Source organism: Sinohyriopsis cumingii, chromosome 17 (genome assembly GCF_028554795.1).
Source record: "Sinohyriopsis cumingii isolate HCF-2022 chromosome 17, ASM2855479v2, whole genome shotgun sequence".
In the NCBI taxonomy this organism is placed as follows: Eukaryota; Metazoa; Mollusca; class Bivalvia; order Unionida; family Unionidae; genus Sinohyriopsis; species Sinohyriopsis cumingii.
Genome location: NC_142977.1, coordinates 71,057,088 through 71,129,176, shown reverse-complemented (window position 1 = coordinate 71,129,176; position 72,089 = coordinate 71,057,088). Strand labels below are relative to the sequence as shown.

Here is a 72,089-nt window from a genome sequence, read left to right as displayed (position 1 = left end):
AGGGAGCTATAGTAAAAATAAGAGGAGCTATATTAAACACGATGGAGATATAGTAAAAGCAAGAGGGAGATATAGTGAAAACTATAGTAAACAAAACGGAGTTAGAGTAAAAACAAGAGGAACCTACAGTAAAGAAGATGGAGCTACAGAAAAACAAGAGGGAGCTATAGTAAAACAAAAGGGAGCTATAGTTAACAAGCGGGAGATGCAGAAAAAACAAGAGGGAGATATAGTAAAAACTATAGTAAACAAAAGGGAGCTACAGTGAAAACAAGACGGACGTACAGCAAACAAGATGGAACTAGAGAAGAAACAAAATGGAGCTATAATACAAATTGGGAGCAAGATTAAAAAAGAGGGAGTTACAGTAAAACCGAGACGAAGCTATAATAAAAACAAGAGGGAGTAGTAGTAAAAATAAGAGGGAGCTATTGTAAAAAAGAGGGAACTGTAGTTAATACAAGAGGGAGCTATAATAAAAACAAGAGGGAGCTATAGTTAAAAAGGAAAGAGCTGAAGTAAAACCATTAGGGGGCTACATTAAAAACAAGAGGGTGCAATAGTAAAAACAAGAGGAGCTATAGTAAACAAGATGAAGCTACAGTAAAACCAAGAGGACGCAATAGTAAAAAAGAGGGAGCTACAGTAGAAAGAAGAGGGAGCTATGGTAAAAACAAAAGGGAGTTATAGTAAACAAAATAGCGATACATCAGCATGAAGAGAGAGCAATAGTAAAAACAATAGGGAGCTATAGTAAACACAAGAGGGAGCAATAGTAAAGAAAATGGCGCTACATCAACATGAAGAGAGAGTTACAGCAAACAAGAGTTAGCTGCTGTACAAACAAGACAGAGCTATAGCAAACAACAGGGAGCTGCAGCAAAAACAAGATGGAGTCATAGTAAAAAAGAGGGAGCTATAGTAAAAACTACTAGGAAGCCATAGCAAATCTCTAGTAAAAAAGAGGGAGCCACAGTAGAAAACAAGAGAGAGTTACAGTAAAAACAAGACAGACCTATAATAAACAAGAGGGAGCCACAACAAAATGAAGAGGGAGTTATATTAAAAACTATAGCAAACAAAAGGGAGCTACAGCAAAAACAAGAGGGACCTACAGCAAACAAGAGGGAGCCTCAGAAGAAACAAGGGGGAGCTATAGTAAAAATAAGAGAGAGCTATAGTAAACAAGAGGGAGTCACACTAAAACAAGAGGGAGATATAGTAAAACCTATAGTAAACAAAAGAGAGATACAGTAAAAAAGAGGGAGCTACTGTAAAATAGAGAGGGCTACAGTAAAACCAAAAGAGGGAGCGATAGTAAAAACAACAGAAACAAATAGTAAACAAGAGGGAGCATCAACAAAAACAAGCGGGAGCTGCTTTAAAAACAAGAGAGAGCTATACATAACCAAAAGGGAACTATCGTAAAAAAGACGGAGCAATAGTAAAAACTATCTTAAAAACAAGAAGGAGCTACTGTATAAAAGAGGGAGCTACAGCAGAAATAAAAGGGAGCTATAGTAAACAAGACGGAGCTGCAGTAAAAAAGAAGTGGGAGCTACAGTAAAAACAAGAAGGAGCTAGAGCAAACAAGAGGGAGCTACAATAAAAGCAAGAGGGAGCTATAGTAATAAAAAGACGGAGCTATAGCAAAAACATGAGGGAGCTTTCGTAAACAAGAGGAAGCGATAATAAGAACAAGATGGAGATATAGTAAAATCTAGAGTAAACAAAAGGGAGCTACAGTAATAACAAGACGGACCTACAGCAAAAAAGAGGGAGCTATAATTAAAACAAGAGGGAGCTATAGTAAAAACAAGAGGTTTATATAGTAAAAATGAGGGAGCTATAGCAAAAATTAGAGGAAGAAACAGAAAAAAACAAGAGTGAGATACAGAACAGACAAAATGGAGTTATAGTTAGCAAGAAGGAGATGCAGTAAAAAGAAGAAAGCTACAGTAAAATCAAGAGGGAGAGATAGTTAACAAGAGGGAGCTTCCGTAAAAACAAGAAAGAAATATAGTAAAACCTATAGTAAACAAATGTGTGTTACGGTAAAAACAAGAGGGACATATAGTAAAACCTTTAACAAACAAAACGGAGCTACAGTAAAATCAAGACGGACCTACAGCAAACAAGAGGGAACTAGAGTAAGAAACAACAGGGATCTATAGTAAAAGGTGGGAGCTACAGTACAAAAGAGGTAGCTACAGTAAAACCTCCTGGAAGCTGTAGTAAAGACAAGAAGGAGCAATAAAAAAGTAAGAGGAAGCTATAGTAAACAAGAGGGAGCTTTAGTAAATACAAGAGGGGGATATACTAAAAACAAGAAGGAGATACAGTAAAAACAAGAGGGATCTGCAGCAAAAACAAGACGAAGCTTTAGTAAAAACAAGAGTGAGATACAGTAAACAAGAGGGAGGTACAGTAAACAAGAGGGAGTTACAGTAAAAGCAATAGTAAAAACTATAGTACACAAAAGGGAGATACAGAAAAAGTAAGACGGGCCTACAGCAAACAAGAGGAAGCTATAGTAAAAAGTGGGACCTATATTAAAAAATAGGGAGCTACAATAAAACCAAGCGGAATATACAGGAAAAACGAGAGGACGCTATAGTAAAAATAAAAGGGAGCTATTTTAAACAAGAGGGAGCCACAGCAAAAACAAATGGGAGTTATAGTAAAAACTATTGCAAACAAAAGGGAGCTACAGTAGAAACAAGAGGGAGCTACTGTAAAAAAGAGGGAGCTACATTAAAAACAAGAGGGAGCAATATTAAACAAGAGGTAGTTACAAGAGGGAGATATAGTAAAAGCTATAGTAAGCAAAAGGGAGCTACGGTAAAAACAAGAGGGATCTACAGTAAAAAGATGGAGCTACAGTAATGAGAATAGGGAGCTTTAGAAGAAACAAGAGGACGTTATAGTAAACAAAAGGGACATACAACAAAAAGAAGAGGGAGCTAAAGTAAAAACAAGAGGGAGCTATAGTAAACATGAGGGAGCTACAGTAAAAACAAGAGAGAGCTATAGTAAAACAAACGGAAGTTGCAGGAAAAACAAGAGGGTTATATAGTAAAAACCAGAGAGAGCTATGGTAAAAACTATAGTAAACAAAAGGGAGCTACAGTAATGAAAGAGGGAGCTACTGTAAAATAGAGGGATCTACAGTAAGACCAAAAGAGGGAGCGATAGTAAAAAAAGGGAAAGAAATAGTAAATAAGAGGAAGCTACAGTAAAAACAGGAGGGAGCTGCAGTATAAACAAGAGAGAGAGCTATAGTAAAAAAGGAGGTACGTATATTAAAAACAAAACGGGGCTATAGGAAAAATATCGTAAAAAGAAGAGGGAGCTACTGTATAAAAGAGGCAGCTACAGAAAAAATAAAAGGGATCTATAGTAAATAAGACTGATCTGCAGTAAAATGAAGTTGAAGCTGTCGTAAAAACAAGAGCGAGCTAGAGTAAACGAGAGAGAGCTACAGTAAACAAAAGGGAACTACAATAAAAGCAAGAGGGAGCTATAGTAAAAACACGAGGGAGCTATAGTAAAAACCAGAGGGAGCTTTAGTAAACAATATGGAGCTATAGTAAACAAAAGGGAGCTACAGTGAAAACAAGAGGAAGCTATAGCAAAAACAAGAGGGGGCTATAGCAAACAAGACGGAGTTATAGTAAACAAGAGGAAGCTACAGTGAAAACAAGAGGGAGCTACAGTGAAAACAAGAGTAAACTATTAGATAAAAGAGGAAACTATTGTAAACAAGAGGAAGCTACAAGTAAAAACAAGTAGGAGCTATAGTAAAAAGGAGAGTTGTTATTCTTCATCATACTCATACCTGCTTACCTACATGCATACATTGTACATATATGCAACAATTCCATCTTTGGAAAAATCTGTGAATGCATGTAACTCGATAAATAATGCTGCTAACACACTTGGTTGATTTTTTTATATAGAATATTTAATTCTTCCACAGCAAAAATAGGACCAGCAGCTAGTCGTATACACAATTTACGAAATACACAGAAGGTGATAAGAATCAAAATGATATTGGTGATTTAATAGTATCTTCATCAAATAGTAAACTTGTAATTGTGTGTGTGTGTGTGTGTGTGTGTGTGTGTTCCAGAGAGAGCGAGAATGTGTGCGCTTGCCTTTGAGGGAGTGTTTATTTAAAGGTGATTTGTCTTTTATGTTAAAATAGTAATTTGCACAAAAATATTACAGTTTGTTCTCCTGAAATTTCTTCGCAAGAATTAGAAACTGACCGGAACATCACTCGGCCCTTTCCGTCACGTCATGTAAGACCCTAAAAATCAATTGTAGGAATACACGTCAGTCTGATGTGTATAGTGATTTGCCTCTAGCTGGAGAGCACCACATATGTTACGACAGCAATGCCGACAATGCTCCAATTATGACTTTGTCTCCTTCCGTCGCCATATCGTTACATGTGAACAGTAGCAGTTCAGAATATTGTTCTCGATGGCGACGAATTGCATCCGAGGTTTTAGTTTGACTTGTCGGAAAACGCCTAGAATGTTCCGACTGAAACAGGAACCGTAATATATTCGGATCAAATCTTTGTTTTTTACGACTGGACTGACCATATGATTGACAGAGAAGTTGCAAATGAAACAAAACTTTGATGCATTTGCATACTCTTGATCGATCAATGTTTAGCAAATAACAGAGGTGGTCCGAATGGCAGCAAATGGTAGTTTCGGGCATACATTCGAGGTATGATTCGTAGGATAGACCGAGAAGTTACGAATGCCTTACCCAGAATGCTGCAATAAGATGAAACAATATGTTTTTAAAAAAAACTGTTCTTCGCCCCCCCCCCCATACACATATACATTCAAATACACTAATATGTAACTGCACATATATCATTCACCAATATTTCCAGTAATAGACAACTTACAATAACAATTATAATAAAGATATATTAGAATATTTGAATAAAGCAATTATTTTGACGAATATGAAGAAACATTAGCTTTTTTCTTCAGTAAAAATAACTTCAATCTCCTAAACTACATAGTATTTGCAAAGCTAAATACTCTACATCAATAAACTGAATAATTGCTATTAAGTGATTAAATTCATCAAGAAAACAAAATCACAACGATATGACAGAACCGTCAACCGTGATGCAGAAAGTTTGAAAATGAATCAGATATTGTTCGCCATATTGACCTAAGATTTGAAATAATATAAGTAATAAGAAACCTATCACTTTGACAAATACAAACGGAAACTACAGCATTAACAGCGTCAACCTTGCAAGTCTACGTATACACTGTAGCACACAGGCATGACACGCCACTCATATAATTGGAACGTTGATGCACATCAGTTGATGCTTCGCGCTTTATGTGACGTTATCATCTTTTTGCATTAACGCACAGTAAAGACTAATACCCAAGTCAAAGACAAACTTATTTTACGCAGTTCCCATGTAGTAGATAAATCTGGAAAACTTTCATTAAATCTGACATAGAACAAATTGTAGTCAAAAGTGAACCTAATCCTTTGTGGCAACATGAAAGAAAAACACATTTTGCTTTATGAAATGTAAATTTGTGGCAACATGAAAGAAAAACACATTTTGCTTTATGAAATGTGAATTTGTGGCAACATGAAAGAAAAACACATTTTGTTTTATGAGATGTGAATTTGTTGCACCATGAAATAAAAAAATGAGCATTTTATTTTCTAAATGTGATTTTCTTTTGTACCCTAAAAGAAACAAACTATTAACATTTGCTGTCTGAAATATAAATCTTTATACAATTTCTACTTTTTTCTCTTCGTTCGCTCTCGTGTTCATTGTCTTTACGTCTGTTACTTACTTAACCTAGTGTCCAATATGTCATTAGGTCTGTTACTTTATAAATGTGGTATACAGTTTGTATTTAGATATGTTCCTCACTAATCCCAGTTATATATAAGTAGTGAATGGGGATACCCTAGCGACAATGGGAATTAGCATTACAGAGACCCCTGGGACACTCTGGCGACAATGGAAAATTAACATGGAGAAAAATCGTGGGACACTCTGGCGACAAGGGAAATTAACATGGGAAATAGATTTTGGGACTGTTGAGCGACAAGGGGAAATTAACATGGGAAATAGATTTTGGGACTGTTGAGCGACAAGGGGAATTTAACATGGGAATAAATCGTGGGACTGTCTAGCGTCAAGGGCAATTGAACATGGGAATAAATCGTGGGACTGTCTAGCGTCAAGGGGAATTTAACATATGGAAATTGAACATGGTGGGTCTGTATAGCGTCAAGGGGAATTGAACATGGTGGGATTGTCTAGGGACAATGATGGTAGAGGGTCAAACACAACAGAGACCGAAACATACATACACTAGTACAAGCGTGAGATTTATATATAAAGCATTACCAAGACCTGAAATCTTGCTGGGGTGTTCAAAAATTTGCATAATTGTAATGATGCTATAAATAGCTATAATCAAGGAAATGCTCAACGACAAAATGGATGTGACTAAAAGTAACGCTAAAATGACGAAATTGTCCCAGAATTTAAAGGAAAATAAACATATCCCCGAAAATTAAGTTACAATGGTTTAGACTAAAATGGATAAAATTAGTAACTACTTACACTATCAACTTCTGTGACGATCGTGGATAAATACCTATGTATCTATAATCAGCTGAAATTCCTATGAAATCCCACTATCTATTTATAGCTCCAACTTGTGGGTTATTCCTTTGGAAAATCCCACTATCTTTTTATAACCTCAGCTTGAGTGACGTTCCTGTTTATGAATTCTAGTATATATGTATAGCTACAAAATGTGGAAATCCCCAAGTCGATATTTATAGTCTCAAAATTTCCAGCGTCAGTGACGTCACTGTACTGAACACTAGGGGATAAATGGCAACAGTGTTGCAAGTGGCTGACCTGAATACGCGCTACTGTAGGTAGGTAGGTAGAGTGTATCTGATAGGGATAAAGTGAGTTTTATAGGGACAAACAGAGACCAATACACACACACACACACACACACACACACACACACACACACACACAACATACGCGCGCAGACTCTCTCTCTCACACACACACACACACACACACACACACACACACACACACACACACACACACACAGAGGGAAGAGGAAAAAACAAACCCCAAATATACTATCCTCACTCGGGAGGAAGAAAAAAAACAACCAAATATACGATCTACACAACGTACGCGAACAAACACACACACACACACACACACACACACAACATACGCGCGCAGACTCTCTCTCTCTCACACACACACACACACACACACAGAGGGAAGAGGAAGAAACAAACCCCAAATATACTATACACACTCGGGAGGAAGAAATAAAAACAACCAAATATACGATCTACACAACGTACGCGAACACACACACATACACACACACACACACACACACACACACACACACAGAGAGGGAAGAGGAAAAAACAAACCCCAAATATACTATCAACACAGAAGGGAGATAATACAAACCCCAAATAAACTATCCACACAAACGTACGCGAACGCATACAAACCCCAAATACACTATCAACACAGAAGGGAGATAATACAAACCCCAAATAAACTATCCACACAAACGTACGCGAACGCATACAAACCCCAAATACACTATCAACACAGAAGGGAGATAATACAAACCCCAAATAAACTATCCACACAAACGTACGCGAACGCATACAAACCCCAAATATACTATCCACACAACGTCGCTAACGCATACAAACCGCAAATATACTATCCACACTCGGGAGGAAGAAGAAGAAAAACAACCAAATATGCGATCTACACAACATACGCGAACACACACACACACACACGCATACCACAGAGGGAAGAAGAAGAAAACCATTATACACTATCCACACGCAGTGAAGAAATAACCCTTATATATATATATATATATATATATATATATATATATATATATATATATATATATATATATATATATACTATCAACAGAGAGTGAAGAAAATAACCCATTATATTCCATCAACACAGAGTGAAGAAGAAAAAGTTTTTTGAAAGCACCTAAGCCCTCACCTGCAATGACCAACTCTGCCAAACACCTACACCCCACCCACCCCCACTCCCAACACTATAAAACCCATTTAACCCGTTATTTTATGGCATCAGTGTGTGATTTAGGAAACATCAAGACACAAAATGATGGACGAATAGACTGACTATTGTTTACGGACTTGCATGCCTAAAGAGCGTGCGTGAAGGAAAACATCCTTCCATTTCAATTCTAACTAAAACATGATCCAGAGGGATAGAGAGAGGTGAAAGAGCACAATTTCATAAAGTGTGAGTAAAAACAAAACACGCCATCCTTATTATACAATGTCAAGACCAAGAGACACTTACGTTTTCTTTCTGGTCTATTCTCTTTTAGAAGGTAGTATGAAATTTCACATCAGGGCCAACGCATCGGCTCACATTGTCAATTTTTCCATTTCCATGTTTTTACTGGCACAAGTTCTTCATCATCTTCAATTTCTTCTTCTTCTGAATCCCTCTTCTCTGTTTCGTCTTGTTTTTGTTTCTTCTCTTTTCTCGTAGGGCACTCTGAATTCCAGTGTCCTTTCTCCTGACAACGATATTAGGTATCTTGACTTTTGTCTCTCTTTCTTAGACGAAGCAGGTATTCTGGAGACAAATACCCATTTACCTTTGCAGATATAGCAAACTTCATTAGCACTTACACACTTTCGTATGACTCTCATCAAATCAACGACCAAAAGAGTAAGTTTTGTTGCCACTTTCGCATGTGAATTATGCTTTCGTATGACTTTTAGCAAATATTTGACCAGCAGGTCGATCTGTGCTGACTCTTCCATCTTCTTGATCGTTTGAGAGCGGAATGAATACTCTGACGCTAAGACACTCTCCTTATATACAGGGACCTGCTGCGTATGAAACCTAGTCAAATGTAATTTTGCAATAAGATGAAACGATTTCATTGAGGAAGTAAAAAGCAATGATGTACCGTATCGCCTCACACAAAACCTGAAGTTTTAGTTCAAATCCGTGTCAGCGATTTCGAAGACGACATAACTGAGCTTTAATCAATGCTCTCCAATTATGCCACAAAACCACGAGTCCTGATTCACGCCAAAAGAAATTTCGTTCGGTCCATAAAAAATAGTATCACATCTGAGAAACGCAAAAACGAACTTCCAGAAAACTGAGAACGACGGCTTACACCTACAACGTAAATGTGTGAGTTCAAGTAGTGCGTAAAACTTAGTCAAATTAGATTTTAATAGTCAAGACGAAACGATCTCTTTTCGAACAAGAAAGCAGACACCAAGCGACAATGGCGATCCGTGTCACACAACACTTTTCTAAATGTATATTATCAGAGGTTTGTTCTAGCGATCTGCACGGTTAAATTAAATGTTGATCTATTTTGCAATAAGACGGACACAATTTCCATGGGATCGCCCATGGTACGATTGTTCGTGCATTAGTTTAATTTTTAAAAATATTTTTTTTAAATAAATCGCCTATAGGATAGACCCAGTAAAGCATGGCCATTCTCGTCACTGTCTGAATAGCTACTCAAGTCAATTCGAAGCGAACGCGGTAAGAAAATAAGTATAGCCAATGAAATGGCTTACAACGGGTAATGCATTGTTTTGTTCTAGGGCTGTGTGGCATAATAATCCCTATGTTCTTGCGTTGTTACCATTACAGTGCAGACAGACTGAAATGTGAACTTACAAGCCCTCTTTGTGTGTGTGTTGTACCATTTCCTCTTACCACATCAAAATACTGAGCGTCACAGTATTGGTTCGCGTTTTCAAGCTGACCATTTTTTTATATTTCACTTAAACATTTCGACATAAACACTCACATCGGTAGAGTCAGAACAGACGTGTTACAGTATTGAGGGGCATGTTATCTTTTCTTTTTCAAACTAATAAATTTGGGGTTTGCATGAAGTAAAGAACCGAAAGTACAGTGAAACTCAAGGATGATGACCCAATCTGTCTGTCTATTGATGCGTGTATTTACTTAAGAAGAAATATGACCTCTAAACCACAAAGAGATACGGCAAGCATGATTAGATTAAACACAACGATGTTTTCCTTCACGCCCGTGTAATTTAGAGTTTCAATCGTCTTTGAAGACAAACTTGGTCTCCTTTTGTAGGGCTTGAAATAATAAAAAAACTGAAAAATCTTAAGCACTTTGCTATAGATAATTTCATCAACAGACCAAACAACATAAATACCGTTACAACAATAGAAAGCCTTAAATCTTCTATCAAAAAGAAATGCATGAAAAAAATTAAAGATTAACGATAACTAACCAATGAAACCGAATTTAACAAAGGCAATGACATGTGAAGAAATGCCTCTCACTTGGAAAGGTAGGCGAATGTACTCTGTCATGCACCGTCAACTTGAAAAAAAATTATAAACAGAGAGAAACCTGAATTCAAAATTCAGTTGTTTCTTTTTCCTCAAAATTATTTCGTTTCTTTTTTCTTTTTTTTTTTTTTTGGAACAAATCTAAGCACTAATATAGAGTGGAAAAGGGAAAATGCACATACAAGCTTTGATATTTCTGAAAAAAGGAGGTGATATTCCTAACGTTCATAACCACCTATATATGCTTGGACTTGTCTGTGACTTATCCACAAAACAAGATATACATATTTCTGGTCAAGCTGCAAGTGTGTGCGTGTTTTTGAAAATGGTAAAAATTGGATATACAATTTTCTCGTGACACTTATAAAGTGAAGAGTCTGTGCAAGTGTCAAAAGCCAAAGTCATATAAGTTTTGTATTTTGTACGGCTTGTAAAGATTTCTACTTTAGAAAATGTGAAGTATCACAAGTTATTATCACAAACAGAAGTGGAACATAGGGGCTTGCAAGAAAGAAAATAACCCAGACAGTTGGTGTCATCAAGAGTGCTAGAGACGGTACCCGAACTTGCTTGCCTGCTTACTTGAATTAAAGTGATTTTCGCTCTAATGGAGCATGTATCACTGGTTTAATAACGCACCGCGTGATTTTTAATTACACCTGGGGAAGGAAAGAGAGCCTCATCCCCCAGGCTTTTATGTACTCACAGACTATTTTTAAATTTAGCCACTCAGGTGTAGGACTAACTAGTCCTTAACAACCTGACTGAAAGACTTTAAACATGAGTGGGAATTGTCTCACCACACACTCATTTTTCTGTCCGAGCGTGGTAAAGGAGGAAAAAGGTGCTCAGCAAGACAGCCATAGATGTTAAGTACTCACCAAAACGCTAGCCCGTACTTATTTCAAATCAAGTCCCGTTTTTGCTAATGGACAATAAAAGGTACCAATAATGTGTTAACCACCTGTGCAATTAGTTCAAATCTAACGAGTCTGTTAAATTTACTACTTCCTAACATATCTGTCTAATATTAGTACTTAGTGTACATAAAAATAGCCATACTGATCTTATTTTAAATTATTATGTCTAAGCGACATATACCAGTTTGGTCACTGTTAGGTTTAAAAAGTTAAGTTTGTTGTGGTGTTCCAATGGGTCAAGTTTGTTTCGAGAATAGTTTAGTCAAGGACGGATACCAAGCCAAATATGGTTCCCTATTTAATGAAAAGCAATCTTTTGGAGCCCTAAAAAAAGTCTGTTTTTTCTGTTAGAAGGTAACACGTCTCTCTTTTGCTTTCACGTTCTTTCCCGCACTCCTAGTCTCATGATTCTTGATATCAGGAAATGCGTAGCCATGATGGGCGGTAATGTAAGCAGCGGTTTCTACCAGTTGACTGAGGGGGTATCCAGTGTAGGCTTGTCTGTAGAATTGGGGAAGAACACTGACCCCTAATCCCCATTGAGAAGGTCTTGGTTTAAAGGTGTCTAGAGATTTGTAGGCAACGTATTGTATGGCTGTAATAAACTGCCCTGCTATGTTGACGTCATACAATGCTTGATCTAGCCCCATTTCGGTGTACTTCTCAACGAGGGTCAGCGTCCCCCTCCTCCTCAACCGCCTCAATTTCCTCTTCTGGTTCTGATACTAATTCTTCAGTTGAGGTAGATAGTTTCAAATCCGCTGCTATGGTGTCTGTCGCTGTTATTGTTGTTGTGGTTGTTCTTACAGCTGAGATTGCCTGTAGTATCGGAGTGAGAAAAGAACGTAGTGCCTCCGATAATTACATCTGAGTTTGCCATACCGTTTGTGTAACATAATTGGACTTTGTTTTGCCACCACTCTTTCCGGGACGGGTTGTTTGTTAGGTATAGTCGGCTGTTGACTAGCTGTTATTTGTGTTCTCGAGGTGGGTGGAGTGCTAACTGGCTAGGTCTGCATTTGAATTCAAAAATGTTGTGTTGTGTTGTGTCTCCAGTCTGTCCATCCATTGTCGACTCATCTTCCTACGAAGATGTGCTCAAGATAAGCCAAGTTGAACGAAGCCTATGTGAATTTGCATAGGGTCATGACAAGTCTGATACCGAGACCTGAAGAGATAGACAATATCATAATGTTGAAAGTCACTGAAGACCTGAAAGAAGAGCTCTTCAAGGAGGAATTCAAGAAGGAGAAAGAAGAATGGACGGAGAAGTACAGACTTCATAAACAGCAGAGAGAGCAGCAACAGCAGCAGCAGCATGAACCTGGCAGAGGCTTTGTTAACAGTTTTATCGACACCAAAGAGTTCTTCTTCTCTTTCCGAAGAAGCAGACCTTATCCTGTGAGAAAGCCTGTCGTCAGAGGAGGCCGTCATCTTATAACCTAAGCGATCGCCATAGCTTCAACTTCCTAAAAAAAAATTTCAGGGCTACCCCATACTCTCGAAAAGAAATCACATTCCATTGCCTATGATACGTTAGTCAGTTAGAAGAAAAAATACAGAAGTGAGTCTATCAGCACATGATTTCTTTATCTTGGTTAGAAAGTGTGACTCTAAGTTGTTCGTTTCCGTCGCTTATCAAAATTTTAAAAATAGTAATGTTCTGTAAAAGTGAATGAGTGTTTCTTTTAGGTCTGTGCGTTTTGTTTTCTTTTGTTGGTGATAATATGGATAATGTAAGTTCGGGTACAACGAAATTTAAAGAATTAGGTCCAGAACTCGGTGTGGAGGGAAGAAATATACGCAACAGCAGCGGGAGCAAGAAATGCAGACCTAGCCAGTTAGCACTCCACCCACCTCGAGAACACAAATAACAGCTAGTCAACAGCCGACTATACCTAACAAACAACCCGTCCCGGAAAGAGTGGTGGCAAAACAAAGGTCCAATTATGTTACGCAAACGGTATGGCAAACTCAAATGTAATTATCGGAGGCACTACGTTCTTTTCTCACTCCGATACTACAGGCAATCTCAGCTGTAAAACAACCACAACAACAATAACAGCGACAGACACCATAGCACCATAGCAGCGGATTTGAAACTATCTACCTCAACTGAAGAATTAGTATCAGAACCAGAAGAGGAAATTGAGGCGGTTGAGGAGGAGGGGGACGCTGACCCTCGTTGAGAAGTACACCGAAATGGGGCTAGATCAAGCATTGTATGACGTCAACATAGCAGGGCAGTTTATTACAGCCATACAATACGTTGCCTACAAATCTCTAGACACCTTTAAACCAAGACCTTCTCAATGGGGATTAGGGGTCAGTGTTCTTCCCCAATTCTACAGACAAGCCTACACTGGATACCCCCTCAGTCAACTGGTAGAAACCGCTGCTTACATTACCGCCCATCATGGCTACGCATTTCCTGATATCAAGAATCATGAGACTAGGAGTGCGGGAAAGAACGTGAAAGCAAAAGAGAGACGTGTTACCTTCTAACAGAAAAAACAGACTTTTTTAGGGCTCCAAAAGATTGCTTTTTATTAAATAGGGAACCATATTTGGCTTGGTATCCGTCCTTGACTAAACTATTCTCGAAACAAACTTGACCCATTGGAACACCACAACAAACTTAACTTTTTAAACCTAACAGTGACCAAACTGGTATATGTCGCTTAGACATAATAATTTAAAATAAGATCAGTATGGCTATTTTTATGTACACTAAGTACTAATATTAGACAGATATGTTAGGAAGTAGTAAATTTAACAGACTCGTTAGATTTGAACTAATTGCACAGGTGGTTAACACATTATTGGTACCTTTTATTGTCCATTAGCAAAAACGGGACTTGATTTGAAATAAGTACGGGCTAGCGTTTTGGTGAGTACTTAACATCTATGGCTATCTTGCTGAGCACCTTTTTCCTCCTTTACTACGCTCGGACAGAAAAATGAGTGTGTGGTGAGACAATTCCCACTCATGTTTAAAGTCTTTCAGTCAGGTTGTTAAGGACTAGTTAGTCCTACACCTGAGTGGCTAAATTTAAAAATAGTCTGTGAGTACATAAAAGCCTGGGGGATGAGGCTCTCTTTCCTTCCCCAGGAGTAATTAAAAATCACGCGGTGCGTTATTAAACCAGTGATACATGCTCCATTAGAGCGAAAATCACTTTAATTCAAGTAAGCAGGCAAGCAAGTTCGGGTACCGTCTCTAGCACTCTTGATGACACCAACTGTCTGGGTTATTTTCTTTCTTGCAAGCCCCTATGTTCCACTTCTGTTTGTGATAATAACTTGTGATACTTCACATTTTCTAAAGTAGAAATCTTTACAAGCCGTACAAAATACAAAACTTATATGACTTTGGCTTTTGACACTTGCACAGACTCTTCACTTTATAAGTGTCACGAGAAAATTGTATATCCAATTTTTACCATTTTCAAAAACACGCACACACTTGCAGCTTGACCAGAAATATGTATATCTTGTTTTGTGGATAAGTCACAGACAAGTCCAAGCATATATAGGTGGTTATGAACGTTAGGAATATCCCCTCCTTTTTTCAGAAATATCAAAGCTTGTATGTGCATTTTCCCTTTTCCACTCTATATTAGTGCTTAGATTTGTTCCAAAAAAAAAAAAAGAAAAAAGAAACGAAATAATTTTGAGGAAAAAGAAACAACTGAATTTTGAATTCAGGTTTCTCTCTGTTTATAATTTTTTTCAAGTTGACGGTGCATGACAGAGTACATTCGCCTACCTTTCCAAGTGAGAGGCATTTCTTCACATGTCATTGCCTTTGTTAAATTCGGTTTCATTGGTTAGTTATCGTTAATCTTTAATTTTTTTCATGCATTTCTTTTTGATAGAAGATTTAAGGCTTTCAATTGTTGTAACGGTATTTATGTTGTTTGGTCTGTTGATGAAATTATCTATAGCAAAGTGCTTAAGATTTTTCAGTTTTTTTATTATTTCAAGCCCTACAAAAGGAGACCAAGTTTGTCTTCAAAGACGATTGAAACTCTAAATTACACGGGCGTGAAGGAAAACATTGTTGTGTTTAATCTAATCATGCTTGCCGTATCTCTTTGTGGTTTAGAGGTCATATTTCTTCTTAAGTAAATACACGCATCAATAGACAGACAGATTGGGTCATCATCCTTGAGTTTCACTGTACTTTCGGTTCTTTACTTCATACAAACCCCAAATTTATTAGTTTGAAAAAGAAAAGATAACATGCCCCTCAATACTGTAACACGTCTGTTCTGACTCTACCGATGTGAGTGTTTATGTCGAAATGTTTAAGTGAAATATAAAAAAATGGTCAGCTTGAAAACGCGAACCAATACTGTGACGCTCAGTATTTTGATGTGGTAAGAGGAAATGGTACAACACACACACAAAGAGGGCTTGTAAGTTCACATTTCAGTCTGTCTGCACTGTAATGGTAACAACGCAAGAACATAGGGATTATTATGCCACACAGCCCTAGAACAAAACAATGCATTACCCGTTGTAAGCCATTTCATTGGCTATACTTATTTTCTTACCGCGTTCGCTTCGAATTGACTTGAGTAGCTATTCAGACAGTGACGAGAATGGCCATGCTTTACTGGGTCTATCCTATAGGCGATTTATATAAAAAAAATATTTTTAAAAATTAAACTAATGCACGAACAATCGTACCATGGGCGATCCCATGGAAATTGTGTCCGTCTTATTGCAAAATAGATCAACATTTAATTTAACCGTGCAGATCGCTAGAACAAACCTCTGATAATATACATTTAGAAAAGTGTTGTGTGACACGGATCGCCATTGTCGCTTGGTGTCTGCTTTCTTGTTCGAAAAGAGATCGTTTCGTCTTGACTATAAAAATCTAATTTGACTAAGTTTTACGCACTACTTGAACTCACACATTTACGTTGTAGGTGTAAGCCGTCGTTCTCAGTTTTCTGGAAGTTCGTTTTTGCGTTTCTCAGATGTGATACTATTTTTTATGGACCGAACGAAATTTCTTTTGGCGTGAATCAGGACTCGTGGTTTTGTGGCATAATTGGAGAGCATTGATTAAAGCTCAGTTATGTCGTCTTCGAAATCGCTGACACGGATTTGAACTAAAACTTCAGGTTTTGTGTGAGGCGATACGGTACATCATTGCTTTTTACTTCCTCAATGAAATCGTTTCATCTTATTGCAAAATTACATTTGACTAGGTTTCATACGCAGCAGGTCCCTGTATATAAGGAGAGTGTCTTAGCGTCAGAGTATTCATTCCGCTCTCAAACGATCAAGAAGATGGAAGAGTCAGCACAGATCGACCTGCTGGTCAAATATTTGCTAAAAGTCATACGAAAGCATAATTCACATGCGAAAGTGGCAACAAAACTTACTCTTTTGGTCGTTGATTTGATGAGAGTCATACGAAAGTGTGTAAGTGCTAATGAAGTTTGCTATATCTGCAAAGGTAAATGGGTATTTGTCTCCAGAATACCTGTTTCGTCTAAGAAAGAGAGACAAAAGTCAAGATACCTAATATCGTTGTCAGGAGAAAGGACATTGGAATTCAGAGTGCCCTACGAGAAAAGAGAAGAAACAAAAACAAGACGAAACAGAGAAGAGGGATTCAGAAGAAGAAGAAATTGAAGATGATGAAGAACTTGTGCCAGTAAAAACATGGAAATGGAAAAATTGACAATGTGAGCCGATGCGTTGGCCCTGATGTGAAATTTCATACTACCTTCTAAAAGAGAATAGACCAGAAAGAAAACGTAAGTGTCTCTTGGTCTTGACATTGTATAATAAGGATGGCGTGTTTTGTTTTTACTCACACTTTATGAAATTGTGCTCTTTCACCTCTCTCTATCCCTCTGGATCATGTTTTAGTTAGAATTGAAATGGAAGGATGTTTTCCTTCACGTACGCTCTTTAGGCATGCAAGTCCGTAAACAATAGTCAGTCTATTCGTCCATCATTTTGTGTCTTGATGTTTCCTAAAGCACACACTGATGCCATAAAATAACGGGTTAAATGGGTTTTGTAGTGTTGGGAGTGGGGGTGGGTGGGGTGTAGGTGTTTGGCAGAGTTGGTCATTGCAGGTGAGGGCTTAGGTGCTTTCAAAAAACTTTTTCTTCTTCACTCTGTGTTGATGGAATATAATGGGTTATTTTCTTCACTCTCTGTTGATAGTATATATATATATATATATATATATATATATATATATATATATATATATATATATATATATATATATATAAAGGGTTATTTCTTCACTGCGTGTGGATAGTGTATAATGGTTTTCTTCTTCTTCCCTCTGTGGTATGCGTGTGTGTGTGTGTGTGTTCGCGTATGTTGTGTAGATCGCATATTTGGTTGTTTTTCTTCTTCTTCCTCCCGAGTGTTGATAGTATATTTGCGGTTTGTATGCGTTAGCGACGTTGTGTGGATAGTATATTTGGGGTTTGTATGCGTTCGCGTACGTTTGTGTGGATAGTTTATTTGGGGTTTGTATTATCTCCCTTCTGTGTTGATAGTATATTTGGGGTTTGTTTTTTCCTCTTCCCTCTGTGCGTGTGTGTGTGTGTTCGCGTACGTTGTGTAGATCGCATATTTGGTTGTCTTTTCTTCTTCCTCCCGAGTGTGGATAGCATATTTGGAGTTTGTATGCGTTAGCGACGTTGTGTGGATAGTATATTTGGGGTTTGTATGCGTTCGCGTACGTTTGTGTGGATAGTTTATTTGGGGTTTGTATTATCTCCTTCTGTGTTGATAGTATATTTGGGGTTTGTATGCGTTCGCGTACGTTTGTGTGGATAGTTTATTTGGGGTTTGTATTATCTCCCTTCTGTGTTGATAGTATATTTCGGGTTTGTATGCGTTCGCGTACGTTTGTGTGGATAGTTTATTTGGGGTTTGTATTATCTCCCTTCTGTGTTGATAGTATATTTGGGGTTTGTTTTTTCCTCTTCCCTCTGTGTGTGTGTGTGTGTGTGTGTGTGTGTGTGTGTGTATGTGTGTATATGTGTGTGTGTTCGCGTACGTTGTGTAGATCGTATATTTGGTTGTTTTTTTTTCTTCCTCCCGAGTGTGGATAGTATATTTGGGGTTTGTTTTATCCTCTTCCCTCTGTGTGTGTGTGTGTGTGTGTGTGTGAGTCTGCGCGCGTATGTTGTGTGTGTGTGTGTGTGTGTGTGTATTGGTCTCTGTTTGTCCCTATAAAACTCACTTTATCCCTATCAGATACACTCTACCTACCTACCTACAGTAGCGCGTATTCAGGTCAGCCACTTGCAACACTGTTGCCATTTATCCCCTAGTGTTCAGTACAGTGACGTCACTGACGCTGGAAATTTTGAGACTATAAATATCGACTTGGGGATTTCCACATTTTGTAGCTATACATATATACTAGAATTCATAAACAAGAACGTCACTCAAGCTGAGGCTATAAAAAGATAGTGGGATTTTCCAAAGGAATAACCCACAAGTTGGAGCTATAAATAGATAGTGGGATTTCATAGGAATTTCAGCTGATTATAGATACATAGGTATTTATCCACGATCGTCACAGAAGTTGATATTGTAAGTAGTTACTAATTTTATCCATTTTAGTCTAAACCATTGTAACTTAATTTTCGGGGATATGTTTATTTTCCTTTAAATTCTGGGACAAATTCGCCATTTTAGCGTTACTTTTAGTCACATCCATTTTGTCGTTGAGCATTTCCTTGATTATAGCTATTTATAGCATCATTACAATTATGCAAATTTTTGAACACCCCAGCAAGATTTCAGGTCTTGGTAATGCTTTATATATAAATCTCACGCTTGTACTAGTGTATGTATGTTTCGGTCTCTGTTGTGTTTGACCCTCTACCATCATTGTCCCTAGACAATCCCACCATGTTCAATTCCCCTTGACGCTATACAGACCCACCATGTTCAATTTCCATATGTTAAATTCCCCTTGACGCTAGACAGTCCCACGATTTATTCCCATGTTCAACTGCCCTTGACGCTAGACAGTCCCACGATTTATTCCCATGTTAAATTCCCCTTGTCGCTCAACAGTCCCAAAATCTATTTCCCATGTTAATTTCCCCTTGTCGCTCAACAGTCCCAAAATCTATTTCCCATGTTAATTTCCCTTGTCGCCAGAGTGTCCCACGATTTTTCTCCATGTTAATTTTCCATTGTCGCCAGAGTGTCCCAGGGGTCTCTGTAATGCTAATTCCCATTGTCGCTAGGGTATCCCCATTCACTACTTATATATATATATATATATATATATATATATATATATATATATAGAGAGAGAGAGAGAGAGAGAGAGAGAGAGAGATTTATAAATATGCACCAGTCAGAACAGAAAGTGCTACCCCTGGATTCTATAAAAAAAAAGCTTGATAATAGTAGGCAGAATTAATATTTTAATACAGATAATACTATCATACAGGTTAGATAATTTTTAATTTGTACTCCTCGGAGATTCGAGCTAAGGTCCGCGGGTAAACGGCACCCAGTGCCTTGTCTGCACACACGAGCACATATTCCCACACGACTAAGCACATATCGCCAGACCGCTCCGGTGGCCTAGTGGTTAGAGCGTCCGCCTCAGATGCCGGACGTTGTGGGTTCGATCCCCGACTGAGCCAAACCAAAGACTTACAAATATGGTACTAACAGCTGCCTCGCTTGGCGCTCAGTATTAAGAGGTTAGTGTTAGGACTGGTTGGCCTAGTGTCAGATAATGTGACTGGGTGGGACATCATGCTATATGTCTGCTGCATGATGCCGCAGTGCTAGACATCACTAAAAACAGCCACATTGCAGACATCGTAGCGATATAACTGAAAAATTGTTAAAGCTCCGTTAAAAAGCCAAATCACAGCACAACACAACATATATCACCAAAAAATGATGTAACTCAATCGGTATTATATGCACTCGTATGTAGCAGACACACTCTCATGACGACCTAGTAATTAATTCTCATGTATCTACACAGTTATTCCGGATTCCTATGAAAGAAATCAAGGTAATACATAATTAATTATAGAGAATTATAAATATACACCAGAAGAACGGAAAGACCTACCCCTGGATTCTATAGAAGAATGCTTGATAGTAGTAGGAAGAATTAATATTTTGATACAAATAATACTATCATACACGCTAGAGAACTTTTAATTCGTACTCTTCGGCGATTCGATATATATATATATATATATATATATATATATATATATATATATATATATATATATATATATATTAAACATCTTTTCTTTCGGAACCCCGGGTGGCCGAGTGGTCTAAGGCGCTCGACTATACAGATCGCTTTCAGATCACCTCTCTCTGCTTGGGTTCAAGTTTTGGGCTCGACCAACGTATGCATACGAGAAAGCTTGCGAGTAGCTTCCCATGGGTTATGATTCTTCTCTAAGTTTTCCTAGGTTCTTCGACTAAGAGTTATACCGGAAGCCATGGACACCCTATCATGTGCTGAAAAAAAGGCTTTTAGCCCACAGCAACAAAGACAAAAACATCTCTTTCATAACTATGGTCAACATATTTTCTTTTCTACTGCTGATATTCAAGCACGAGATAACTTTATGCAGAATCGACAGCCACGTGATTCAGATGAATATACATGAACACCGGCAAAAGAGAGAGAGAGAGAGAGAGAGAGAGAGACAGAGACAGAGAGAAAGAGAGAGAGAGAGAGAGAGAGATACAGATAGAGACAGAGAGACAGAAAGTAAATAAAGAAGACTGTGCTTGGACCAGGAAGTCAATGTGAACAAAAATATAACGTGTTACACAAACAACTGGGGCCGATATGTTATGGAGATATAATATATCTCGGCAAAGACCAATTCCCATGAGCGCCAGAATTATTGAATATGCCTGTAATCGTAAACAGTTGAAATAGAGTGTGACTCCGGGTATGATAATGAAAAAAGGTTTGGTATGGAACTTGACAAGGATAATGCTATGATGAGAGGTGTTATGATTGAATTTAGATCATAACCTTCTTCTCATTTCTTGCTATGAGAAGGAAATACTCATATCTTAAGAAATGTCTTTACTCATGATGAGAGATAGAGAGAGAGAGAAGAAAGAGTTCAGGCTCTCTTGACGAAAGTGTGTCACCCCTAACGGTGTACATACGGCGACATCTTGGGGAATGAGATGTACGGAATCGCTGTAAGGAACGACAGAGCCCTCTGATAAACGAATTTTCTTTAAATGATTGATATATTTCGAGATACATCTATCTAACTTTATATTTTAAAATACACGAAATACATATCAAATTACTTTTCTTTCGAGCTTACCAACTTCATACATTTGTATAATTTCTGCCTTATAGAAAATAATACAGATAATAAAATCTCGACTAAATTCATGATAGCCAAAGAGTATAGAATTCAATAGTTGCGATATAGTGCATCAATCGTTTTGAAGAAATGTATATTGCTAAAATTAAAAATAGAATACTGATTTGGAATAGGTTACTAAAAGATCATTCTTTACTACTTAAATAATCTTTTATTTGCAAATTAAATCTAAACATGACGTTGGTAGCGAATTCATCTTTTCCAATAATACATACCTTAAATACAAATGAATATAAATTCTTTGAAACAATTAAACATTCCATTATATAATAATATAAAATAGAAAGAACACACAAAAATATAAATTCTAGATTGAACTAAAGTTCAGTCAAAGTGCTCATTTCAGGGGAGTGATGACCATGAATGAAGTCTGCATTTGTACAAAATGCATATGAAACATTTTTTTTTTAGTAAGTTAGAAACTGTTGACATGGCTAAAAGCTATTTTTATTAAACCACTCGGCCACTCGGGGCCCCGTTGATGAGAGCTATAAATAATAATGTTCAAAGTTTTACAAGTTATGAAAATAGTAACTCTATCATAGTTCAATTTATTTTTCATTAAAATTGAATTAATATCTTAAACAAATAAAATACCAAGTTTAATAGTGTCAACAAATAATTATACTTTTCCTCAGACATGTGAAGTCTAGTCCTACCCAGTCATTTTATCCTGAAACCAGGTCGACCAGTCCTAACACCGCCCTTTTAATTCTGAGCGGCTAGCGAGGCATCTGTTAGTATCATTTTGATAAGTCTTTGGTACGAATCGGCCGGGGTTTAAACCCGCGACTTCGGGCTTCTGAGGCGGACGCTCTAACCTCTTGGCCATCAGAGCGCTCTGCAATGAAGTCAAATTATGTTCTGTTTTGTTCTGTCATAAGTGCTATTATTTCTTTTTCATAACTGTGTAAGTGATATTGGATTTTGTAACGGATACTATATAAGTAAGTTATTGTTTAATATGTATCCGTCAGAAAGGCAGAGAGAAGGACAGATAGAGTGAGAGCGAGAAATAGAGAATGCCGAATGCCGAATGCCAAATACACAAAAACTACTAACGTTTTCAATCTTCTGTATGTATATCTACCAACTATTTTATTAATAGTTTGGTACTATGATTATTTTGAATAAATAGTAAAAGTACGTATTTTATTTATAAATATGTACATCCTTCTCCAAGAAGCGAATTACAAAATTATCACAATAGTTTTGTCGCTGAAAGTCCACCAGCGTTATATGGATTAAAACTAAAAGAATGTAAAGGAATCTTTGCTGAATAAACTGTTGTATTTTCTAAGGCTGGGGCATCTATTTGTGCAAAGGGCTACGTTTACTTTACTGCATCTAAATTTTAACACACTCATGAACTGTGTAAATGATCTTGACTGTGGCACATGAAGTTGTTAGTTAATGCGCATGTCCAGGCAATTTTAAAGTTGCATTATTAACATGGTAATGATGCAGCTACATCGAACAGTATGAAGCAAGGTCAAAACGATGTTAAAGATGTTTTACATAAATCAGCAGATATATTCAATTTCAAGCATTCTCATAAAATTAAGCATGTTATATCAGAATATATTATTTGGTTTTCCTGTACCTAGTTTCAACGGTATATTAACACTTTTTTTTTAGCTATCTGATGTATCAGATATTGAATTTAGTACGTTTCCCAAGACACAGTTTGGCTAGCCTTGGTTGGTATCCAAAACGTCAATTTTATTTAACGTGCACGACGCTCTAACAAGTGATCTGGCATACATGACATTTGTTATAAGAAAAAAGACTTCTTCGATTAACTTGTTACATGAAAAGTTATGTTATCATGCAAGTAAATACACGTATTTTAAATAAAGATAAGCCTGGCAGTTACAAAGTTGCGAAAATTAACTTTGATGTATTTTGATGGCTTTTTTAATTGTTAGGAGAAACATAGAAAACAAAAAGTTGAAGAACAAATATTAACTTCTGATCAAAAACATAAGCTATACGGACTCTAGATTTCTGCGAAAAATAAAAGCAAATAGAAAAAGAAGGAAAGAAAGAAATACTTGAAAAAGAGAAAGAAAGGGTGGTATTGATGATGATGATAATACTTAGCAGTAGCGGTGGTGGTGGTGGTAGTATTAAACTTAAAAGCTGTAAAACTGCATGCAATAATACAAAATCACCATTGTTGCAGTCATAGCGAAAATTCTAATTACACCATCCATGTTTGGCAATAAACAACAGCAGTATTGATATAGAACAGTTTTACTACAATCATATTTTAGTATTTTGAGATAAGCCGTTATTATTCTAATAGTATTCCCCCTTTCTAATACCGCTACTCCCTTTACAGAGCAACATAATATCCTAACCTATCGAGGCTTGTAGATCAATCAATCAATATATATATATACATACATATATATATATATATATATATATATATATATATATATATATATATATATATATATATCCATTATTGTATGTCAATAATTCAAACAGTACGTTACTAGTCCCGTGAAGAAAGGAAATTACAGAACTGGATCAGATGCTACACGGGTGATTAAATATAACAGTTATATTTCAGGCTTTTTTGCTGGGGCCCTGGTCTATTTTTACTCTGGATTTTGCAGGATTGTTAGGTCGATGGTACTAATGCTAATAGTACTCCAATAAACACCCCTATTAGAATAACTACGGCATTTATTTTCAAAACACAAATAGCTCTTGTAAAAAAAATAAACAGTACAATCAGATCTGGGCTTTTGTCTAAAAAATACTTGCTTAAATCATCAATTTGCTAGAACAAAGTGTTGTTTACTATATTTACTAAACCAGCTATTCAGTTTGCATTTTTTCCCCATCTGAGGTCTATCCATTAATAAAAATAACTGAAGTTTCTTCTCTGTGTTAATATGAAACTATATAATACATATTTGTATTAAATTACCATTTTAATTTGCATAGCTGATACGGAATACGCTACAGATATTCAATCCGTTATTCCATATCGCACATCTAAAATTTCATAGTTGTAACTACTTTTACAATTTAAAAGATTCAGTTACAGCCTACTTATATAATTTTCTTGAATGATTAATTGCAATACATTTTACGTTATTCATAACGTTTGCAATTTGTAGAAATGCAGTCATATGTGCTGCATATTGCGGCTTTTGCCGTTGGAGATAATGGGATATTGACACAAGTAGCGACACGCAGTTTATGGGCACTTCACGGTAGCTACCGGTATCTACCGCCGAGAAAATAGAGCAAGTTGAGGTTGAAAACAATATGTTGGACAGAATGTTTGACAATGGCTTCTCAGCTGGTGCTTACGTACAGTGACACCAAACGTGGCAAAGAGAGAGTCAGTGAGAGATATACCAAGAACTTTGCGGCTACAATCTTGAATGCACAGTTTAGAAATGCAAAGTACAAAAGTCTCAGGGATTAATGACAAAACGTTAAAGCATTGTTGAAAATGCAACCACTTTGAAAACTTTATTTCAAAACTTAAATCTTTGCAAATATGTTTACTTTAATGAAGCCGGACGGCTTGTACACTGAACCAGAAAATTAATAGTCATAGTTCCCAGCCACGCCAATGGCGACACAGGTAAGACACATTCCACAACATAAACAATTTTAACAACCGAACTTACTGAAATTCGATCCACTTTCAGAGTTCAAAATTTATGGTCTGCGGAATATTCCAGCAAGTTGATGTCAGGTACTTTTAATTTGTCTTTTAATATTACTGATGACTCGAAAATGTTTATAAACTCGGACGATAGAACTGACACATGTTCGCAACATTAAGGTAGACACATCGAGTACAGGAGCAACTGTTTTGTCTGTGATGTAAATGTATAAGAATTACATATAGTTACAATATTGTTGAGTCTTTTTCATGACTGGTTACATGCAGGGAAGTGTATAGCTGTTTATATTGATTTTTTCCGACGTTCAAGTAGAAAACAATGAGAATAAAATCGAACAATATTGTTTAGAATTTTTTTCTTAAATATATTCAAATTAATATTTAAAAGCGTCCACATGTTAGACAGATATCGAATCGTCGTTTTATTAATGAAATATATGCTTGAAAAATCAGTTTTAATTTCAATGTATCAGTACTTTCTTTTAAAAAAACATAATCGATCATCTTTATTCTGTTAAAAGGAAATATCTGATACATATTTGTCTGTGCTTGCATACCTAATCTGAATCGTGTTATTTCTTATTTACTCTGTGTATATTGTTATGTATGGTACAATAAGAAGAAAAACTGACCAAACGAAGACATGAGCTGTTAAAGTCAGCAAAAGTTTTTTTTTAAAATAACTATATGAGGTTTGGGCGATCTGTTTTTGATGCTAACTCAAAAGGGAACGTCCTTGTATTGAAGTGTGCCACCGGTATGCTGGTGTCTACTCTCGCCGATATTCCAGATTTACACTGCCAAACAAGCTCACATACATATGCACAATCATTGACTTCATAATCCATTACATATGGCCTTACATTTTACAGCTTTATACCACAATGCTAAAAATACGTTGATTCATCACAAAAATTTCTAGAGTACATGAGACCTAAATATAAGATTACATACGTGTATACCGGGTAGTATGTCCGTTGTACACATGTGAAAACCAAGCATGTATTCTCTGAAGCATTAAATGCCTGTTGAAAAACATGTTATTAACCAAGAAGATGTGGTTTGTATTTTAACAAAACAAAAGTAATCCAAAGCAAATATCGTTATAAATTATAAGGTATAATGCATTAATAATGGACTTGTTGTTTGGATGGCTGTCTAGTATACGACCACAGTTCAGCAAGATCTTTAGCGAAGATCATCCAAAGCTCAGGTAACGCAAAGCGACAAACGTCTCTATTAAAGTAACGTTGGAACAAGAGCACATTCCCTCATAACCAGAAACGATCATAAAGACAAAATTAGAAATACAGTAGGTACCATAACTTGCATAGCAATACACCAGGGCCGCCATAGCAGGTTCAATTTATAATGAGAAAATTGGTCAGGACAAGCACTTTTTTCCATCGAGGCCTCCAATATGTTTCTAGAACTCGTAGAGCAATCGGATACCACTCAAAACTTCCCATGACTAGAAACTAGCCCGAAAACCACCACCAGCCCAAAATCCAGAGTAACCCTGGAGCTCATAGCGACCAGCTAACACACCACAATTAGTGAGGCAACAACACACAAACCGCAATGACCCCACTTCAAAAACTATGCGATATACTCAACAGCCAATTAGATACGTGTTCTTGTAGACAATTTTGAGACCCCACAATTAGGAACATAAGATCGACAACTGAAAGAAGGCAATCAGCTTGACAGTCAATTACATAAATGTTATTGTAGCAAAATACAGTTTTGGGTTTTTCCATATCTATATTCATAGCTTCAAAATTTCCAGCTTCAATAACGTCACTTTACTGGATACTAAGGAGAATAATGGTAAAAGTGTTGCAAGTGGATGACCTGAATAAACACTACTGTAGGTAGGTAGGTAGGTTGAAATTAATTTGATAGCGATAAACAATGACTAATACACACACATACGCGCGTACATAGGCACACAAATGCACACACACACACGTGCACACATACAAACTCACAAACACACACACACGTACGCGACCGCACACAACCAAAAATACACACACACGTATACAGACAGGGTCCCGGCAATTTGTGGACTGTTGATTTATACCCACTTATTTACTATATTCGATAACATAGCCACTCAGGTTTTTTCATACATTATCTGAGAAATTGCATTATAGTTCAACTTATTTCATAAAGGAAACAATTAAATTGAATGGGCAACTTCGACACGCACCAGGGTAAAACATTTGAAAAGAGCTAAGAGTCTATTGATTTATACCGACTTATTAACTATATTCGATAATATAGCCACTCAGGTTTTTTCATACATTATCTGAGAATTTGCTATCTAGTCCAGACAAGCTCTGTGTCGTTACAAGTGCTCCATTGTGTCCGTATTTTAACCGTGGATCAGATTTAATGTTTTATTAACTGTAACAATATAATTTTGCTTCTTCTCACCTTCGCCGTTAGCGGGAGTTTCCTATTTATGCCGTGCTTTAAATGTTCGACCAAATTCGAGAAAACAATCCAACAGAACATTAAACAGGTGTGCAATAGTATTTGTCGAGTAACATCCATTCACTGTTATTTTCAAAGATGCAATTGTTGTGTAATTGTTGTGTATGTATGTATGTATGCATGTATGTATGTATGTATGTATGATTATGATGAAGAATAACGACTCTCCTTTTAACTATAGCTCCCTCTTGTAATTTCCTTCCTCTGAATGCAAGTCTAACAATCCTCTCTTTATGTAGAAACTGGAGATATAACTATGAAAAGAAGGCAAACTTTCGTGCTGTATTATTTTGGCAATATATCTTCTGTTTCAACAAAAACTATTAAAGACGATACAAACAATCGACTTTGTGACTGATGGGTGAACATATCAACATACAGGCCCATACACGGATAAAAATAACAGATTGAGAAACGAAAAACGGTTACACAAACACATAGACGAGTGAACGGAGTTTTGGACAAATTAATAATTGGTCGGAAACACAAGAGACACATTTCTAAACATTGCATATCAATCGTTCAGACAAGTGAGAGACCAATTAAAATCTCTATCAGACAACACCCCACCCAAGTAGAATGGAGTAGAATGTGACTAATTCTGCGCTCATTCGTTCATTCGAAAAAGTGGAAACCTGACATGTTCAAATGTAAGGTTTCCAAAAATTGCTATTTCTTAGTGTGTTTGTAGCCTGTTATATTTAAATGCTCATTCTTTTTCCCCATCGTACTCCCCTTCTCTAGCCACCTCCTCCGACCTCCCCAAGGCAATTTTAATTTAAAACAGGGTTGGTTTTGCGGAATCGATGTAGTCGTTACTGATGCTTTTTTTTATCTTTATTGTTTTCAAAAGCAAACAATTTAAACTGAAATGCATTTTCTTAATAGGCATGATCATTATTACTTCGTCTGTCTAGTTAAGCATAATATCAAAATACAAAATCGAAATGCATATATATTTGGCGAAATGCATACAGTGCAATGAGCACAAACGCAGAATTCATATATACTGGATTAGGATATCTCCCTCTTTCTCACATATGTTGAACGATGAATTTCTTACCAACATAGTACCCTTTCCAAAACTTTGAACCTTAAAATACAGACACAATGGAGCACTTGTAACGACACAGAGCTTGTCTGGACTAGATAGCAAATTCTCAGATAATGTATGAAAAAACCTGAGTGGCTATGTTATCGAATATAGTAAATAAGTCGGTATAAATCAATAGACTCTTAGCTCTTTTCAAATGTTTTACCCTGGTGCGTGTCGAAGTTGCCCATTCAATTTAATTGTTTCCTTTATGAAATAATTTGAACTATAATGCAAATTCACAGATAATGTATGAAAAAATCTGAGTGGCTATGTTATCGAATATAGTAAATAAGTGGGTATAAATCAAAAGACTTTTCGCTCTTTTCAAATGTTTTACCTTTATGATGCAGTCCCTGGTGCGTGTCGAATTTACTTGTTTCCTTGGTGAAATAAGTTGAAATGTAATGTAATCCTTTTTGAAAGGATATTTGTACCGATGTCGAAATTGACACTGTTTGGTGACCTCCCACGTAAGTTTGACTTATTTTCATATACAAAGGCAAATACATTTCTTGATAAATCCTGGCCTCCTCGAAGCTCAAAACAAAAAATGTATCATTATTTGAGAAGGAAAATATTCTAATTTTTGAATGCTTATATCTTGTAAACATTCTGTTACGACCTGACGTAATTCTTTCACATTATGCCATGATTAGTCTTCACTACCACTTGCCAAAATATCGCGGCGAGCAGTGCACACAATCAGTGTTAAATATCGTCCAAACGGATATAGATAAAAATGACCTCAGAGCTTGCCTATGATGTCAAAGTGTATCAAGTTGAAGACTGACTGGTATTGTACTTTTATAATAGAGATTAGCCAATGCATGAAAATCTTTCTAATCACGTTTTAGGGCCGTTTAGAGGGTAATATGAGCCAAATATTTTAAATAAAGTTCATAATCTTCTTCCACTGAGTAACAAATTCACATTGACAAAAGTCAATGTTTCTTCTTTTATGAGGTAACAAATTCGTATTTCATAAAACAAAGTTCATGTTCTGCTATTCAGGTTGAAATATTTTTATACAATACTCCAAAGTATTTGTGTTTTCTTCATTATGCAACACTCACATTTAAAAAAGTTGATGTTTTTTTTCTTCTTCTTCATGCTGCAAAAAATTAACAGTTCCAAAAAAGCCATGTTTTTTACAATTTACAAGACAAATACTTCATTCCCTTCCAATGATTTGAAATGTTTTGATGAAAATTGCCAGCAACTCAATCAACAAATATTCACATGAAAGGAATATTAAACAAATGCATTATTGTAGGATAATTGCACATTTTTCGTCTCGCGCGCTGCCACTGATATCAGATTCGTCTTTAAATTGAATTCAGCGATACATATAATAGGAAAGGGACGACAGATCGAGTGGTTCTGCACTCGCAATTTATTTACTACTCATTATTAGCAGGCAGTGCAAAACGACAGAATGAGATAATGGGGTAAAAGAAAGAAATTTGGTTGAGCTGTCCAAAACTCACATTTCGATCTCACTTACTATGATAAAGATTCGCAATTACATTCAATACAGCAATACATATACAATGACATGATGCGCAAATTGGATATAACAAGGTATACGGATTCGGATGTTCGTTATTTAGAAGCATTTGCCATCACATTAAACAATGGAAGTTCGTTGTTTGCGCTGATTAAGTCTTCTCTGAGAATTTCAAACATTAGTTATGCCCGATTTTTATTGATTTCAATTTCGCTTCTGAGCGAGCTGTATGTCGCAATATACCAAGATACTGTATATTAAAGATGTTTAACTTCACTTGGCTCCATACAGGATTAATGGTAATGTTTGATATGTTTGAAGATACATCTCAGAATCTAAAAGTAAGCTAACGCCTGTCTTTAAATTCGCTTGTTCTTTTCTCCGTCATTTTTAATATTTACTGAAAGTTACGTTTGATTATGTGTGTAAACCATTCCATGTGAAATATTATTGGCTGAGTTGTATAGATTATGCGGGTGGCACGGACGGCATTTTTGTCAAAACGGGGATAGTAGGGCGTGTGGATAGTCGATGATATGGCATTCGATAGAATATAACTGGGTGTTGGATAACTGAGTGTTCGATATTATATAATAGCGTGCTGATTAGTAAATGTGGGATATCGTTCACTCCAAGCGGAGTGATGGATAGTAAATGTGATATATTATACAGTGTGTGGTTGTTGGATAGTAGATAACTGGATGTTGGATAGATAGTGATTGGTTGCTGGATAGTAAATAAATGAGTGTTGGATAGAAGTTAACTGGGTACTGGAAAGTAGATAACATGGTTTTTGTAGTAGATATCTGAGTATTGGTTAGAAAAGCTGAAGTGTTTGCCAAAGTAACTAAACGTAAACACGGTGTTGAGATAACCGAAACGATGCCGTTCAATCGAAAATATTAGATACTAAGTTTTTCTATCTATCACTTAGGTTTAGTGTATGTGTGTATGTGTTTATGTGTTTGTGCACACTATGTTTGTGTGTATGTGTGTGTGTGTGTGTGTGTGTGTGTGTGTGTGTGTTTGACAAAACCCTCGTCCCTGCACAAAATATTATTTGTCATAGGAGAAATTAGTGTCACTCTAAACATTGAATTTTCCTGATGTGATTGTAGGTGATGATATGTTTTGTAAATACTAAATTTCATTCTCGACAATGTGATGATAGTAGATAATGTGATAGTGTGTTTCTTTGAATAAAAATTATTTTACATTAGCACTCTCATTACTATGGATTGTTTGGTAGGTGATTCTATGTCTATAAAATTATATGTCTCGCCCCGCCAGACGATGTTTTTGCTTTTTGTATAAACAGTATGGGTTCCCGCCCCGCCAGGCAATGTTTGTGTTTGTTGGTCAGTACCGCGCGGAAGTTCATTGGAGGAGTAACTAGATGATTATAAACATTTGGTGAAGTTTTGGTAACTGCATAAATATGTCTACTTATTTGTAATCACAATAATGTGATCGAAGTATTCGTTGAAGAAGCTGATATTAAATAAAATGTACAGTTTCTGCTCTTTGTTAATTTGAAATCACATGACCAAAGTACATGGAGTAAATGGCCTAGATGTAATCATAAACCAACAGTAATACTTATCCACCTATCAATTTATTTTCAAGAACGCACAGTTCAGATTTTGTTATTTTAAATTGCGTTCTTTTATGAAATCTACGTGCGTTTTTAGGGGGAGGGAGATAGCCATAAAAGATACATTCTTAATATTCAGAACTAAGTTTGTATTTCTTAAAGTTTAAGTCCCCAACAATTCAAACCTTTTTTGAAAAGGGATATAAGGAGTTGAAAATTTGATTACGTATGCATACAACATTGGCTAACGCCTGTTTCTTAAAATCGTTATTGCAAGATTTTACAAATGTCAGAAGAGCAAATGGTTTGAAAACATAAAGGTAGAAAATCTCCTTGCGAAGATAAGCCCTTCCAAAGTAGTGTAGACTTGCACTCCTTCAACATAAATAGAGAAGATAATAGTTTTTCAAACGTGCATCAAATAAAGGTCAAGCTAAGTAAAAAAAATATAAAGTCCTTGCAAATATGGTGAATTATTTTAAAATGTAGACCACAAACGTTTCATAATAAAAATTGACGACTCTCTCATGTAGTACATACTAAACGTCGTGTGTTGAAAAAAAAAGCAAAACAGAACACGGCACCAACATCAACTGAAACAGTTTTGCTTCCTTACAAGACCACTTAGCCATTACCTTTAAGTCCTCTATCCACTGCTACTATCTCTCCTGTCACTGGGCGTATAATTGGTTTAGATACCCTCGATCGTCACCTACACCCCCTTACTAAAAGGGCCCGACTTTACCTATCACTGGCATCTCACCTCTGTCCACTTGTCTACGAGCCTCGGGTTCGGCAACAATGAGTACGTAAGAAAGCTCGCCAGTAGTCTCCAGTGGATCGATGTTTCTTCCCAGGGTTTTCACAGGTTCTTCCTCCGCGACATATACTGACTGGCATGCGTATCATGTGCTGAAACATGACGATAAACCCTCTATAACATAAAGGCTCTTTGACACATCCTGGAAGAGCAATAACTCGACTTCATGCTTTTTTGCCGGTCTGTTAATGATGATGTTCCACGTATCAACTTTCTTATTCATCAAAATCCTGGAATGATGCAACACTCTGGTGTACAGTATACACGTTTGTCCTTTACTGCTGCCCGGTCAGGCAAGCAAACTGAGTGGGCCACAGTGTCGTACTCCAGAGAGATACCGCTGCTGGTGAACCTCGCTCCCTTCTTAGTACTCTGGGTAATCCTGTCTTCGTCGCTAAGTGTCAGCTCGAAGATGAAGCGGTCTGAACGGCCTAACTGGCTGTATGACATGTGATTATTTAGCAGCTTGAAGTAGCCCAAAAATACAAACGTGACAGTGATAGACGCATCAGGCCGAACACGAGCGAAAGTGCTAACAGCGGCAGTAGTAACGTATTAATGTTTTGTATACCCTGAATGACAGCATTGGTCAGCATTTTATCCACAATCCAGAGGTTGCCAAGCATTAACGTCGTTAATGCAGGCCAATTCGTTTACTACCAGCTTTTATAATTGCATTGTAGATGTCTGTCGTTCATGTTCCACCACTCAAAGCTTTTGTAATTGACAGCCTAGCGGTACCTGGCACAATTACTTTGTTGCTGAAGTTTGGAAATCTGACAATACGAGGATGGTTTTAGTCTATGGCTGTTGAATTATTGGTCACAACGACGGTTCTCAAGGCTCCCTTTTCGCAATCAATCTCAATTTTAATACACTTAAATCAGTTGCACTCACAGTAAAATGGAACGAAACGTAAAAGAATGAGTAAAGTCGTGTCTCCATCAAAACTAAGTAATATGAGTTCTCAGTTTCTCCAAGCAACAGGGTTAAACTAGAATAAGCTACTGGCTTATGCTCGAATAAAGCTCTCCACTGTTCAATAAGAGATCTCGACCGAAAAAGGGAGTCTGACAGAATCTGAACTACTCGTTGTATCGAAGTCGCAAAAGACAAATCTGCTAGAATTTCGATGGGAGGGATCTTCCCTCTCAACATGGTATTTCAAAGGACTTGTGGAGAACTTGTAAATAACCTCTAGAAGCTTACGGACCTCGATAACCACATTGCTACAGAAGTAAGAAAGTTGACGAAAGTGGAAGACGAAACGTCGTGCCAGGAAATACGAGTTAGCATTCGACAGTTAAATGAAGAACGTGAGCCATTTAGAGGTTGACAGTGCTAAACGAGAGGTCATTTCCAGGTAAATTGTCCTGGTTAGGGACTCCATCAACAAAATTCTCCATAAATCAAACGTGCCTCACTTAGCGGCTGCGAACACGTATTTATGAATAGGACATCACTATAGCATCGATTCTCACGACGATGCGTTCACCATTAGCCAACTTATGCTGGCAATCACAGACAAAGTGGTCCAATGCCACTTTCAGTCCTCCCAAAACCTTAACCTGACCACAGCAGCGGATAAGAATGGATAAGAAACCAGTTGAAGCGGCTAGCTGTAATACTGAATTCGCTGGCAGAAAAGAGTTTGTTAGCTTTGCCCTATATTAATGATATTATTGTGTTATACCTTCAAAATGGTTGCTGAAAATACGATTGGCTAGCTGACCGGAAATTTGTTGGTGTTTGTCATTACGATACTGTCGCATTCTTTCCCCCGCTCTCACATTAATTGACGCAGACAGTACAGCTCTGAACAATATGTTCGTTGTTTAAGAGCAAGGAAACTAAATGGCCGCAAGTCCAGTCGCAATCGCAATACTATCCACGACTAGTGCTAATTTGTAATCACCTTGGCTTCTTTTCATGTTTGCATATTATATACGGCGATGATTTGTGCCGCTGACTTGGGCAGTACTAGAGCAAGCGCAGACGCTGGTGTCGTCTTAATGGTCGTGTAAATAACGGTCGACAGTATCACGTCTGTTAGCGGAATTACAACAATAAATGCCATTGAATGATATTGCTTGGATTCAACGCCAAACAATCAAAACGTAGCTAGTTTTACTTTCAACAACAGCAACAACACAATCACAATCCCGGTAATTGGTTTTTACTTCGTTAATTTCCATAAACATCGTCCTGACGTACCGTAGCATCGCTTTCAATCCATGTAAACGGAGTCGTATAGACACAAAATAACACTAGTAATAGACCGCAGCAAACACACGGGCATCAGGATTGTCGTCCATTCCAGCCATCTTAGGCTCTAGCAAATTAAAACCCGCCCTATACTTATCTTGAAGGCAAAACAAAATAAAGCTATTAGGGGTCGACCAGACATAGGCAAGGAACTCGAATCACTGCCACCTGCTGATCAATAGATCGAGGACAAAATATAGGGACAGCTCTTTCAACAAGTGGTTGATATCGACAAGGAGTAGCTATGAGTGCGAAAGGATCCACTTCTTCTTGATGTTGGCTTTGAACGAGGATGCAAAGCAGATGGATATCGAACACTGGTGGTATTCAGAGCATCTAAAGCCAACATGGGGGCAGCTAGGGTTAACTCTGGTTCATTTTCCGAACAACAGCCAATAGTACAACCCTGGAAGGTTCATGAGCTAGATTATGAGTGCAGTGAAAACGTGGTATATGGCGAAAAGTTCTTGACGATAACCATTCTTTCTGGGTATATAGGCCCCTCTACCACTGGTCCCGCTAGCAGAAAAAACATAGCTATATTCGAAAAGAAGCACTCCCCTCATGATAGTATATCTCCAGCAAAACAAGCACTCGGCGAACCTGCGAACATGGTGCATGGTATCTATGAATTTTGGTGAGCGTGTTAGCGGGTGTGTTGAAGACCATGCTATTTCTAGATGTAGTGATATTAAATAAACTCACGAATTCTTTGAAATTACCCTTAAACCACGGCTGAACAGTAGCGCACACTGCACAAATGTACACAGTGGATGGGGTTCTCACCACACTGACGGATGTGTCTCTTGGCATCAGTGTGGCGGTGGGATTGGGATATTAGTAACAATCACTGCCGACCCTATTGTGATTGTCCTCGAGATAACAGTTTAGGCTTTGGTATAATTTATGTTGCTGGAAATAATATCAGCTGACGACAGTCAATGAAAGCCATAAAAGCACGACAAGTTCGCCTAAAAAATCTATGTTGCGAAAGCTGCATATTTTCGTCTCCATTCTTGCAAATTTAAAAGAACGATAACCGTCGCACGCGTCATCGCCTTCATCGACATGGTCTCCAGACTAGCAGTAGAAACCGTGACTTACCAACAGCCAATGTCAACATTTGTTGGAACATCTGCTTACTTTAATAAGTACAATTTCAAAACTGAATGCAATCACGGCTGACACAAAAGCGCCAAAACCACACAAACATCAGCAAGAAAGCATCCGGTGCATGATTTAGCCACAATATTACGGTATTTCAAAATAATAATTTGAAGGTTTAATTCAAAATCTTTATGCTACACCTATATTCTCAGTACAATGGAACTTCAAGACGAAGCTCAAGGATGCGTTGGATTGACGATAATTACGATTATATTAAAACAAGAAGAAAAAAAACAAATAAAATACATGTTCAGAGCTTAGTCAGCAAGATTTTATAGTTAAAGTAAGACCAAGACCAAGTTTATTTATTTACATTGATGAGAGTACACTTGATAATGGCAATCAGTAGGGTACTAGAAAGGTGCATCACCAAAATTAAGCCACTTTTTGACAACGCAAACATGATGACAACCTGTGCCAAGCTATGGTACTGTCTTTGAAATAGTACTTGAAAGCACCATTTCAGAATGGACGTTTCCGTATACCTTAAATCTATACTACAAGAGTGTCCATTGATTGTATACACGAAATTTCAATGACGAGCTTTCTATATAACCTTATCTTACTATATACACTGAACAAATTGAACAGAAACAGCTAACTGTATTATAACTACGCAATGACCTCACACTAGGATGAAGGAGCAAAATAAACCTCAGGCTACTTTTCGCTGGTATTAATCAGCACAACAAACAAATATAACCATAGCAGCCGAACTTGCCAACCGAAACTTCATGTGGAAGCATTTATAACCAGTCGAAAATCTATCAAACAAACACATATACCAAGCGTGCTTCCCGTGCAGTAGACACTGCCAAGTATAATGTATTTGTAAAATGTGGCCAGGAAAACCAGAGAAAGGTTAAAATATGCAGATTATAAGGGCCAGCTATATAAAAGACCCAATGAAAATACCGATAGCTGTCCCATGCTTCAAACCCCCTATTAAAACGGTATGTTGATTTGTCCCTTTTCCAGCCAGTGATATTTGTATGTAATGGAGTTAGAATAATATTTTACGTATAGTCCAAGACACGGACCTTGTAGTGGGTGTATCTCATGAATGCTGAATTTTCAGATCGGTCATCTTGAGATGTTGGTGGATCTCACCTCTCTAAGTTACCAGTCCATATTATATCTTCATATAATGTGTTTGACTTGATGCGCATGCACAACAAAATGCACCTATTCATATTTGATAGACCTTTCTAGTTCTAAAGGAGTCAACATATTTAACCGCCATTAAGTTTTATAAAAACTTTGTCCACGTTATATAATGTTTCTCAGACTATGTGGTTGCAGACGCGATATTTATTGTAGGGATTACAGAGCACGACTTAATGGTTGAACTCAATGGCACACAAGCACACATACTTCTTTGCATTTGGTGCATATCGAGGACTTTGGTATGGAACCCAGAACAGAGGACATTTGTATCCTAGAGTGAAAAAAGATAAAGTTAATGTTACAAAATGCATTGGAAACGTTGACGTGTCGATGACGGTATTGTTTGATTAATTTTAATGTATATATAATTTGCAAAGCAAGCGCGGATGCACCGGTTTAGACAAGCCGTCTGTTTGAAACAAAGGATGCATAAATGTATACCAAAATAATGGAAAATGCAGACAATAGGACGAATACATGGGACAACCATTATATTGCAAAATGACAATGAACACAATTTTAATAGGGCGTGCCTGAACTGGTCATACTCAGTTAGTTTACTCAGACGTAATTGCGGTTCATTTTTTCATGACTCGCCTATCCTTTACGCTTTCAAGATTGAAAGAATCATCATGATTATAACATCTTTGTCTAATACACCAATTGCTAATTGTTACTGGATACTTCATGCAGCAAGGTGGCAGCCTAGTGGTTACATACAATTCGTAAATGTGTTAGAAGCACATGACGGAGTTTATAAAAAAGCTTCTGTACAAAAACAGATAATGTTCTAAAGTGCGTAAAATGACAATACCAATAAATTTAACCTCGTGACGCCAAGCTATTACACAAGTTCTGAAACTATGTAATTCATATAATCTAAAGCAGATTTTGCTTTCGGTTTTGTCCGATTATTGTCCGAAGAGGCCATCAACAGTTTCCAAACATGTAGACTGTGGAAAATCACACATCATGGACAAGAAGAAATCCTTATACAAATGGAATGAACTGTTGTTACGACTCTCTGGTCTTAAGCAGATAGAAGCAGAACAACTAGATTAGTAAATTCAACAAATAAAGTTAATTCTCAAAATTACAAAGTAACATGTAACAGGAACGTACAGTAATGTGAATTAAATCTCAGATAATCCTAAACAATTTATCGCAAGTCGAAAGTATGAAGTGTTCTGAATGAATTCCACTATTGAAAGCGTTGATATGCCAATAGTCTTGGATAAACTTATGTGTCAACAGTCTTGATGTATTACAATGTTATAATCTAGAATGCTTAGAAGGAATTCACAATAATTATAAGTAGTCATTTAATCGAAACGATCAAAGAGTAGTTTGTAATACCAAGATGTAGTGTTTGAGCAAACGATTCCTCTCAAATTTTATCTGAACATAATAGTGTATACATCGAATGACTGAACTTAATGGAAGAGTGAAATATTTATATTTATCAGAACTTTATGTAAGAATCAAAGACACAATACAATGTCCCGTATGTGGATCAAAGGTTCGCTTGCAGGACATTATAAGGCTAGAGTTTGAACTCAGATATCAATAACAACTTATGTATAACTTATAAAGATGCTAAAAATCAGTTATGCAATACAAATTCCAAGGAAAAAACCAAGCATCTGAACTCAAATCCTAGTAAACATATTTTTAAAAATGACATTAGTCAGGTAGACTCAAACTTCCAAGGCTCAACTACGGGTCAAGCACAAACCACAAATTAAATATCAATACAAAGTAAGGATACACTATTAACAAAATCACACGTGTCCTCGGTGTCTACAGTGGATAGTGGTACATCATGGACGACGAAAATACGTTTACACTGATTGAATGAACTATCGCTACAAACTTAGAACGCATACAATTACACTGGTTAAAATTGTTTTAGAAGTCGTCTGCTTCAGACATAAAATGTACTATTTATTATGTTTTTTGATGTGCTTAATTCCGTATTACAATTAAAACAAATGATTGGATACTGTTACCAAGATATTTAAGTTTTTAAATTTTACGTCTATGTACATTGTGTAGGTGGTAGATTTTTCATCATTAATTGTAAACCTCGTTCTTTTCATGATTGCTTTATATGATAATATTTCACCTGTCCTGTTCATGTAACACTTTAAAAAGTAGCAGAAGGGTTATAAAAATTAAATGTATTATGAAACAAAAGGCAAATCAAAAAATAGTTTGTATATATACGTACATAGTATTGTCCTTATTCAGTGTTTACTTGGCGCTTCTTGGCTTGTCTCTTGCATTCATTAGATGGAGCCTCTGTTGACACTGTCCAGCAATAGCCTGCAAGCACTGATGGGCTCTATTTGCCCTGATAGCGTTTCTCCATTGTTACAATGACCTAGTGAAATCGCTCGCCTTGCTCGTGGCACACTGCTCCTCAGTTCGGTGGAAACAATCAAGATGAGAGTGCAAAATATGTATCTTTAGTTGCAACTGAGTCTTTTGTAAACCTTGAGGAGGTTTTCCACCAACACCCTGTAGTTGTCTGCCTTGTTGTTTCCGAGAAAATATGTTGCCACTAACTGTGCACGGTCATATACATCATCTCGAAGAAGTTCACGAATCTGAGGACCATCAAGCACACATTCCTTTATCTTAGCTTCACTTAACCATGGAAATGTTCCACGGAGGTACTTGAAAGCTGCTTGTGTTTTTTCCATGGCCTTAACAAAGTTCTTCATCAGAGCCCGCTTGATGTGCAAGGGTGGTAACAACATTTTCCTTGATTCAACAAGTGGTAGATACTGAACACTTTTCCTCCCAGGCTTCAGTGACTGTTGGAGTGGCCAATCTCTCTTGATGTAGTGGAAATCTCGCGCACGACTATCCCATTCGCAGAGAAAGCAGCAGTACTTTGTGTATCTAGTATGCAGACCAAGCAAAACAGCAAGACGTTTCAAATCGCCACAAAGCTGCCACTGGTGTTGGTCATAGTTAATGCACATGAAAAGTTGTTTCATGTTTTCATATGTTTTCTTCATCTGGACTGCATGATCAAGTGGAACTGATGGCAAAACATTGCCAGTATGCAGAAAAACAGATTTAAGACTCGTCTTCGATAAATCAATGAACAGTCTCCACTCATCTGGATCAGGAACGATGTTGAGGGCTGCCATTACACCAACAAAGTTGTTGCAGGCTACAATATCACCTTTCATTAAGAAGAATGGGACAAAATCTTTTTGACGATCACGGAAAACGGAAACCTTAACATCATCTGCCAGGAGTTTCCACTGCTGTTGTATGGAGCCCAACAGCTTTGCCTTACTTTTGGATAGTTCCAAATCCATGACAAGGTCATTCAGTGCACTTTGTGTTATGCGGTGTGATTCAGAGAAGTAGGATGGGAGAAAATATGGGTCATGAGCTATTGATATTTCAGGACTAGAAGTTTGATCCTCTTCCTCTTCCTCGTCAGACTCAAATAAAAATGATCATGATGTGCATCAGTCACCGGTAGTCCTTCTACGTGGGGTACTCGACGTATAGCTGATGGATTGTTCGCATAATGCACAGTCCACTATTTTTTCTTTGACACACATTTCCTAATTGGAGGCACCATGCAAAAGTGCCAATTGCTGATGCAATCTGTTGAAGCTCTCCAAATCATTGATACTGCAAAAGGCATAGATTTCCTTTTCCTGTTCAACCACTCGCGAAGATTTGTTGCACAAGTATTCAAACATATGTGTGGGGATCAACTCTTGTTCTGATCTCCAATTTTGAGCCAAACTAAAGGTGATAGGCTTTTTTATCCATAGTGGTTATCCTTTGCAGAAGTTCTCTGCATTGTTCACACAAGTACGAGGTATCTCTGCTCACTTTGGCTAAACATAAATGTATCCCTCAGCAAATCAAACACTGACAAATAAGAGAACACAATACTGTATGATTTCTAGAGCTGATATAGGGCATTTTGTTCAATAAAGTGATGAAAACTTAGTTATGATTGCATCATCCATGACGTCTAGGAATATCATTTTGTAATTCATATCATGCATGACGCAATACCGTCATTCATTGTTTTGCCTAAAATGCAAGTACTTCCAAACCCAGTCATAGATTTATTAATAGATCCAATCAAAGATGTATTTAAGTAATTTCTGGTTTAAATTGAGATCCCTTCCCTTTATCACTCCCTTTTCCTCCGCCATTCCCAAGTCAAGGGTTATATATACTGACCCAGTATCATATCTTTAAAACTAGAACCGATCAACAATTTCAGGTATCATTTTCCTTCTCATGACCCAGAATTAATAAAATTTGATTACATTTTTTGGGGAAGCATTTTGGCAAATCATAGAGACTGTGGACACTGGTACATTATGGACAACTGTGACTCGCATTAACTTCCAAAATAAAACCGAAGACAAACACAAACAATTTAGACTCAGGGATCGTGAACTCAGATGTTAACGCATCGCCATAATGTCACACTGCCCCTAAAGTGTGCCGATTCCTAATAATCCTCGACCAATACTGCCGGTTGCGCTCTACCATTAAAAACTACTTCTGAAAAGAGGGACATTTATAAAGTGAAATTATCTGCAATTGCAACAAGCACAGTGGAACGAATATAATCCTACCTCTATGCTACTTTCATGTGATGTGACTTAATTTCAGTATGTGTTGTTTTAGGGAAATGACGCGCTGTCTAAAGCAGGCAGCTATTCCAAATGGCTACTCCTTTGTGGTCGAGAGATGAACTTGAATAGTCCAAAGTATGCTAAATTTTTGAAAGAGACTCACATGAAAGCGTTGTGATACTTCCGAAATTGGTAACGTTTTGGCAGACAAACTTTCAGCATGATTTGCGAAGAACAGAGACTTGTAACATGATAGTCTTGGAAACAACACTAGACGACATTTCAACAATCATGAGACTTGTAACATGATATCATTCATAAAACCACATAGTGTATGTATGTATGTATGTATGTATGTATGTATGTATGTATGTATGTATGTATGTGTGTATGTATGTCTGTATGTATGTATGCATGCATGCATGCGTGCATGCATGCATATATGTATGTATGTATGTATGTATGTATGTATGTATGTATGTATGTATGTTTGTATGCATGCATGCATGCATGCATGCATGTATGTATGTATGCATGTATGTATGTATGTATGTATGTATGTGTATGCATGTATGTATGCGTGCATGAAGACAGGCAGGCATGGAGGCAAGCATGCAGGTATTAGCTTATTTGATTAAGGTATTAACTTATTTGATACTGTCCAAGTCATAAAATTTCAGATTTTCTTTGACCATTCACTTGCTTACGTTGCCAGCATGCGCATCTGAAAATACTTAATTTGAAAATTCGCCCATTCGTGATAATACTGTTCTTGTCCTCTCCATCATGAAACATTTCATAACACCAAGAACGATTTATGAAGATTCATGTACACAATGCTAATGATGGGACTTACCTAAAATATTTCATTTTTGTTGATAGATAAGCCTCTCTTCTTATGGTATGCTCCTTATTAACTTATTATTTTTATAATTTTTTTTTACAAGGTATACTCGATCTTATGTATCCAAATTCATTTTATAAACAGACTGTTGCAGAAAAAGTATATGACACTGGAGTATATAAAAACAACATAAATTACAAAAAACTGGATTGTATTTATATGCATTTGCCATTGTCTAAACTCGACAAAGTCACCCCAGAAGTAAAAATGCGATAGACAAGATTAGAACCGAGTCGTCCTTCAATCATTTTTATGACTTTCCTAATTCCACTTGTTAGGAAATCCTCTTCCCACCCTATTTAACTTGTGACACATTCTCTCGACAAGACGTAAAATAAATTGCAATGAATTTTATACATTCATGACGATTAAAACAATCAAAATCAAGGAGCAAAGTGATATATTTATTATGTTCTGCGGGTGTATAATTGTTCATTTCGATCCAAAAAGGTCTCCTTCAAAGCCTTTTGCAACAGTAAATTGGTTTCCTAATTGTCAAGTGCTGCATCTGTTGCCATAGATGCTATGTTTGTGGCAAGCTTTGTGGCTGCTTTACTATTGTCCTTCTTGTCTGTCTCTTCCTTTTCGTGATCAGACTTCTTATCGTCCTTTAATTTGTTTCGAGGCCGTTTTAACGGCAGTTTTAGCGGCAATCTTGGCTGCTCCTTCCAGGAGTTCTCCTCCCTCTCCAAGATCACCGACATCACCCACATCACCAAGATCACCGATCTCATTTGCACCTGCTTTTGCTCCAAACTTTGCAGCCCCCATCAATCCTTTAGTGGCTAGGCTTTTTCCTTTCTCACCTGCAGTTAAATGATAATATATTGAAATATATGATACAGTTAAAATTATGTACATGGTATTTAACTAATGTAAACTTTTTTGCATAACACGACTTACACAATGACCACATCATTTTGTAAAATTATAAATATGGTTAAAACATCGTTTTATTTAACAACACTTTCTTTTCATATCAATATGGGAATTTATTTTTCGAATGAAATTTATTATTCTCTTATTGGGCCATGTGCAAAAAAATATAAATCTCTTTTGAGTAAGATATGATATAAAAGTACGAACTACGCGCATTTTACAGAACAATTGATACTGGTCTTCAGAATGTATATTTTTGTGCTTTCTTGTTGCCAGATAAGTAGAAATTGCATTTTAGCTACAGTCAACATTAGTACCGTAGTATACTTTGTTAGTTCTTTTAAACTAAATACTGTAGTAAACAATATCGTAGTAGAATAATTAGATAGTTTCTATAAAATAACTACCGTAGTATCCCGAAATACTTCTAACAACATAACTAAATTATATTTTAAATTATGATTGCTTATATGCCAGGTCTTACGTCGCTGCCGCACTGTGTATTAGTTGTGATGTAGAAGTAGGTGTGATGATGCAGTGTGAGCTAACATTGTCTGAATACGATGAAAAATTTGGCGCTATTTATTGTGTTGTGCTGAGGTAATGAGTGACTGGCTGATTCGGTAGAGAAGCATTCGCATGTGACACTATTTTTCTTCGTGGTTAAGTTGTGCTAACTTGCTTTTCTAACCTGGTAGAGACCTGTTTGTCGAGAATATGACGCTGCAACAACTTTAACAGATGTTGATGGATACAGGCATAGATGCTGCTTACAAGCATTGGTAAATATCTACCATGTTTTTTATTATGCATACATTAGAGAATAATGTCCCGAAGGTTAATGTTCATTGTGAAATTCCAACAAGATTAGTACTCGAAAATTAATTAGCAGCATTGATAGCGGAACAAGGCACCGTCATCTTTTAAACTAGTTTGTTTGTAATCAGGAAGCTTTAATACTGTATACCCTTGATTATATGCAGTAATTTGCTTGATATTGTTCGGACCGTTCTCTCTGACGTAGGATTCTTGATTCAACTGCAGAATGAGAGAATGTCTCAGTGATTTTGTTTTTTCTTAGTTTTGATGGGATTGAGTGGTCACGTGTCTGACCACTCGATTTTAAAGTTATATTTCCATGTATTGTTGTTTCAATCAAATTTAAAATAAAAAATGGCATTTGTGATTGATTCTGAGTGTATAATCACTATTTTATTTCATGACAGCGGGTATAACAATGTGACCGCGCAGAGATAAATGGTTAATGTAACAACCCTAGGACATATGCTATTTATATTTTCATCTCCGTTTATAGCTTTATTAGATTTTAGTTATTATTTCTTTGATTATGTCGAGTCGGTGCTGGGAAATATTTCTCAAACAATAATTTGCAAATTAATAGGAGCAGACGTCATAATCCAGGCCAATTACTGGGAGCAGTTTGTATGAGTTTATTATAGTATGGATTAATTTCGTAAAGTGGATAATCCATAATATCATAACACACGAAATTCTCGGTTATTATAATGCCAAGTGTTTGGTCATTTGAGATGGAACTAATTCTTTGAATTAGGTGTGAGTCATGTTTTAAGGACTCAAGGTACTAATGATACGGAATAATGGGAACCAGTCTCGAAATTCGTGAAGATAAAGTAGAGTTTAGATGGGTTTGTCTTGACAGGATAGGTTGATTATAAAAGTTAATAACTGAAAAAAAAGATACATTGCTACAGTGGTGGAATTTCAGTCCTTTTACAGACTGGAGTGTGGAACACTCATTAAGGAGCTGAGTACCCGACTGCATGGTGCGGAATTGAAAGCACAAGCTTCAAACACAAGTAGATCCAGAAAATGCCGCGACTCATATTCTATTTCTACACAGAAGCTGTCATCTTTGATGCATCTATACTTATAAATGTAGGTTTAATCAAAAGCACTCAGAAAGTTACAGTTATTGAATTTTTAATATCATGGTGTGTGCATACGTTAGACATGGGAACTGAATTAGTACCATGACTCCTTAAAGTAAGCGGTATAAAACATCGACTGGAGACTTAGAAAAGCTGCATGACTAAAACTAAAAATGTGAAACAAGAAATAAACATGGAAATGTGTAATTAAACTTTCGTGAATGTGTGGTTGTCGTTAAGTAGAAGAAAATTATTTGCAGTTTTAGCGCGTTTAACAACTGTTCAGTTGACAAAGACTATCGTATCGAGGTCCTCGGACAAACGGGAAATATCGACCTCAAGCCAGTCAAGTGTTCGACATTTTACGTTCATCACAGTTGTGATATACTTGTATACCCCTTGAATATTACAAGAGAAATATTCTGATGTCAACGGTGCGATAATATTTAGCTCTGCGTTACTTGGTTCCAACGGTTTCCGTTATGATTCAACTGGTGTGTGTGTGTGTGTGTGAGAGAGAGAGAGAGAGATAGAGAGAGAGAGAGAGAGAGAGAGACAGACAGAGAGTTGGATTTTTAACGTAGCTTTAACAATTTTTCAGTCGTATCGCTACGATGTCTGCAGTGTGGCAGCCTTCAGCGATGTCTAACACTGGGGTATCATGCTGCAGACATGTAGCATAATGTCCCAACCAGTCACTTTATCGTGACACAGGGCTGACCAGTCCTAACACCTACCTCTTATTGCTGAGCGCCTAGCGAAGCAGCTGTTAGTAACATTTTTATAAGTCTTTGGTAAGACTCGACCGGGGTTCGAACACGCGCTCTTCCTCACAAAAGGCGGACGCTCTGACCACTAGGCCACCCGAGCGGTCGCAACTGGAGGGACAATACATGCTCATAAGACATCTTTTACATTTATAAGTCCAGAATGTTTCAAAATACCCATTATTGAAAATATCTGACATGCACGGAAATAATCTAAGACCTTGCAGTCTTCTCAACGATGCAAGAGAAAATATTTGCAACAGAAGGTCAATTTTAATAGTAGCTGCTCCGTAACTTTTTCAGGGTGATTACAAAATACCTTTCATAGTTAGTAGGCTAATTATAAAGCTTTAACTCAATTTCTAGTATTGATATAAATTTTAGTAGTAGGAGGAGTTGTCCACGAAGGGTAAAAACCGTTTGGTTGCCAGAATGGTCAATTTAGGAACATTTTGCACCGGTTGATGGGTAAGTATTTTGCTCCGACGGGATAAAGAAATTATTTTTAAAAATATGTTTACTATTTACTCATTTTACTCTCAATCGGCTTTCGTTTTTATTACAAAAAATTTAACCGCTTTGCAAATCCGACACTATTAATTAAATTTATGTAATATTTTACCATCTACTTTAACAATCCACGAGTTTTTATATAATGTTTTAATAGGGAAAAAAGAGGTGATTTTTAAACGAATGGATAATGGTAAGCAGTATCAGTGGGTGAAGCTTTCTCTTCCAAAGCGTGAACCACACAGAATGAAAACTTACAATCCTTTTGCTTTGTTACCTTTCTCATCTTTTGATCCGGCACAACCCATGTTCAAGAACAGGAGAGACTGAAATGGAAAACAAAGACAACTAGAGAAAGCAAATACTCACTAACAACTATCTCACAGTAGAGACTATAGACTGATTCACAACTTCTTCAAAATTCCAATATTATCGAGATCTTAAATATGTAGATCAGACGCCGACCAATAAGGAGTCATAATCTTGTCCGTAGATAGAGAATGGGTATATTGGACCAGCACTCCGGATGACCTCACCGTGTCATCGCACTGGATCCCCACAACCCTGGCTCCACACAGTACATTACAAACCGAATTAATGAAAATGTATTATCAAAGTTTAATGGACTTAAATCCCGGCACAAAACGTCTATGGTACGAGACAACTTTGGAACGATCTGGAATAGGTACAGAACATCCTATTACTCAGATACGATATCTCCACTTTATGTTTTAAATTTCAGTTGAAAGTTAGGATTTGATGTTCATTTCATAACAGTTAAAGCAAGCCACAATATCTTTTTTTGAGTGTGTGTGTGACTTTGATTTTTAATCTAGCTTTAACACGTTTTCAGTCATATCGCTACGATATCTGCAGTGTGGCAGTTTATAGTGATGTCTCGCACTGGGGCATCATGCCACAGACATGTAGCATGATGTCCCACCCTATCACATTATCCTGACACCAGGCCGACCAGTCCTAACGTTAGCCTCTTAATGCTGAGCGCAAAGCGAGGCAGCTGGTAGTACCATTTTAATAAGTCTTTGGTATGACTCGGCCGGGGTTCGAGCCCGCGACCTGCAGCATCCTAGGCGGACGTTCTAGCCACTAGGCCTCCGGATTGGTCCTCTTGTATTGAATTATACATGCCTTAAGAACATCAGCTAGGTAGAGTCTGATAAATGTCATTCCCAATATCATTTTGTAGATTTAATGTAAAAGAGAAGTGATTTGTAAAATACAGAATAGCAAGGACATGTAGATTAAATGGTGACACGTTCTGAGTTTCCTTCTGAGCTGATTTTAATATGTTGATACTGTTGGAAGATCAATGCCAGATTTGATCTCGACTATGTCATGTATTTTGTCAAAAGCGATGTATTGGTATCAATACTGGATAGTAAGTACATGTGAAACATAACGCCATTTCAATAAGTAAATAGTCCATGTTTGAATCAGCCCTTTTCGTCGTCTCTCTTACAAAGACAACCTATTTTGAACGACCGTGCATTTTCTACTCTCTACAGGAAATATTAAGATAACATCCAAGCTACTACGCTGAAATAATGTCCAGACGTATATTGAATTATTTATTGATAAACCTGTAAGAAATGTCTTATTAACATTACCGAAGCACATATAGAGGAACTCAAATGGGTAACGATTTAATACTGCATTTATGAAACGATCCCAGCCAATCAGTAATGAGGATGCTGCACAATAATTTCATAGGCTTATTTGGACCAATCAGAATCACATAAAGTGATATTTCAACATGTGGTGATATCAAAAATATGAAACAGCACATACTTCAGGAAAACTTTACCTACTATGTGATAAAATGTGGTAAATACATCAAAATAAAGTACAAATCTTGATGATTTTATAAATGATGTGGACCCACATTGTAACTCGGATGACATAATTTAAATTGACTTGATTGGAATTCCTGCAATTTTGGCACGTAATATGAACCTGTATTTTACGTTTACTTTGTCAAAGAAACTGATGCATTGGTTCAATAAATACATAGTAGATTCATACTTACAAAATGTCTGTTTTATATCTCTTAAAATGGCGGATCCCCAAAAAAATCTAGTATGTTCGCATACAAGCCTGGTACATTTTTGATTTGCATGCGTAACGTGCTGTTGCTATAAACAAACCCACCAGCCAATCCAGAAATTTTTAGAACCATATAGTAACGAGCTAGGTTAAAAACAGTTGATCTTACCTGGTTGATTATTGTTGTTGCAAACAAATACTGTCAGTGTCATATGTTCCGTCTTCCACTTTCAATCAAATTCCTTGTCCTTAATGTTCCATGTTCAAGGTCGAAACTTTAGATTTTATCTCTCTAACTATACACAGGGGGTTGAAAACAGTTCAGTATCGAATGTCGAGAATGCCCAATTCACATGTTAAACCAAATTGTGTATGAATAGCTGTCAGAATAAAAAAGGAATTGCTTTCTTGTCCTCTTTAAAGGACTTTTACTATGGTAACAATACTACATTGTTAATTCCCAAACATATGTAGTAACATTACTCTATATCCAGGCACTGATTTTGTGATCTCCAAGACCTGATATAATAACACTACTAGAACTGATGTAGCAACAATACTACATAGCTATCCCCCCCCCCACCAAAAAAAACCCACATGTAGTTACATTACCCTATCTCCAGGCACTGATTTTGTAATCTCCAAAACCTGATATGGTAACAATACTATAACTGATGTAGTAACAATACAACTAATGTTGTAACAATATTACAACTGATGCAAGTAACAATACTACAACTGATGTAGTAACAATACTGCATAGCTCAAATGCTATCCTCCAAACCCATATAGTAACATTACCCTATTTCCAGGCACTGATTTGTGATACCCAAAACTTGATGTAGTAACAATACTACATATCATCATAACCATCCTCCAAAACCCATGTTGTAACATTAACCTGTTTCCAAGCACTGATTTTGTGATCTCCCAAACCTGATGTAGTAACAATGCCACATGGCTATCCCCCAAATCATGTAGTAATATTACCCTATTTCCAGGCACTGATATTTTGAGCTCCAAAACCTGATGTAGTAAACATACTACATAGCGAACCCAACAAACCATGTACATGTAGTAACATTACCAAATTTCCAGGCACTGACATTCTGATCTCCAAGACCTTATGTAGTAACAATACTACATAGCTCTCCTGCTATCTCCCAAACCCATGTAGTAACATTACTCTGTTTCCGTGGTAACAGTCTAACATTCATTTTGATGTAGTAAGATTATTACAGCTATGCCTCACACTGTCTCCAGAATATAAAAGAAAATTCAGCGATGTCTTTATTATAGGACATTACATTTGTATTTAATATTAAATATCATAGAAGTATTATCACTCTGGTGGACTAAGTGGATAGACTGTCCATCTCTGATATGAGAGGCGAAAGGTTCGAACCGCCTGAGTCATACCAAAGACTTATAAACATGATACTAACAGCTGCCTCGCTAGGCACTCAGCATTAAGAGGTTAGTGTTACTACTGGACGGCCTGGTGTCAAGATAATGTGACTGCGTGGGAGATATTTCTTTGATTGTTCGACGAGCTTTGGCCCGGAGAATACGATATTTACTTAAATTTTCGGGCGTCGGACGATTGTTAAATTTTGTCAATGCTTCTCGGCGTTGTCTAATGGCTTTCTTACATTCCTTACTGAGCCAAGCTTTTGGGGTTCTTTTACAGTTTTTGGGGACTTGGGGATATATTCTTCTGCAATCTCGGTTAAAATAGATGTAAAATGCTGAATAGGGTCATTAACATTGAAAACTGTATCATCATTCAGCCTAGTTTTACAGAATGTTTCAAACTTAGCCCAATCGGCCTTCTTTATATTCCTTGGTGGATTTACGTCATCAATTGTAGAGTTATTATTTCCAAGGAATATTGGAAAGTGATCACTGCTGTGAAGGTCATCAGCGACTTTCCATTCACAGTCCAAAAGCAGCGAAGGAGAACATATTGACAAATCGATGCATGTGTATGTACCCTTTCCTGGGTGTAAATATGTCGGTGATTTGGTGTTATATAGACACAAATCGTGTCTGGAAATGAAGTCTTCTATTTTGTGGCCTCTGTCACTTATGTGATTTGAACCCCATAAAATGTTATGGGCATTCAAATTCCCGAATAAAACAAAGGGTGCGGGGAGTTGTTTAACAAAATTGTCTTCTTCCTTTGGTACTAGATTGGTGTTTGGTAGTATGTAAATAGAACAAAAGGTAATCACTCGATTTAGAGTGACGAGTACAGCAATGGCTTGTAGATTTGTGTCCAAAGGGATGACGCTATGAGGGGCTCTGTTGTTCACAATAACAGAGACTCTTCCTGAGGCCCTGTCAACATTTTGAGAGTAGATGTTAAACAGGGAGTAGTTTTTAAGTGTGATGTTATCCGTATCTTTCGAAAATGTTTCCTGAAGACGTAGTACTGCAGAATCATGTTCGTTCAAAAGCAGAAGAATATCATGGTAGTTGGGTTTAAGTCGTCTACAGTTCCATTGTATGATGGTGTTCTTCATTACAAGTTTATATTGAAGATTGTGGATCTAGGTTAGACCTTTCGTTGAGGCAATCTGTTTGGTTATTTATCTGGAGGAAGTACGTGTGTGTTTTTTGTTGTTGTTAGGCCTGGAGCCACCTTGAGGACATGGAGCAGTTTCTTCTGCATCGATATACTCAAAGTCTCCAAACCTATTGTGCAGCTTTATGGGGTCAACAGACCCATTTTGCTGCCTATTTGTTTGCGACTTTTTTTTTACTGTTTGGTGATCTTGGTGGTGGAGTATTGTTGAATGTTGTTTGAGTCGATATTGAGTTTTTCTCGGGCTTGTAATGCGGAATGTTCGAGCCGGAAGGGGATTCAGGTGAGTTTGTTTGGGTTTGGGCGTCTTTCGTTGCTTTTTGGTTGCTTTTCATTACAGTTGAGAAGGACGGGCCGGGGAGTGATGTTCTAGCTTGTACAATCTTCCTGACCTCTGGATAGGGGATGTTGGATGTGCATTTAACCCTCTGTATCGCCTTCTCCTGTTTCCATGTGTCGCATTCCTTTGAATTAGCATGTTGTTCATTTCCGCAGTTGAAGCAATGTGGAGTGGCTTTGCAATTGGATTCCCGATGAGAGGGTCTCCACATCGGCCATATATTTGGCTTCTGGAACATGGGTCTTCATGATGGCCATATTTTGACAGTTGTAGCATCGGAGGGGATTTGGTATGTATATCTCAACCTTAACTTGTAGAAATCCAACTTTGACCACTTTAGGAACTGTAGGCTTGTTGAAGCTCACCTATAATGGTGTTGGTGTCCTGCAGATTGTTGTTTCGTTTGATACGAATTCTACGGACTGCAGTGACACCTTCATTTTTGATCCCCTCGACGATTTCTTTTTCGCTGACTTCAGCTAAGTCACGGCAACGAATGACGCCTTTTGATTTAGAAAGCGTAGAGTGGGCGAAACAGGTTACTGGAATATCGTGGAAGGTTTTAATTTTGTGGATATTTTCAGTATGAGCTTTGCGCTCGCACTCTACAAGTAGCCGCCTGGTTTTATTTTTTTTGACACTTTTTGGCTTGCCGACTAATCCAAATATAGTCTTTTCGACTATAAATGGCGATAGTGCAGCAAGTGATTTAGATTCGTCTTTCGACTGGATGACCATGAAGCGAGGAAAGGATTCTACACTACATGGTTCATCATCCGACTCTGATCCAGTTTTGGGACGTTTTAATTTTTTAATTTATTTGAATTTCCAAGTTGGTGTATGGAAAAATTCAGCACCCGTGCTCCCCGCCCACCATGGAGCCCAACAAGGGGATACTTTTAAAGTGCCAGGGATACACAAATGCCATACTCAGATGATACAATTACCTTAGATTGACCCGTGAAGTCATCACCTTCCTGGGTCGGTAATATTACCTCCCGACTGACCCGTTAAGCCACCACCTTCTAGGAAGTCTTCTAAGACTTGGGAAACGGAAAGATAAAGGAATTGAATATAGGGACAACGGTGGTATCAAGAGAGATACAAGGAGAAAGATAAAGAAGGTGAGGGAGTAGATAAAGTCTTCCTTGGGCTCGGCGTGACGAGCCAATTTGTCGAGACCAGGCCCATCCCGAGCACCCGTCTAGAAGAAGTAGAGGCCAAAATAGTGTATTGCATGGAAAGCCTCTGCTCAACTACCAGGATCATGTCCTCCCCCGACACGGGACGCAACCCACGGCAAGCAGGTGGCCTCTACTTAATCGCCTTTTACAACACGTAGCGAGGCACGTCGGGCGGAAAAGAAGAAGACCAATGTGTTGCCTTCTATGTTAAAGGAATAATGTTAACATAAACCCAAAGGCCCTTTTCAGGGCCACTCATATACCTCGAAAAGAAATTGCTTTCTTGCCCCCCCCCCCCAATTCTTTTTGTAAATGTTGTATAAATGTTTGTCTCTTGTCAAAAGAAATTGCTTTCTAGCCTCAAGCCCCCAATTTTTTAAAATGTTGTATAAGTGTTTGTCTCTTGTCTTTTATATCTCTGTACATCCCGCTCTTTGCTCAGTACTGTGACGTCACCTCCCTTTAGTTGCCATATTGTTACCAATCTCCCCTACCGTGACGTCAGACGCTTTATTACATGCTCATTGTTTTCCCCGTTAACTTTACATTGTCAGAATCGTTCAGTATTATCCGATACTGAACTCGCGCAACAATACACATATCGCATTCACGTGCATAAAGGAACTACATTTTATTGTAAACAAACAATGGACGCAGACGCCAGCACTTTTGATTTGTACACAAATCATGTACACTCACGTAAGAGGCTCTTTACGTTGTGGTTGTTTAAATTTGTTTCTGAATGAACTAAAACAGATGTTTCGTGGACTGCCACATACCAGCTGCTTTGGCACATTCCGCGTTGATACAATGTTACGGATTTATGCTAGCTGCGTTATGTAAGAAACGCAAGATAAGGTCCTTACAAACAACATACAAGTGACAAGTCATATACTCTCTTCTTTAGCTGGTGATAATAATGGCAAAATAAAATATACTTACAGTTTTACATCCTGACTTTCCTCAAAATGTATTTTCTTAATTCTGCAAATCCGAATTACATGAGCCAGTCATAGGTTTTCAATCTGGATTACACATTGTGCTGTAATTTCAATGATAAGTGCAATTGCATCCTCCTTACTGCACACAAAATGAAATAAGCATTAAATTCCATAGCGTCTTTTTGATAATTGCAATTGAAAGACTTCATATTTTTCCCACATTATGATTTCAAACATTCAATGACAGAAACAGAAACACATTTGCAGATGTTCAACACGCTTCTCCCTAGCTTATTAAATCTCATGTATTTCATGTGGAATCATCACATACAAATCCAGTCAATATCATGAAATTTCCTTGAATCGAGAAAAATACCAAAATCTATTCATTCCAGATCAAATGAAAAAGTTGTTGCAATGCACATTCATTCACAATATGACTCCAAATTTCAATTTTAACTTGACACGCCATTGAACTTGACACGCCATTTTCTTTCGAAAGTTATGTCGAGCGCGCGACTAAGTTCAAATTTATCTGGGCGGAGTTATGTGCGCAGTAATAATGTTGATTTGCGTAATGATGAATATGCGCTTGTGTATTTAGTTTGAAATGCGGCATGCATTCATTTACGTTGTTTCTTGTAGCGTATTTTGTTTATATAATTAAACCTTTAGGTAGAATACAAAAATGAGCATATAATAAAAAGGTTACTGCATTTGTATTGGAAAATATGAACTGGTTTTGTCGGAAGGATATACTGCACTCCCAAGGTCGTACAGTACTCCATCCCAAAACTAGTGCATATTTTCTCATTCAAATGAAGTAACCTTTAACTACAGACCCCACTTCCCCTTGTCGCTATACAAACCCACATTCGTTTTATTACATACCTATTTAATCTTATATGGCCGATCTGTCGTTCGATACAGATGTTCAAACTGTTTTTGCGTACACCTAAAACGTTCGTATCGCATACCAAGACTGGAACTGCGTTTGCAGCTTGAAATATTAAATAATAATCCACTTATAAAATATCGGAAATAATTTATTGCAATAAATTTTAAAAAATTTAAAAGATGTGTATACACGTTTTTTCATGTTACGGAATGATGTCCTATTTGGAGAAAATGGGCGCTTCTGCCACTGGGGATAATTGGGTAGTACCGTAAGTAGCAACAGGCAGCACCGTAAGTAGCAACGGACAGTACCGTAAGTACCAACGGGTAGTACCGTAAGTAGCAACGGGCAGTACCGTAAGTAGCAACAGGCAGTACCGTAAGTAACAACGGGCAGTAACGTAAGTAGCAACGGGTAGTGCCATAAGTAGCAACGGGCAGTACCATAAGTAACAACGGACAGTACCGTAAGTAGCAACGGGTAGTACCGTAAGTAGAAACGGGTAGTACCGTAAGTAGCAATGGGTAGTTCCGTAAGTAAGAACGGGTAGTACCGTAAGTAGCAACGGGCAGTACCGTAAGTAGCAACAGGCAGTACCGTAAGTACCAACGGATAGTACTGTAAGTAGCAACGGGCAGTATCGTAAGTATTACGAACCAGGAGGGCGAGTTACAGAGACATAGAACAATTATGCTGAAGTAAAATACTTGCTTCTCACCGAAAGAAGAAATGCCAAAAAGTGCTCAAATTACTTCTTTAATCAGAAGATTTAAAAGAAGTTGGAGTTTTAAATTATCTTTTGCCCTTTTATGTAATTTATATATATATTTTTCATGACTATAGAATAACGTAATATTATAGATTGGCGTATGCTTACTAGTTCTTTTTTTAGATGTATGTACTTGTGAAATTATTCAAGGTGAATAGACAGGGCAAAAGAGTTACATATTCTCTATACATAAATTTGTACTTGCCTGGCTGACAGACTCTCTTCTCCATAAGGCTTTTTTATTAATGTAAAATAGACAGGACAAAAAGATCACAACATTCTCTATTCAGCAGTTTTTAATGGTCTGTGCTCCGAATATCCGTTTAGCTTTTTAATTAAGGTAAAGATTGAAAATTAAAGAATAACATATACTATTGTTATTTGGTTGTTAGCTTTGATTTAATACCGTTGAAAAACACGGAAGATAAAACTTAACGCTGAAACATCTGTATCACTAAGAAACTACATTCCGTTTAACAAAACAAAAAAAAAAAACAACAACATCAGACTGAAAACTTCATGTGCAATGTTGCATCGCAAATATACAAGTAAACAATATTTAATCATTTCGTCATTGATACGTTTTGTATGAATATTTGTCTGTAGTGAAATAATGGCATGTAAAAATCATCTTTACGAGCACAGTTTGGACGCGATAAATACAATACGTAAACATTTTAATACGAACAGCGTGTTATAGACTTAATGCTACTGTTTAATACACACACCTTTAATACAAAACTTGGACATTTTCATAAACACAGTCTTGTCGTAGAAAATACAAAACTCTGAATTTTTTTATACACAACTACAACTTGTTGCATACAAAACAAGGATATTTTCATGTTTACAATTTTAGCAAAGTAAAAACGGAACAAGTACTTTTTCATAAATACAACCATGATATGATACATGAAAACGTGGTCAAATTCATTATCAATTATGACATAGTACATACAAACAAGGGCATGTCCATACGTACTGCAAAAAGCCAAGGATTCTTGTATTTGCACTTATTGCTTTGTTAAATTTTAATAATTACTTGTTAATTATATGGAGTCGGAGTTGGAAAGATATTTTTGAAACCGAGTAATTAATTTATAGAAGCCGATGTGATAATAACATTATTCACGAGACTTTATGGTTGTTTGGATTATTTTTGTAAAATGGATCCCAACCCCCAACCCCCAAGGAATTTTAAGGACATATTAATACACAAGTGTTTAGCAATATGATATAGAAATAATTATTAGGTGCCTTGGTCGTATTCTGTGGCACATGGCGCAAAGTACTAATATTCCGCATGGAGCAGAATGCTGCTAAGTCATATACATATGAAGAACGATAACATATTCAAGTATGAAATTAGGGTTCCGTGATGGATGGTCCTTAGGTGATTATAAGGGATATTTTTGGAATTTGCACGTTTAAGAACCCATTAGTTGACGACCGATATCTTGAGATCGTTTGAAATAGCGGAAGCTTCGAACTCAAACCAGACTCACTCACATTCGATGGGCAATGAGTGCCAGTGCATGGTAAAATGCTATTTCAACAAGGCACGCATAAAATGGGACGTGTTCATACGAACAACTATGACATCTTGTTTGCCAGGCTGGGAAATTTTCACATACATAAACATTTGCGATATAGTTCTTACAAAAAGGCAGATATTTTAATACAGATAAACAAGACACGATACTTTCAAAATGGGGATATTTTCATATACATAAGTCTGATATAGTCCTTACAAAATGGGGATATTTTCATACACATAAGCCTGATATAGTCCTTACAAAATGGGGATATTTACATACACATAAGCCTGATATAGTCCTTACAAAAGGGGGATATTTTCATACACATAAGCCTGACATAGTCCTTACAAAATGTGAATATTTTCGTGCACATAAGCCTGATATAGTCCTTACAAAATTGCGGTAGTTTCATAAAGATAAACACGATGTGATATAGTCCTTACAAAATACTGGGATATTCTCCTACACATAACCATGATACAGTCCTTACAAAATACTGGGATATTCTCCTACACACAACCATGATATGGTACTTACAAAACGGGGACATTTTCATATACACAAAAGTGGACATTTTCATACACACAAAAGGGGACATAAATTCTAGTTTCAACATGGAAGGTGACAATCTACACGAGTATTAATGCAGCAGTTTGATTGTTTCATACTTATCTGGAATCATAATACATACTACTTGAATGTGCTCGATTTTATTTTATAACTGACGATACTTTATATATATATATATATATATATATATATATATATATATATATATATATATATATAGTAAAATAGATCTTTCTCCCCAGATCTTTACTAAGATATAGCTTTCCCCATTAAGATGGTAAAAGTTTTATGGCCCCGTTTCACAGGATTTACAAGAATGTGTGTGTACGTATTGTGTGTGTGTAAAGCCTAAGTCAATTCAAATTTCATAGATATTATTGGTATTTGAACGAGAATTGGTTCAAACACCTAATTGCCATATTTAAACCTCTTTTGAGTTTCTTACTTGACACGCACGAAATAAATCAAACCGTAATTTGAACATGATTAATAATGCTTAGGTATTTTTCTTGTACGAGGGATTTTCGTTCTTGCAGGTAGTTACATATGTGCAGGGGAAAATATTAACAGCTTTTAATACCTGTGTGACTCGATTCCTACTCAATTTTATCTTTCTATACTAGAAGTATTTGGATAAATGGGACGAGGGCTATCATATCGAGAGGATTCTCTTTATTGGTATATTTGCATATCTTAGAAGGAATATATTTTTTAATTGTTTTTAACTTGAAATTCTTGCTGATATTGATAACTGGAATTACCTGATTAGCAACTGATCAAGAGAGACATGGTTCTTAGAACCATTTTCAATACGTTGCTACTTTTGAAGCGCTGTGTGGATTAGCATACGAATGTGTGAGGGGACTGGCAATAAACGCTGGTGGGGGCTTCGCGGAGTTTGCGGTATTTTTACGAACGGGTGAGAGGCTACATAAGGCGACTATCGCCATTAGCGCCGTTTTGCTACACACTCACGAACACATATATCTATAACGTGAAATCATTTAAAGACATTTTCCCCTTCATCTAAAATCCGCCGTTTTGATAGGTATCCCCTATTGAGACGGGGATGGTCGAGTTAGGAATAGACTCGTCTGGATAATGCGGATAGGTCAGATGGTACCAGTGTATATAAAAGCGAAAGGCGAGTTGATTGGGGAGTCTGATGCATATCTTCCCCAGAGAAAGAAGACTAGTCTTAAATTTCCTGAGAGGGGAGAAGTTCGGTGCCGAGGAAATCCTGAGAGAGGTTAAGTTTTGCTCCGAGGAACCTTAGTGAAGTGACACTGGATTGCTACGAGTGAATTCTATTCAAAAGGACCCCTAAAAGATATAATATTTGCTTTCATATTTACATTGTGTCAATTACCATTATTTATATTATGCAAAATATTTAGTTTCTTTTGTGATTTGTAAATTTTGGTAAATATTTATTTTGAATGTATTTTATACCTAATACTTATGGCAATTTACAGAGGGTAGTTTTCAAACTCTGCTATGGCGAACATGCTAAACAGCACAGAGAAAGCTGGGAAAATAAGGAGCTATTTTCCCACAGATTTGAAAGTGACAGAGCAAGGAAGACTCCTACAAGCTTATAGGACGGCAGGATGTCAGGTCCTATATCTCACCACCTTTACAGATGCTGAGACCACGCCCGGCGGACATCCTCCAGTACCTTGTAGCGAGAGGAACCAAGACAGACGACATCAGAGGATTGCAAAATGGAGGGAGAGGTCTATACTTCCTATTTGTGAAGGAGAAACGCCTGTGTATGGAAATAATCAGACGATAGAATTTAAAGATAAAGCAGTAAAGATATATGCCCCTCCACCCCTCATCAAGGTTCTGGGAGCGAAAACTGTAGAGTCGCACTTCTCTGGACTGCCCCTGGAAGTACCAACAAGTCATCTAAAGAGTAAGGTGGAAGGAAATATGGAGTCAAATTATTAATATCACATTTGGCCACCTATTGGGGATTTCCTACGGTTTACACTGGAGTTAGAGTGATAAGCTTTTCCATGAAAGATGCTACGAAGATCCCCGCATTCTTCTACACCATGGGATTCATGTTAAAATTCTGGTACAAAGGATGTCAGAACAACCGTCAATGTAATAAATGTAATGAGCCACTGGCCACCTACACAGAGAATGCAACTTCCAGGCACAATCATATATTTCCACAAACACGTCTCCAAAGACATATGCCGCAGCAGTAACCAAAGCTGCAACAGTACAAGTATAGAAAAGACGCTGCAAACTGTGCCGAAACCTATAGAAGATAAAGTAGATGAGACAATTACGTCTTAAAAAAGAAAAGAAAGAGTCAAAACAAGTGAAGCCGATAGAGAAAAACAAAGCTCCCTTCTTCATTCAAGAAGAACCGCAGTCTGGAGGGGCCAATAGAAACCCAGACGTTATAACCTGTGATAGCATACAAGCTAGTTAGAAACAAAGAACAAGAAGAAACCCCGGCTGTAACAATCAACTTGGAGGGAGAATCCCAAATTCAGCTACAAGAGAAAGGGAAAAAGATGGAAACCAGGGCCAGAAAATGGACACGTTCATTCCTATATTACCACTGAAGAGAAAACGAACGGCATATACCCCCAGAACTCCTTCTGAATCGGATATAGTGAATTTATAAGGAGCCACAAATCACCGAAAAAGAAGGAAACAAGGGAGTCTCGCCGGAACACTAAAGAAAAGGAACAAATTAGACCAACTGTATCCTTGACTAGGGAGGATAAAAGAATGATCATCAGTCTAAATGAATATAGAGCAAAGAGAACTGTCCACTAGTAATTACTAATTATTAACTATTCAAATACTTGCAGATTTACACAATATCTAGTTATTTTATATATTTGCAAACACTTACATAAACTTTAATACTGTTACACGCACACGGGTATTTACTTGACCGAGCGGATGTCAAAACCTGGAGCGATTCTCGCTAGAAGTCCTAAGTTTACCCCAATTTTCCAAAGACTTCCATACAACTTCAGTTGTAAATTAGAAAGCCCGACGTGTACATTCTATACCTAAATTTTACTCTAATTAATGCAAGACCACAGATAAAACAACCTGCCAAATATCTATCAACCACACATCTGCATGTTTTATCTTCATTATGCCTTAGAAAATATATGAGTATCCCCTAACAGTAGTGAAGTGGGGCGATTCAGGGACAATGGGAAAATACATTTCAGACCACCACCACCCTGAGCCTGTTTAGGGACAAGATTTATTGGGACAATGGGAAAATACATTACAGACCACCACCCCTTGGGCCTTTTTAGGGACAAGATGTATAGGCACAAGGGAAAATCCAGTCAAAAAGGTCGTGGGCATGTATAGGGACAAGGGAAAGTGGAGTCTGTATAGCGTCGGACGTAACGGTAGGGAAGATTGGTAACAATGTTGCAACTAGGGGCAGGTGACGTCACAGTACCGAGCAAAGAGCGGGTGTACACATATAACACAGACAATAGACAAACATTTATACAACATTTTTAAAAAGAATTGGAGGTAAGAAAGCAATTATTTTCGAGGCATATGAGTGGCCCTGTAAAGGGCCTTTGGGTTCTTCTGCTTTTTCTTCTATTTTCTCCACTTCTTCCACCATCTTCTTACTTTCCTTAATATTCCATTCTTCTTCTCTTCATTCTCTGGCATCCAGTCAGGATGGCCAATGGCTCTGAATTTCTCCTGGCCTTTGATCCAGTTATTGTTTACTCTCTCAAACTCCTCCTTTTTCTTTATGTTTTCTCTTTCTTTTCTCTCCTTTGACCATCTTTCTTTTATCTTCTTCACTCCTTCTGTTAACACATTTCTCATGAGTTCTTCGGCTTTCTTGAGCTGGTCCAGTCCCCATTTTACAAAAGACCAGTCTGTCCATTGCACGATATCTTCCAAGAAACACCTTACTCTCATGACAATATATATGGCTTCTTTCAAGTTACCCACTTTCACATATTCAGGGTTAATGAAGCCTCTTAATCTCTTCACTTCTTCCTCTATTATGCCTTTCACAAGATCCATGGCTACTTCGAGACTAGTTACTTGCCTTCTGACAAAATCCTTGGTAACTGGATGCCTCCATTCCTTATCAAGCCTTTCCAGTACATACAAGTTATCTACTATCCAAAACCAAACAATCTTTCAAGTTGTTAAAGAAATCTGAAGCTGCTGCCATCTTCTTCTTTGCTTATTCCTTAGAACGCCGCGAATGACGGACGCTTGAGTTTTTATTTGTAAAGCACGGACGTGAAGGAAAACATTTCCTACACACACTTCACATATTATATACTATCCACACACGCGAAGAAGCAAAAGCTTACTACAAATATACTATCCACACACGCGAAGGAGCAAAAACAAAACCAAAAATCTACTATCCACACACGGGAAGAAGCAAAACAAAACCAAAATATACTATCCACACATGCGAAGAAGCAAAAACTAACCACAAATTTACTTTCCACACACGCGAAGAAGCAAAACATAACCATAATCTACTATCCACACACGCGAAGAAGCCAAAAACAAACACTAATCTACTATCCACACACGGGAAGGAGCAAAAACAAAACCCAAATATACTATCCACACACGCGAAGCAAAATTCAAACCACAGTTATACCATTAACACAGAAGGAAAGTTAAACAGCCACACACTCTACTATCCACACAAACGTACGTGAGCGCTTACAAGCCCCACTAATCTACTATCCACACAAACGTATGTGAGCTTATACAAACACACACACACATAATCATATTAGTAAACGAGTGAGTGTTTATATTTACACTACTCCACAGTTACACAAATTGGCAAATTGAATAGTGTTTCTTTTCTAGAGTTTTGGTTAGCCCTGCAAAGGGCTGTTGTTTGTAACTTCAGATGCACCTGGCTAATGCCTACATCTACCCGGCCTGGCACCGCAGACACATGGACGGCTCTAGTCATTAGCCAAATTGATACGTGTGGCTGGGAGGGCTGAGGGAGGATGACTGGCTTCTCTATCCCACTCCTCCGTTTGAGGGATAGTTAAAACTTGTTCGTGTCTATTTCGTCTATTTTGCACACGTGGATGTTCTTGTCGCTGAGGCTGTCTTTGCTTCTCGAATTCCCCATTCCAGTTTTCTCTCTGACAAGCCACAGGTATTGGTGGCTCTTGTGGCTGAGGCTGTCGTGCTGGTGCTACTGTGGAGGTGTCCTCACCGCAGGCTTAACTTCACTTTTTGTCTCATGATCAGGTGAGGCAAAATTGGCCTTTTCTTTTCCTCTTCTTCTATTTGTTCTCTCCCCCTGCTCCTCCTTCTCTATTCTCTCTTTCTCTGCTATGGCCTCGAATACCAGCTCATCCAACAGGTGTCGGGTGTACTCCAGGTCATCTGAAGTTCCACAATCTTCGCTATTCTGCTACTCATCTTCAATGTTGATCAGTCAACAGGAATAACCAGACTGACGAGCGTTCCCTATATATCAGCCAAGCATGGACGTGAAGTAAAACATCCCTTGATACCAAAACTTAGTTAGTTTGATTATAGTGGTTTTCGTTCTTTTGAACATGTACCACTTGTTTACTCACGCACTGCGTGATTTTTAATTACTCCCGGGGGAGGAAAAGGAGCCTCATCCCCAGGCTTTTATGTACTCACAGACTACTTTTTAATTTAGCCACTCCGGTGTAGGACTAACTAGTCCTTAACAACCTGACTGAAAGGCTAATAAACATGAGTGGGAATAGTCACACCACACACTCATGTTTCTTAGTTGGATTGAAATGCCCCAGGTGTCAACCCAAGGAGCATGTGACGCCCGCTACGATTGGTCGGCAGCGATGATGTCACATTAGGACACCTGGTCTTGTGGCAGGTGAAAATCGTTCCACATACTGCCACGTGTACGTTGTCTGAGCGTGATAAAGGAGGAAAGGTACTTGGAAAGCCAGCCATGGATGTCATGTACTCCCCAAAACGCCAGGCCGTACTTATTCCAAATCATGTCCAGTTTTACTATTGGACAAAATATACCAATAATGTGTTAGCCATCTCTGCAATTAATCAAATCATAAGAGTTATAAAATTTGAATAAAATTTTCGTAACAAGTTTGAATTTAGTGTACATAGTGTATATGCTTATTGAAATTAACTTATAGCAATTGAGTAACGAATGGTACAAAAGTAAGTGTGAGAATTTAAACGACGGTACCAAAACAGATCAATTCAGACGTAAGATTAGTTGATCTAGGAGGGATACCAAGCCAAAATGGATCCCTATTAGATATTTACAGGCAATTTTAGTAGCCCTAAGAAGGGCTTTTGTTTTTAGGCAAACGTTCCCCGTCTGTCCTCTGATTCCCTGCATAGCTGGGCTGTTTGCTTTCTTCGTTAGTTTCCCCTGGAAAGGCATAACCATGAAGTTTAGCGATGTATCTAGCCGCCTCGGTCAGCTGGCGTAAGGAGAACTCTGAGTAATGAGTAAGCTTCATAATAGAGCGCCAATTAATGTATTGGATTGCATTGACGAAGTGGCCCGCTTTTTTTTGATATCATCATTTGCCTTTCCCAATCCCATATTTCGGTAGACAGAGCCTTCCTTTTTACCACTCTGTTTAGGTGGTGCAGGTTCCTCAGCTTCATCGCCGCTGGATGATGATACTTCCAGGGCCGCTGCCAGCGTGGAAGTTTCAAATTCTTCGGGGTCGTCTGCCAACATTGCCTGGATTTGGCTGAGTATGTTAGTAGAAATAGCTGTAGAAGCTTGATTTAAAATTTCAGCCAGATGTTGTTTAAGAGACAAGGAGACGGTTCAGAGTAGATCAGGATAGATAAAGATTTTTTATTTTATTTTTTATAATTGTTTTTTTTTATAATTTTTTTCTTTTTTTCTTCTTGATTTCCTTATTTATTTTGATTACCTTATCTTATTGGTTTGGAGTGAAAACTTGTTTTATGGTTGTTTGTATGTTATTATGGAGTCCTGTTTTAATTAATTCCTATTTTCCTATTTTAATTTTTTGTGGCCTTAATTGGTTTTTATTATTCGGGCTATGAACGGCTGTGTTAGTCTGTGAACCCACGAGACCTAGCAGGCCGTCATAATTCACAAACAGTAATTTTGTAATATTCGTCCTTAACTGGTTTTTATTATTCGGGCTATGGACGCCTGTGTCAGTCTGTGAACCCACGAGACCGAGCCGACCGTCATAATTCCTAAACAATGATTTGTAATATTTTTGACTGGTCTTTGATTTACTTTCTTAGATTTTTTTTGATTAGATTGGATTCGTGTATAAAACTTATGATATTTTCGAATGTTAGATTAGTATTGGGGTTTGTGTTCATCAAGAATTCTGGGTAGGTTGCAGGGGATCCAATATTATGCTGTTTAACTTTAAACTTAGCCCTTTCTTTTTCAAGTGTGTGGCAGTTGTTGAAAAATATGCTCTATGTCTTCTGGGACCCTGCAGTGGTAGCAGTTAGGGTTATGTGATTGTGGTGCTATGTACTGTACGAAGCTGTTAGCCAGCTTGGTTTTGCCCGTGAGTATTCTATTTATGAATTGGTGTTCACTGCCTTTTGTTTTGGGTGGTTTCCTATTTCTACAGACTTCTTTAATTATGGTTTTTAGTTTCCTGCCTTGAGTGCTTGTGTTCCATAATTCCTGCCATTTATTATCAATGAGGGTTTTATATATGCTATTGAGTTCGCATATGCTATAATCTAGGTTGATGTGAGTAGTTTCGTTTAGTTTTTGTTTAGCTGTTATATCTGCCATATCGTTACCTGGTATGTTAATATGGATGGTGTCTACATAAATTCTACTTGTAAGTTATTATTTTTCAGTATTTTTAACAATAAATTGGTTTGCCTAAGATAGTTTTCTCTTGATTTGGTGTTGTTATTAAGTATTGTTTTTATAACGCTTAGCTAGTCACTTATTATTACCGCTTGGGGTATTTTGTTCTCTTTGATCCATTTGAGTGCTTCAAGTATGGCCCAGAATTCAGCTGTGTATATGGAGCAGAGGTTAGGTAGTCTTCGTCCTACTTTAATGTTAAGTTCGGAGATTACGTAAGCTGCTGCTGTTCTGGGTGGTTCTGTTATTTTGGATTCATCAGTGTAAATCTTAATGAAATTGCAATATTATGAGTTGATTTCTTCTGTACAGATTGTGTTTAGTTTCAGTTCCTGTTCGTTTTTATTGCCATATTTCGTAATGAGAGTGTTAACTGAGGGGTTGATATTTATCCATGGTTCTTTGTCATAGTGATCTGCAATTTCTGCTTGGAAGTTGTCCATAGGAAGTTGTTCAACTAATTGATGGACTAATTTCCCTGCTGGTATGTTTTGTGATAATTTAGTTCTAAAAGGTATGTTGCATTTATTTATAGATAGCCGGGTGGGGTGTGTGTCGGGGTGTTTTGTTAGCCTGGCTGCATATCTGAGGGTGAGTTCTTGTCTTCTAAGGTGGAGCGGCAGTTCTCCAGTTAAGATTTGAAGCTCCACTAGTGATGTGGATGGTAGTGCTCAGTGCAAATAATTAGGGCCTTTCTTTGTATGCTATCTAGTTTCTTGAGGTTATTTTGGGGTGCCGAGTTGTAAATTTGGCATCCGTAATCTAGTTTAGATCTAATTAACGATTTATGTAATGCTAGTAAGGTGTCTTGATTGGATCCCCAGGTGGTTCCTTTAAGGGTTGTAAGGAGGTTAAGGTCTTTATTGCACCTTTTGACTAGTTCGTTTATGTGGTGTCCCCAGTTTAGCTTGGAGTCATAATGCATTCCTAAAAATCGTGCTACTTTTACGAATTTAATTTCTTGATTTTGGATGGTGAGTTTGGGAAACTAATTTTGTAATTTACGTTTGGTGGTGAATAATATTGCTATGGTTTTATCATGGGATAATTTGAAACCCCATTTATCAGCCCATTTCTCTATTTTGTTTAAACTTGTTTGAATATCGCTGATTACTTTGTGGTTGTAGGGGTTTCCTGCTCTCCATAATCCACTATCATCAGCAAATTGTGAGAGTTCAATTAGTTTTGATGTTAAGTTGGTGTCCAAGTCATTAATCGTGATGTTGAAAAGGGTTGGGCTGAGTACGCTCCCTTGTGGCGTACCATTTTCAAGTGTGTGTGGTTCAGAGTAGGTGTCGCCGACTCTGGTTGATATTTTACGGTCAGCGAGGAAGTTTTCAATGAATTTAAACATTCCACCTGTGATGGCGTAGTGGTTGAGTTTGGCTAATCAGCCTTTTGGTCCACACAATGTCGAATGCCTTTCCGAGGTCAATAAATACTGCAATTAAATTCCTATCAGCTTTGCGTTTGGAGATGAACGCTAATTTGATTGCGGTTTCCAATCGTATTAGTTGATCCGTGGTGGATCTTTTGTTTCTAAATCCGCAATGATTATCGGAGATTAAATTATTGCTCTCTAGGTGGTGTTTGAGTCGGTTGGTGACTATGGTTTCCATGATCTTACAAATGTTGTTTGTTAGGGAAATGGGTCTGTAGAGCTAATATCGTTAGGATCTTTTCCTTGCTTGGGTATTGGAATTGCTATTGCTTGCTTCCATTTCTCGGGTAGTTTGCCTGAGGTCCATATTTGGTTTAGTAATTTAATAATTGTTTGTTTAATGTTATTTGGGATATTTTTGTATATTGTGTATCCTATTTGATGTTCCCCTGGGCTAGTTTCGTTTTTGGTTTTCAATGCTAGGTCCCATTCGTAAGTTGTAATGTCTTTATTTAGGTTCGAGACTTTGAGGCCGAGGTCTTTAAAGAGATTACTATGGGTTCTTTCTACTTTGTCCCTATGTAACTGAAATGCTTTTGTGTGGTTGGTGTTGCTACTAATATCTGAGAAATGCTGAGTTAGTCGGTCAGCTTTTTCTTTATTAGTAATGGCTCCAGCTATTTTTGGGGTGGTGTTAGTTGTCTTTCCTCTAATTGATCTAATCTTATCCCAGACTTGTTTGGTACTAGTTGTGATACTGATATTCGTGCAGTAATTATGCCAAGTTGATTCCTTTGCCTGTTTAATTATGTTTTTAAGGTTTTTCTCCTTTTGTTTATATATAGTGAAATCAATAGAGTTTTTAGTGCATTTGAATTTATTGAGGGCTTTTTTCTTATCAGTGATGGCTTGTTTGCATTCATCATTCCACCATGGGACTGCTTGTTTATTTGGGTTACCACTAGTTTTGGGTATGTTGGTGGTGGCTGCCATTAGTATGGTATCAATCAGGTTTTCGTAATATTTATTAATATTATCATTTTCTAGGTTTTTGGTGTCTATTTTGCTTAGTGTTTCATTAAAAGTGGTCCAATCTGCTTTTGAATATATCCATCTAGGAGTTCTTTTTAGCGAGTTGTATTGGACTGTCATCTGCAGGGTGACTATTACTGGAAAGTGGTCACTGCCCAAGGGGTCAGTTTGATCCACTCTCCAGTCCGCCATCTGGGTTATTGATGGCGAGCAAATGGTGAGGTCGATGGCGGACATGAGACCGTTTTCTGGGTTAAGGCGTGTTTTTGTACCGTCATTTAAAATGGTTAAGTTAGATTCTGCGGTCCATTCTTCAATCAATTTGCCTCTTTTGTCCGTCACACCGCCCCCCACCCCCACCCCCCATAGCTCGTTATGGGCATTGAAATCTCCGCAGATGACGATCTGATCTACTCGTTTGTGATCATTTATTTGTTTGTAAGTAATTAAGTTGGCTGTGCCTGATGTTCCCCCGGGTCATAAATGTTGAATATTTGGATTTGACCCTTGCCTGTATGAATTATGAGGGACTGAATTTCGAATTCTTCGTTGCTGCCCGGGGTTGGTGTTATGGTTATTGTTGTTACATTCGGGATGTTATCTGCTATATAGATGGCTAAACGCCCACCTCCTTGTCCCGTGGTTCGAGTTTTGAAGTGACCTGGGGCGTATCCTGGGAGTTTGGGTATTTGTTTGGTTCTACTTGTTATTTTTGTTTCTTGAATGCATATAATATCTGGTTTGTGTTCTAAGTTTTGTAATTTGGCTTTGAGTTCACTGATATTACTTATTAGCCCTCTAGCATTCCATTGCCATATTATAATGTTCCGGTTTGTTGTATAATCCATTATTGGTGTGGTCATTTATTGATTGTTTTGTGTTGAGAGTTATGATGTTAACTTCAAATTTGATTCGATTTTGCTTATTATCTGTGTTATTTTATCCACGATGGAGTGGTGGTTGTTGATAAGTTCGGCTTTGATCTCTATTAATAACTTTTCTATTGTCGGGTTTGACTGTGATTTGTTTCTGGTGTTAGTGTTATCTGATTCTTCGGGTTGGAGGTGTGAGTCTTTGTGGGATTTGATTAAGAATGTATCTTGTTTATTTAATCTTGTTTGATCTTGTTTGACCTTGTTTGACATTGTTTGGTTGGGTGTTTGGGCTATGGTTGCTTCAGTTGCTGGTTTGTTTGGGGTCATGATATGGTGGTAATTTTATTACTTGGGGTTAGTTTTATCGCCGCATGATACGGGATTTGCTTGTTGTTCATGATATCTATGGTTTGATATTCCTTGATAGTGTTGGGGCATTCGTGGGATTTAGGTAGGTGGGGGCCCCTGCAGTTGGTACATTTGGGTGTGGTTCTACGACATACACCTTTGTGGTTTCCCCCGCATTTGTAGCATAGTTGGGTATATCTACATCTGTTAGAGAAATGTCCCCAGTGTTGGCAGTTGCTGCAGAACCTGGGTTTGTTTATGTAGGTCTCAAGGCGGTGGCGTGCCCCAGAGTGACCTAGTCTTATCATGGTTGAGAGTATAGAGTTTGATTCTAGTATCGCTGTATTGGTTTCCTGTGCTAAATGATTTTTGAGTTTATACGCCCTATTTATGGGGGTACCACTGTCTTCGAGTTTGGCAGTGAGGGTTTCATTGTTTATCCCTTTATTTTGTCCTGTGAGTTTTAGAACTACATTAAATGTGGGGTTGTTCTTGCGGGGGTGTGTGGCTAAGTCATTTGTTTGTGTGTTATTGTTTATTGTCATGAGGGTCTGGTTGCTATTGTGTATTTTGGTTATTATGTTCTTTGTCCCTATTTGTTTGTGTCTTTCGACGTTAACCCTAATGTTGTTAATAATTTCAATTTCTAGGAATTTGGCCATTTGACTGCGAGTGCTGCAGTGTACTATTATGTATCTTGTGTTTGGCCTAAATATTTTGAATTGTCCTTGATGAACCCTATGGAGGGCCTGTGTGAGACTGTTAACAGTTAAGTTTATCAGTTTATTGGAGTTGCTGGTGATATAAAGTGTGTGTTCTATGGGGTGGTATGAAAATTTGGCCTGTTTCTTTGGTTCTTTGGGGGTGGGTGAGTTTGAATTATTTTGGGTGGCAGGTTTGTTCTTGGTAAACATGGGTCCCTTCCCTTTACCCTTGCCATCCCACACGTTAGGTTTTGATTTAGTGGTTGGGTTAGCTTGTGTGTTGTTTTGGTTGCTGAGTAATTGTTCTTCAGTTAAGGGCTTTGATGGTCCAGGGGTCTGACTGTTATATTTCAGTTTGTTGTTACTGATATGAATGGGTGGAGTTATCGTCCCCTTGGGTGGCATTTTGGGTGTAGTTTTTCCTTTGTTACATGAGTTGGGCCCTATTTTCGGTGGGTTTCCTATTATCGTGGCTGTATGTTTTTCTTCCGGGGATTGTGCAATGGCCATGTATTTGGGGGTGGGTGGCTGGTCTTGTTTTTGGAGTGGATATATTGGTGTTTCTACAGATATTGTATCGTCCAGTTCAATGTTTGCCGATGGATCTAGTAAGTTTTTGAAACTTACAGTTGAGTTGATACTTAAGTTGCCTGCTGATATTTGAATTAGTTCATTTCTCTCAAGGGTGGTTAGATGCGGTGTTGTTAAATCATTCCTTTCAGGAGTGGATGAGAAGTTGAGTTTCTTCTCGCAAAGTTCAAGGTGCTTGGAGTTTGCACTGAGATCCAATTTCCCCATGATTATTTGCCGGTTTGGTGTCATAGGGGTGGGGGTTTATGTGATTTCATTTCCTTTTCAAGCCTATTGTTTCTCAGAATTTGTTTTCTAGTGTTAAAGTTAAGTTTGTTTGTGATTGATTGAGACATTCCTACTTTGGTTTTGAATAAGGTTTAGGTTAGTTATTGTTGTTAATAGCGGTTGGGGTTAGAAAGAAACAAGGAGAGAGGAGATTCTGTTACGTTCCGTGAATTGGAAAATCTCACAGCGGTTAGCTTGTGCTTGTAACTTGTGAGGATTCTGACCAGACGTGGTACTAGTGTGTTTCCTAGTGCCTGTTTTCGGGAACAGTGCTAACAGCTAGAGTTGTTATTATGAGAAAAAGGTAGTGGTTAGTTGTGTAATTTGTCGTATTTATTCTCTATCATTGAAAATCACACAATGCTATTTGGTGCTTTTATCATGTGTGGATTCAATCCAGTCGGTTCTAGTATGGTTCCTAGAGACTGTTTAAGAGAATAGGCGGCAAATTGAGTAGATACGGAATTTAGTACAAGTAAGGTAAAATATATTATGGCGACAGGCTTTCCCACAGGATAGAGTCTGCTTCTTAGGAAAAAGAAGAACTCTTTGGTGTCAATACGGCGGTCGACAAAACCTCTGTCAGGTTCCTGTTGCTGCTGTTGCTCTCTCTCCTGCTTCTGAAGGCTGTACTTCTCCGTCCATTCTGCTTTATCCTTCTTAATTTCCCCTCTGAAGAGCTCTTCTGTCAGGTCTTCAGTGATTTTTAACATTCCGACATTCTCTATCTCTTCAGGCTTCGGTATCAGACTTGTTATGACACGATGCAAATTCACGTAAGCTTCGTTCAACTTGGCTAATTTTGAGCACATCTTCGTAGGAGAACGAGTCGACAATGGATGGTCAAGCGCGGACGCGAACGAAAACATCCCTACATCAAATAGTTTGATGTAAGGAATAGAGAGAATTTAAAGAGCATGGTTCATGATACCAATGGTAAACAAACGACAGACGCATTTTTTCTTC

The 72,089-nt window shown here is 37.5% G+C and overlaps 1 protein-coding gene and 1 long non-coding RNA gene across 3 annotated transcripts; both read right to left on the bottom strand.

Moving 5' to 3' along the window:
- Nucleotides 1-36,488: 36,488 nt before the first annotated feature.
- LOC149779208 (uncharacterized) lies at nucleotides 36,489-42,575 on the bottom strand. Its single transcript, XM_089939779.1, has 2 exons — nucleotides 39,794-42,575; nucleotides 36,489-37,834 (listed from the first exon to the last, which is right to left on the bottom strand). The coding sequence occupies exon 1, from the start codon at nucleotides 40,896-40,898 to the stop codon at nucleotides 40,032-40,034; it is 867 nt and encodes a 288-aa protein (XP_089795905.1). The 5' UTR covers nucleotides 40,899-42,575; the 3' UTR covers nucleotides 36,489-37,834; nucleotides 39,794-40,031.
- Nucleotides 42,576-43,488: 913 nt separating this feature from the next.
- Nucleotides 43,489-49,482, bottom strand: LOC149779207 (uncharacterized). Of its 2 annotated transcripts, none has more exons than XR_016415381.1 (3): nucleotides 49,398-49,482; nucleotides 47,442-47,490; nucleotides 43,489-43,904 (listed from the first exon to the last, which is right to left on the bottom strand). It is a non-coding gene; the product is annotated as an uncharacterized LOC149779207 (long non-coding RNA). The 2 variants fall into 2 exon arrangements; XR_016415380.1 differs by lacking the exon at nucleotides 49,398-49,482 and adding an exon at nucleotides 49,212-49,347.
- Between the last annotated feature and the right edge of the window lie 22,607 nt (nucleotides 49,483-72,089).

Excerpts from the sequence above, each read along its gene's own strand:
- LOC149779208 (XM_089939779.1), bottom strand. The coding sequence starts at position 40,898 with ATGGATTTGGAACTATCCAAAAGTAAGGCAAAGCTGTTGGGCTCCATA.